Source organism: Hypanus sabinus, unplaced genomic scaffold (genome assembly GCF_030144855.1).
Source record: "Hypanus sabinus isolate sHypSab1 unplaced genomic scaffold, sHypSab1.hap1 scaffold_967, whole genome shotgun sequence".
NCBI lineage: Eukaryota > Metazoa > Chordata > Chondrichthyes > Myliobatiformes > Dasyatidae > Hypanus > Hypanus sabinus.
Window position 1 is genome coordinate 73991 of NW_026781823.1, and position 72089 is coordinate 146079.

Sequence of the window (72089 nt, forward strand, 5' to 3'; positions counted from 1 at the left end):
GCTATAGAAAGGGTGTTCAGACTGCAGCCGTTGGAGCAGAACGTGTGAGTTGCCATTTTGTGGCACCCATCTCTATTTCGAGTCAGCTTGAACGCCGAAATCCACTGACCCGTGACTAGGAGTCACAGACAGAGCGAGAATCCCTCCATACAATCCCATCACACGCACCTGGAAACATGCACTGAGTAACGCTCCCTCAGCCACGATCCATCACACACAGTCCGGGGCCAGGCACAGAGTGAAGTTCCGTCCACACCTCGCGATCACACACTTCCAGGGTCACACAACCAGCGAAGCTGCCGAAATATTAAACCATTACTCTCCCGGAGTCAGACATCTGAGGTACCTCCCGCACCATCGCAGCACACTCTACTAGAATCAGAAAATGTACCAAACCCTCTCCCTTCTCCGGTCACCCCACTCACCAGTACCCAGCATTTCGGTTTCCCAGTAGTACGAATTGTGTGTGTCTCTCGGAGATTGTTTGTGTGTGAGAGTGGACTGTGTGCTGCCGAAAGAGGAAGGAAGGGGAAGAGAGAGGAGGCCAGGGAAAGGGTGGTGAGATTGCAGTTCCTGATGCAAGTGATGTGGAACCACACGACCGGACTGTGTCTGCAGAGCTGTGGTGAAGCTCAGATCCTGGTGATAGATACCCAATGGAACGGGGGAGTAGAAATACCAGACGTCATCGCTCCCCCATACTCTCCACTATTGCCTGTGACACAGAGTGGAAGGAGAGTGGAGGGACGGCGTAGATGGGGAGCGTTTCGCGGGTGGAGTGTATCACGGAGACCTGGGTATGTATGGGATTATGGAGAAGCCGAAGTGCGCAGGATAGGTTGTGGGTCAGGGAGACGCGATAGTTTGAGTGCGAGGGATGGGTGACGGAAACGGGAGTGGTGTACTGGAGACGGAGTGACAGTGACGGGGAATAGTGGAGGAGAGAGAGAGTTTGACGGATTCGGGAAGGGGCTTTGGAGAGGGAGGATGTTATGCATGCGGGGAGGAATGTTTTCGAGTGTTTTCGAGTTACAGAGCAGGTTCAGTTACTCCCACTGTGTCCTCGCTATCACACCCTCGCCTTTCCGAATGACCCTGAGTTCATCCAGTTCATTTTCCCACTGCTTAACGCGGCGTGTTAGAAGCTGCAGCTGGATGCGTTTAAGACCGTATGGCAAAGGAGCAGAGGTCGGCCATTAGGCCCATCGACTCATTTTATTTTCATGAGTTGATCCATTGTCCCATTTAGTTCCATTCCGCCGCCTTCTCACCATAAACGTTGATGTCCTTACTACACAGATACCTATCAATCTCTGAATTAAATACACCCAAGGACTTGGCCTCCACTGCCGCCTGTGGCAACAAATTCCACAGACCCACCACCTTCTGGCTAAAAAAAAAATCTTTGCATCTCTGTTCTGAATGGGCGCCATTCAATTCTCAAGTCATGCCCGCTCGTACTAGACTCGCCCACCGTGAGAAACCACTTTTTCACATCCACTCTCTCCATGTCTTTCATCTTTCAAATTGTTTCTATGAGGTTCCCCCCCCCTCCGGATTCTTCCAAACTCCAGTGAGCACACTCCAAGAGTGGTCAGACGTTTTCCATATGTTAACCCTCCCTTTCCGGGAATCATTCTAGTGCATCTCCTCTGAACCCTCTCCAACGTCAGTACATCCTTTCTTAAATAAGGGTCCCAATGCTGCTCACAGCCTCAACGTCACATCCCTGCACCTATATTGTTCTAGAAATGAATGCCAACATTGCATTCGCCTTCTTCACCACCGACTCAACCTCTTCTCTTTCTCAAATTTCACAGTGAACTCAGTCATGTTATGATGACTGCCTACGAACTGTGTGTGTCTCTCGGAGATGGTGTATGTGTGTGTGTGTGTGTGTGTGTGTGTGTGTGTGTGTGTGAGAGAGAGAGAGAGAGAGCGGATTGTGTGTGTGTGTGTGTGTGTGTGTGTGTGTGTGTGTGTGTGTGTGTGTATGTGGGTGTGAGCAGATTGTGTGCTGCCAGAATTGGAAGGAAGGGGAGAAGAGAGGAGGCCAGGGCAAGGGTGTAGAGATTGCAATCACTGATGCATCTTGTGTGGAACTACTCGAACGGCATGTGCATACGGAGCCGTAGAGATGATCAGATCATGTTTATGGATATCCAGTGGAATGAGGGAGGTGTAACTCTCCCTCATACACGCAACAATTGCCTGTGTCACAGAACGGGAGGAAAGACGACGACGTAGATGAGGAGCGTTTAGCGAGTGGAGTGTATCACGGAGACGGGGAGGGGCGTATGGCAACGTATGGGAGGATGAAGAAGGCGATGTGTGCAGGAGAGGGCATGGGTCACGGAGACGAAGCTGCCTATAGGCGAGGGATGAGTGCCGGAGACGGGAGTGGTGCACCAGAGACTGAGTGACGTAGGCTCAACTTTTTGCTTCCTGACTTTGTCAGAGGTCTTAACAACATCTGTCATAACAACCACTCAACTATCTGCAATGGCATTCTTATTTTCATAAAGTTTTAGAGAGTTCTTACAACATTCGTTCATACCAGCACTACCCTCTTTTAATGGTAAACCTCACCGATGGGGTAATAGTTCCAATCCAGTTGAGGTGTAAAAATGAGGGAGTTGTTCATGGGATACGACATGAAGCAGCTGAGCAAGGTGATGGCGGTGGCCGCTGCCTCAAAGCAGGAGCCTCTGCTGCCCCCCAGTGTTCACGTGGCAGAAAACAATCTCTGTGGTGAACAATTGTAGATTACCGCAGCATTCAAAGTGCCCAGTGGCCTCAAGTTGCATAACTCTGTGTGTGTGTGTGTGTGTGTGTGTGTGTGTGTGTGTGTGTCTGTGTAAATAATGCGTGAAGGTGTTTTATTGATATCCTCCATATGCTTGCTACGTTTTTATTGTATACATTTCATGTGTGTGTTTTGCCGTGTTGGACTGTTGGTAATGCAATTAACAGCCAGATCCTGGCTTTTTTCATGGGCATTCCCGTGTGATGGAATTACAATTAAACTTAAATCGAATTTAATTGAAATGAAATGAAACCGTCTGGTCTGAGGAGTTCTCACCTTCCGTGGAAGAGAATCCAGGGATACACATACCTGAAGTTCTCATTCCAACCATAATGCTAAACTGAAATTTCTTTCTAAATTTGACCACAAATGAACGTACATAAATTTGCAGAACCTACTCCCCCTTTTTTTTCCTATATATTGGCGTCTGAAGCGTAGACAACATAGAAACATAGAAAATCTACGGCACAACAGAGATCCTTTGACCCACAAATTTTGCCGAACATGTCCTTGCCTTAGAACTACCTAGGCTTTATCATTAGACCTCTATTTTTCTAAGCTCTACTTAGTCATCCACGAGTCTCTCAAAAGACCCTATCATTTCCGCCTCCACCGCCGCCGCCGGCAGCCATTCCACGCCGTCACAACTCTCTGTGCAAATAAACTTACCCTGAAATCACCTCTGTTCCTACTTCCAAGCACCATAAAACAGTACCCTTTTGTGCTAGCCATCACAGCCCTGGGGAAAAAGTGTCCGACTATTGTTACGTACCCCGTACCTGGGTGTCTTACCAGCAAATATAGAAGTATCCGTTAAAGTCTGGTGGTACTATTTTCAGCAGTGTTTATTAGTAAAATATACAAGTCAATATCAAGGCAAATATACAGATAATACACGTTAGCAATACTAAACCTAAAATAACAATCAATGATAAACAAGCTCTATCGTTGTCTAGGGGATAATGAATTATCATGAGAAAGTATAAAGTTCAGTTCAATTCATGTAGGCTCAGGTAGTTGCTGGTCGATGTGTTGTAATTGTTGGAGAGAGAGAGAGAGAGAGAGAGAGAGAGAGAGGACGATCAAACAGTGACAGCTATTGTCTTGCAAACCTTCCTTTACGATCTTGATTCGTCGATGTGTTGTTGCGGCCATTCAAGTATGACCCCTCTGTTCTTTAGCTAGACCGTTCTTCCGTGGTGGACTCGTCACTCCGGCAAAGGTGGACACACACACAAGCCCCCACCGGCCTTGCTATAACCGCTGTGAGTGAAATTGATCGATCCGTTCGGTCCCCGATGCCCCACACTTTCTCGTGGGTTTCTGATGCTCACTAGTGTGTCTCCTGCTGCGTCTGAGGGGGTGACACCCCAGACCTCACTTTTATCCCCACTCACGGGGTCTCAGGTGTCAATCAGTTTTGAATGGCTTAGCCCATCAAACCAGCCCACTCCGGCTGCCCACTGAGGAATTTTAATGAACAGAATAGTACCAAGTAAACAGCCCTCTCCGCAGCCATACGTCTTTCGGGAGTCATAACATGGTGGATAAACATAACTCTCTCTCAGGCTGTTATCGGTAACAGAGGTTCTGGCATGTTTTCTTTTGTCTCTCCTACTCTCTCGTTAGCAGCGTGGTAACAGCAACAGTTTGTGATTCTCCCAGGGGAGGGGGGCATTGACAACCTTGCACCCTTCTGCCCACCAGAGTTATTCATCCTTCGTAACACTATCCACTGATAAATGCCTCTCATTATCGTATACACGTCGACCTATTCATCTCTCTTCCTCGGTCGCTGCAAGGAGAAAAGGTCGATTTCACTAAACCTCATAAGGCATTCTCCCCAATCCTAGCTATATCCTTGTACTTTGGGGACCACATACCATTGAAAAATCTCGTTCTCATCCACAGTATCTCTTTTCTGTTCCACTAACAAGGAACACTCTATCGATACAGCTCGCCACATCTCAACCCATTACCTGCTGAGCCACAGAACCACAGTCAGTGCCAGAGACCTGACCGTTGAGACTTTCCCCAGCTTCAGCATTTGCCCCTCTGTCCTCCCATCCAGAAGTATCCAAAGGGTCTACCTGCTATTGAGCGGGTTGGTCACAAGGGGTCTCTGCACGTCTCTGGATCTGCACTGTCTGTCACCCAGGTTCCTGTATCCTGCACGTTCGGTCTAAGTACATCTCTATATATCTCTATCACCCCTATGCACACAGCGAGGAAGTTTCCTTGTTGCAGTACCGGGTCTATCAGTGTGTGGCTGTCACAATGAGGGGCGTGTTCGTATTACGACGAGGGTTGTGTCTGTGATACAAAAGCATTGTACGGGGTTTTTCAGTGTCCCTTTGAAGATGGTGTCTCTGTGCGTCTTTTTCATGCCGTATGCCTTCTGTGAATTGGTCGTTCCCTCTTGTTATCGATAAATCGTCAAGTTCCTTTTCACAAACTAACTCCCTGCACTTTCCACCGCATGAGGTCAGATCACTCTGCTCTTTCTACAGAGCAGAGAAGGTAAATCACACAACAAAACAGACCCTTTAGTTCAAGAATTGTGATATCTCAATTCTGAATTTGTTCTCCCGAGATCTGTCTCCTTCCATTCCTTGCACACCCACGTACCTATAGAAGAGCCAGTTAAAAGTCTGTATGGATTTACCTCCACCACCAGAGCTGCCAGAACTTTCCAATTACCCGCCAATCTCTGTGACGACAAAAACTTGCCAAATTCATCTCCTTTGAACCTACCCGCTCTTACCTCAATGCAGGTCTTCTAATATTAGACATTTCCATCCTACGGGTAAAAGATACAAGCTCTGTGGTCTACTTGCGTCCCGTATTGTTATAAACCTCAAAACTAAACTTAACTCGAGGTTGCATCTATCCTTTTCCATACTTATCCTGTGTCTAATGGCATTACCAACACTAGATGCAAATTGTTCCCTGACACACACTTCTGACGCCTGGCGTGTCCTAATCGCTAAGATGAGATCAAGTATTGCACTCTCTCATTGGGACTAACTATCTGCTGATTAAGGTTCCTTCCTTAACTGATTAAGAAAACTATCCCAGTGGTCCTTTCACAGTCAGTACCAAGAATCTTAAACTCACCCGATGCCACAACCTGATGTCTCTTACAACAGACTCCGAACTCTCCACAGATTTGTTCCTCTAAATCCCCCGACTGTACGGTGGTCGATAATGTTGCCCCATGAACGAGTTCATACCCTTCTCATTCCTCAGTTCCACCTGTGAAGCCTCACCATAGCTTAAATTATATAAACATTAGTACGACAAAAACAGCGGTAAACTGGAAGGCTGAGCTAACAGACTTGCCCCTCCTGCAAACAAATCTTACTAATGGCTAAACTATCATGCTTTCAATCGTTGGCTCCGACCCTGAGCTCATCTGCTCTTCGTATAATACTTATTGCTTTGAAATGGACGTAGCTCAGAACATGAGATCCAGCAGGTTCAACATTTTGCTCGCTGACTTTATCTGAGGTCTTAACAACATCTGTCCCAACAATGACTCAACTTTCTGGTAAATCAGTCGGGTTATCATCCCCCTGCAACTCTAGCTTAAACAACACATCGACCCCTTTCTTAATGGCAAACCTTCCCGCTGGGATATTAGTTCCACTCCGGTTCAGGTGTAAACTGAGAGAGTTGCCAGATGGCGGAGAAAATGAAGGAGCTGCACAACGAGGGGCGGTGTGGCGCGATCTCCAGGCAGGAGTCTGTGCTGTCTCCCAGTGTTCATTCGGCAGAACACAAGAGCAGTTGTTGTAGTTTCTAGATTTCGGTGGCTTTTACACTGCCTAGGACCTCAAGCTGATTATATATACATGTGCTCGTGCGCGCGCGTGCGTGTGTGCGCCTGTACATAAAGCGTGAATATATCTCACTGATACCCTACATATGCTTGCTAACTTGCTATTTTATACATATTACGTGAGCTTGGTGTATCGTGTGACAGTTGGTATTGTGTTTTGAAGCTTGGCCCTGGCGGTCATATGTGATGGAATTGCAAATAAACTTGAAATGAATTGAATTGAAATGAAATAAACCGCTCGGTTTGCAGAGGTCGCAGCTTCCGAGCAGGAGCGCCCAGTGATACAGATATCTCAAGACTTCGTTCCAAATCCTAACATTTCAGTCACAGTTTAAACTGAATGTTCTTTCAAAGTTTGCAGAACCGGCTCCATTTTCCTGCCTATATACTGGTTAGTATATCGACCGCATACCATTGAGAAATCTCGTTCTCGTCCTCAGTACCTCTTTTCTGCTCACCTAACAAAGACTACCCTCAGGATAAAGCTCGCCAAATTTCACTCCTTTCCTTTCTGAGCCACAGAGCCATAGTCTCTGTCAGAGACCTGACCGGTGAGACTTTCCCCTGCTTGGTAATTTGCACCCCTCTCCTCCCATCCAGAAGCATCCAAACTGGTCTACCTGTTATTGAGCGGATTGGCCGCAAGGGGTGTCTGCACTGGCTCTGGTCTAAAGTGGTCTAACGCATCTCTTCCGCACATCTACCCTCACCCCATCCGCCCACCACCCCACTCGGGATGAAGTTTTGTCCATACAAACGATCGGCCTGTTCACACAGAATAGAGCAAAGGCTCAGAACCGAGAGATCAATATCCGTTTGAAGGGAGCTGGTTGGTGTAACACTAGACGTCACCTCTCCCCCTTCCTCGCCATACTTCTATATAAACAGTGAGAGGGAGACGTGTAAAGGAGGAAGACGGTTAATGGAAGCGGGGTGGACCTTCAGGGGATCAAGCAGATCAGGGAGACGTGGAGAGGTGTTGGAGAAGGAGGAGATGACGAAGACGGCACGCAGCGCAGTGAACGGAGGGTTGCTAGAGTCAAGAAGTGTGGAAGAAGAATGCGGTGGCGGAAACGGAGAGGGCTGCAGAGGAAGTCGTGGCGGACGGTGACAAGGATCGTCGTCTGGGAAGGAGGGTTGACGAGAAACAGGAGGCCGAAATCTCAATGATCCAGAAACACCTTCTTCCCTTCCGCTGGCATTTTCTTGAACGTATGAGCACCACCTCCACATTTTTTGCGGCATTTATTAGCTTGTTGCATTTGTCGGTAATTTTTACATATTAGCGCCCCACTGATCCTTCAAAAGAACAAATCTCAGGTGGTCTACGTCACAGATAATAAAACAGACCGTGAATCCGGTAGAGAAGATGCGATACTGGTGGACAGGATATTTGACACGCTGCCCTTCATCAGTCAGGACACTGAGTACGGGAGTCGGAGGTCACGTTGCAGTTGCAAATGAGTCGGTCGGGCCGCACATGGAGTATGGAGTTTAGTTCTGCTTGCCTTGCTCTGTGAAAAATCTCAACGAACTGGAAATATTACAGAGGGAGAATTCCGAAGTTTCTGCCAGGATTTTAGGAGCTGAGTTATGGTGCAGTCGGAAATTTTCAGGCTTTATTTTGTGACCATGTAGAGCTGTACAAAACTACAAGGGGCACGGATAAGGCGAATACATGCACTCTTATTGCACAGGACTGGGGTATCGAGAACATTGACGCGCATGATTGAGGTGAGAGTAGCTGAAGACAGAAGCGGGAGAGCGAGTTGAGTTCGATAAAAGGGAAAGAGAGGGATTGGGAGAGTGTGTAGAGGTGGAATAGAGAATCGAGAGAGAGACAGGGATAGAAGAGGAAGAGTTCGGGGAAAGGGAGGCGAGATGCGGGAGGGAGAAAATGCGGATGAAATGGAAGAGGCGCGAGTGGAGAGGGATGAGAGAGAGTGTTTAGAGGAACGAAGGTGAAGAGTGGGCGAGATGGTGGGTAAGATTGCGATAGAGGGAAAGATAATAAGGCAAGGGTGAGGGGCAGAGCTGATGATGTAATGTGAGTCGGTGAGATAAAGACGGTTTTGCCACTTGTTTAAGTCGACCCTATTGACTGTTGACAGAGATCCTGGATCTTTTCAGAAAGATCTGAGCACAGAAGCGCCGACTTCTCGCAGATGAAGCAACGCTTATCCTCACTGCAATGTTCAAAGTGAGGGTACCATCCACATTCAATGCATTCGAAGACTCCAGCCTTCATTTGGAACACGATATTCGAGGCCACTCTCCTATCAAGAAGGGGTAAGCAATATCAGCGTACCTTCAGCAGGCAGCCGTGTGTTAGTCCCCAAAATCACTGACGCCCACTCTCGCCAACGACCTGCGGCACCCCAAAATTTCCCACAATCCCACTTTCCCAGCACAGCCCTGTGTCAGTATCCAGAATTTTCACAATGGTCCACTTTCTCCCTGCAGCCCTTTGTCAGTCCCCAAAATATTCCCACAGCGTCAGTCTCTCCCAAGGCCCCATGTCAGTCCTCAAAATGCTGCCACATCTTCAATGTCTCCCCACAGGCCTGTGTTTTCTGCCTAAGTACTCAGACTCACCACTCCCACCACACAGATCAGTGTCAGTCCAAACTACACTGCCTGACTCTCTCCCCACAGCCCCGTGCCGGAACCCAAAATAATCCCACTGCTCAACCCTCTTCTTAGAGACCTGTGTCAATCACAATATTAACACACTTCCATCCCAGCACAGAGCTCTTGTCTTGTGCACTTGCCTTACATGTGGTAAATGCTCCAGAAAGTACAAAGACACACTTCTCCAACTTCCCCTATAAAGTCTCAAAACTCTGGTATCACACAGAATGCTGGTGGAACGCAACAGGCGAGGCAGCATCTATAGGGAGAAGGGCTGTCGAAGTTTCGGGCCGAGACCCTTCGTCAGGACTAACTGAACGGAAAGATAGTAAGAGATTTGAAAGTGGGGGGGGAATGCAAAATGTCAGGAGAAGACCGGAGGGGGTGGGGTGAAGCTGAGAGCCAGAGAGGTGATTGGTAAAAGGGTTACAGAGCTCGAGAAGGGAAAGGATCATGGGACGGGATGCCGAGTGAGAAAGAAAAGGGGAGGGGAGCACTAGAGGGAGATGGAGAACAGGCAGGGTGATGCGCAGAGAGAGAAAGAAAAAAATAAAGGGAAAAAGGGGAAAAAAACTAAATATGTCAGGGATGGGGTAAGAAGGTGCATTAACGGAAGTTAGAGAAGTCAATGTTCATGCCATCAGGTTGGAGGCTAACCAGCTGGTATATAAGGTGTTATTCCTCCAACCTGAGTGTGGGGTGAAGAGTCTCGGCCCGAAACGTCGACAGTGCTTCTCCTAATAGATGCTGCCTGGCCTGCTGTGTTCCACCGGCATTTTCTGTGTGTTGTTTTAATATTCAGTAACCCAGGTTACAGGGTCCAAGACCAGGTTCCAGATGGACAGGGTGGTGAAGAGGGGTTTGGAACACTGTCCTTCAGTCAGGGCACCGAATCTAGAAGCTGGGAAGAAATGGTGCAGATGTACACCACGTTGGTTTCGCCGTATTTTGCAAATAGTGTTTAGTTCAGGTCGCCCTGCTGTATGACAGACACCAATCAGCTGGAAAGAGTGCAGAGGAGATTTACTGGGATGTGACTGGATCTCAAAGGACTGAATTGTGAAAGGTGTTTTGCACAATTTTCCCTGGAATGTCAGAGAATGAGTGCTGGTATTGCAGAGGTGTATTGCAGTGTGGGTCGAATAAAACAGTCTTTCTGCCAGTGTTGGGGAATCAGGAACCGGAAGGCATTGGTGTAAGAGGAGATCTAATAGGAACCTGAAGGGCAACATTTCCAAGCACAGGCTGGACAGCAAATGGAATGAGCTACTGGGGGAGTGGTTGAATGAGGTACATCGAAGCAGTACTCGGACAGGCTAATGGGAAGGAAAGGTTTTGAAGGATATGGGTCAGAAGGTGGGAAATGGGACAAGGACGGAGGATAACATTGTTCATAATATCGTTGTGAGGCGGTTACAGACCAGAAGCTCAGATGGGAATTTTGGTCAGTGTGGACCATTTGAGCTGAAGACTTGTTTCTGTGCTGTGTGAATCTGACTGTAAACCCTCTTGGTTTAGTTCAATGACATTAAACTTTTCTAAATGACTTGTCATTTCTTCACAGATTATAGACTCCAGTACAGTTACCTACTTTGTTTTCCTTTCTCTTCCACCCTTCAGCAATGGTTTTCAGCTCCACTGGGACCTTTCTGTAACAGTGATTTTTGACAGATTCCAATGTCTCTACTTTCTCTCCAGCCTTCCTGTGAAACCGTCTGGTGCAGGTCGTTGGGAACTGGATATTTTTGCTTTTAGTCCCATTAGTTTATCACCCCTGATGGTGATTGCTACACATTATGGCACAGCATTGAAATGTCACCGTTAGATATCTGTAGGATGTTTGCTGTGTCCCCACTGAAAACACTAATGGAAATTATTGAGTTAACTAATCTGTTTTTCCTTGATATTTTTATCTTTTGTCTCATCATGAGTTACTGGAAAAATCCCGACTGTTTTGTCCACCCTGTCGTTGCCTCTTTGTTTGTTCTCTGAGTTAATATTTACCTTGAACTCTTTTAACCACAGACTGTTGTTTGCTCCCTGTGATTCCTCTGTCTGATCGGGATAAATGTCGGCTCTAACGAACCTTCTCCTTAAACATCTGCCACTGCTCATATTCAGGATCCTTCACCGCAAGAACTCTCTGTAATACCACCTCTTTACACAGATTACAACTGAAATGGCATGTTCCTGGGTAAATAAACTACTGTATGAAACTGTCTCTGACCATTCCACAAATTCCTCTTCCACTGAACCAGTCTGATTATTTTAATCAATAAACAAACAGAAGCAAACACACAGAGAATGTTGGAGGAACTCAGCAACCAGTCGACAGCTCGGGCTGGGAACCTTCATTCTGATTAAAGAGAAAGAGACAAAAGCCAGAATTAGGTGATGGGGGAGGAGTAGAAGGACAAGTGAGTGCGGGAGGGGTCTGGTTTCTGGAGGAACGATTATGTGAAGAGCTGAGTGACAGGCAGAAAAGGCAAAGAGATGAAGAGAAAGGAATCTAACAGGAGAGACGCAGGACCACGGGATTACACAAAAGAGATGGAGAGCCAGACAGAATTGATGAGGAGGTCATGGCGGTGCGTGAGGGGAAGTGAAGGAGTAAAAAAGCCACCAGAATGGGGCGGGGGGATCCGAAGGAACGCTGAGGTGGAGTGGGCGGAAGAAGCACAGGATATTCATTTCTTGAATTTGAAGAAATCAATGTTCATGCCGTCGAGATTGGAGGCTACACAATCGGAATATGAGTCGTTGCTCATTCAACATATACTTGGCCTCATCGCAGCAGGAGAGGGGGCCATAGTCAGACATGCTGTTGATGGCCCTCCGCTGGTCAGGTTCGACCATGGATATTGTACCTTCGCGGATGAAAGTCAATATGCAAGTCAGGGTAGTACGATACATAAAGCAAGCTGTTGCCCATGCAGGGGTGAATGCTCTCCACGCAGCTGATGAATCCAGAGCAATGGTCGAGACCGATGCAGTCAGGCACCAGAGGTGTCGCAGAATTAGCGGTGTGTCTCGAAGTAGGGATGACCGTCTCTAATGACATTTGATCTATTTCTGTCACAGCCCTAGCTGTATCTACACTAACTTCCCTCAAGGTCCAAGGGAAAATCCTGTCAGGACCCAAAGGCTTTTGCCATTTTATATTCGTTAAAAGCGCCAGTACTTCCTCTTTTTTACTCATCATAGTTTCCACAACTACCATACTTGTTTCCCTTATCTTACACGATACAATTTACTTCTCCTTATTGAATACCGAAGAAAATAAATTGTTCAAAATCGACCCCATCTCTTTTGGCTCCACATATAGCTGTCCACTCTGATTCTCTAAGGGACCAATTTTCTCCCTTACTATCCTTTTGCTATTGATATAACTGTAGAAACCTTTAGGATTTATTTTCACCATACTTGCCAAAGCAACCTCGTATCTTCTTTTAGCGTTTCTATTTTCTTCCTTAAGAAAATTTATTTATATTCTTTATATTCCTCAAACACGTCATTTACACCATGCTGCCTATATTTATTATAGATCTTTCTCTTTTTCGAAATAATCTTCCAATGTCCCTTGAAAACCATGGCTCTCTCAAACATCTCACACTCTCTCATACCCGGACTCCAGCACCATCAATACTGGTTCAAAAGACCATGTAATGGCCCCCCGTCGATCTCGGCTGCCACAGCAACCCAGGGCATATTCAAAATCCGGACTCCAGCACCATCAATGCTGGTTCCAAAGACCATGGAATGGCCCCGCCGTCGATCTCGGCTGCCACAGCAACCCAGGGCATATTCAAAACCCGGACTCCAGCATCATCAATGCCAGTTCCAACGACCATGGACACCTTCAACGCAATTGCGCAGACCCCAACTGCGACTCCAGCCTTGAACACCAGGCCGGGTCTTCACGTGCAGCGGTTGTGACTCCTGTCTGACCTTCCCCAAGCACCACTCTGCATTCTCCTCTCCCTCAATCCCATCGTCAGCTCCTGGACCCTCAGAGGCTCCACCTTCCTCTCACCCTAATCCTCCCCTCTCCACCGACTTCACCAGCCTCTCCCCTGTGATCTTATCTCTCAACCGTGCCGGGAATTTACCATCCCCTCCGACATTCAACTCCCTGAGGCAGAGTGCTCTGTCCTCAGTAAAGACCTCATCTTTGTGCTCCTTCGCCCACACCTCAGCGAGTTCGACGTACGCCATGATGCTGAACTTTTCTTCCGCCGGCTCCGTCTACGAGCCTAATTCTTCGGCAAGGACTCCCACCCCCACCGATGACCCGTCTTCAACCAAACTCCTCTTCATCAACACCCCGCTCTGGTCTTCTGCCTGCTCTGGATCTCTTTATTGCTAGCTGCTGACGGAACATCAACCATCTGGACTTCCACTTGTTCCACTTCCAACCTCACTTCTTCCGAAAGCTCTGCTCTCCGCTCCAACCCCAAACTCAGTATCAAACCCGCTGATAAGGGGGCGCTGTCGTGGCCTTGTGTACTGACTTCTACATGGCCGAGGCACAGCGACAACTCACTGATACCTCCTCTTACTTACACCTCGATCATGACCCTACTAAGGAGCACCAGGCCACTGTCTCCCACACCATCACCAACCTTGTCAGCTCAGGGGAGCTCCCATCCCCTGCCACCAATCTCATAGTTCCCACACCCCGTACTTCCCGTCTCAGCCTCCTGCACAAGATGCACAAACCTGCCTGTCCAGGTAGACCTATTGTCTCAGCTTGCTTCTGCCCGACCGGACTCATTTCTGCGTATCCTGACACTGTTTTATCCAACCTTGTTCAATCCCTTCCCACCTATGTTCGTGACACTTCTCATGTTCTGAATTTTTTCGGTGATTTTTAGTTCTATTGCCCACCACTGCTTTATTTTCGCCATAGATGTGCAGTCCCTATATACCTCCATCCCCCACCAAGAAGGTCTTAAAGCTCTCCGATTATTTTTGGATTCCAGACCAAACCAATTCCCGTCTATCACCACTCACCTCCGTCGAGAGGAATTCGTTCTCACTTTCAATAATTTGTCCTTTGGCTCCTCCCACTTCCTCCATACCAAAGGTGCAGCCAGGGGCACCCGCATGGGTCCCATCTACGTCAGCCTTTCTGTTGGCTTTGTGGAGCAGTCCATGTTCCAAGCCTATACGAGTATCTGCCCCCCTCTTTTCCTTCGCTACATCGACGACTGCATTGGTGCTGCTTTCTGCACGCATGCTGAACACGTTGATTTCATTAACTTTCCCTCCAACTTCCATCCTGTTCTCAAATTTACCTGGTCCATTTCCGACACCTCCCTCCCCTTTCTTGATCTACCTGTCTCCATCTCTGGAGACGGCTTATCTACACATATCTTCTATAAGCCGACCGAATCTCACAGATACCTGGACTATTTGTATTCCCACTATGGCTCTTGCAAAAATGTCATCCCCTCTTCGCAATTCCTGCGTCTCCGCCGCATCTGCTCTTGGGATGAGGCTTTTCATTCCAGGACGAAGGAGATGCCTTCCTTTTTCTATATACCGTCTGGGCAGCATCCAACTTGATGGCATGAACATTGACTTCTCTAACTTTCGTTAATGCCCCTCGACTTCTTACCCTAGCCCTGATTTAGTTATTCCCCCCCGCCACTTTTTGTTCTCTCTCTGTCCATCACGCTGTCTGTTCTCCATCTCACTCTGGTGTTCCTCTCCACCTTTCTTTCTCCCTAGGTCTCCCGTCCCATGTTCCTTTCCCTTCTCCAGCCCTGTATCCCTTTTGCCAATCAACTCTCTAGCTTTTTGCTTCAACTCACCCACTCAGGTCTTTTCTTATATTTTTGCATTTCCCCCTCCACCTCCTATTTTCAAATCTCTATCTTTTCTTTCAGTTAGTCCTGACGAATGGACTCGGCCCGAAACATCGACAATGCTTCTTTCTATACATGCTGCCTGGCCTGCTGCGTTCCACCTTCATCTTGTGTGTGTTTCTCGAATTAGCAGCATCTGCAGATTTCCTTGTGTTTACATTGATTTCTTACAATTTTAAAAGTAAGGTTGCTATTAATTGATACCAAATTATTCAAAGGAAAATGTTCATTCTTATGAAAATTTATTTTATGTCCTGAAAACTGGCAAAAACAGGAGAATGAAGGAAGTACGAAAGGTAATGAAGTCTTAACATTAGAAATATAAAGCAAAAGGTCATCGACATAATGCAAAAGTTCTAAAGAGTAGGACATATTTGACACAGCTTTGTGGACCAAGGAGCCTGTATTGTGCTGTTGCAATTCTATGATCTGTATGTTCCTATTCTACCTGTTTCCTCAACACTACATGCCCTTCCACGAATCTTTCTAACATCTGAAACTTGGCAACACAGCCATCTATTCTATCATATGTCATTATATACAGCAAAAAAAAGAAGTGATCCCAACACCGACCACTGCGGAACACCACTGGCCACTGGCAGGTAACCGGAAAAGGAGCATTTTATTCCCAATTGCTGCCTCTTACCAATCAGCCAATGACCTAGCAATGTTAATAACATTCTAGTAATAACGTGGGCTCTTACTTTGGTAATCAGCCATCTGTGTGGTAACTTGACGAAGGCCTTCCTAACGTCCAGATAAACAAAATCCGCTGCATCCCATTTATCTATCCTACTTGTATTCTCCTCAAAGAATTCCAACAGGAAGACGTGAATTATTCAAAGAGTAAATAAATAGACTAAGCTCAGAGATAGTGCTTAGCCGATGACGAATTATTTTGACACAACTAAAGCATCCATTTATCACTGACTGAAGAGTCGTAGAAGATTGAAGATTGTCACTATCCAGACTTTAGGTGATCCTAACCCTCTGTGCAATTCCCAATCTACAATACAAGGTCAGCAATATTCATTTGTTACTGAAAGCTTGGAGCCATAAAAATGTTATAAAATAAACATTTAACATTGAATCGGATAGAAAACCTGATTCATAAAGGTTTGGATACAGGAGGAAGTGGTTTATGATGAATGTTAAATTGTGCCAATGCTTAAAATAAGGGATAGCAAAAAATAAAGGCCTGAAAGAGGACCACAAGCTTTAGGTTTGGAGGCCATTGTGCCTCAATGACCCTGAGTTCTATGTTGTCTGGAGTCAGGGGCTTCCGCTTTGGCTGTCGGTAGTATCAGCCGTACCAAATAGGTCAATAAGTAGAGGCCAGGCTAAGAGAGGTCCACGGGTCTGGGCGTTCAGCCAAGGAATAACAACTCTGACTGGTAAGACCAAACTGCTCCAGAAACAGCAATGAAGAATTATTCTAGATCTGAGTGTAATGCTTCTCCTCAGTCTCCACGTGGGATGTGTACTGGACTGCACTGAAACCCAAGAGGAAGCTACTGACATGGTGAAGAAAGCCCTGACCACGGCCAGAGAAGGAAGACATTTATTTCTGCCCTAACTGTCAGTAGTGTAATTGGCAGAAAATATAAATAAAATAGTTGCACTTGGACTTTTAGCATTTTTCATTCCCAAATTATAACAGCTCAGAAGTGGTAGTCGGATGCAGCAAATAGAAGTACTTTATTACACAGAAGGAAACAACTCCAATGTCATGATGAACATCCTCTTATCATTAGTCGTGTGCTCTGAATCATTCACCAGGAAACGCTGATGGATATTTGCCATACACACACATACTCATTGCAGAAATCAAAATCATATTTCTGGAGGTGTATTTCCTCAGCATCAGCTTGGCTTACAATTGAGACTGGATACAATTGGAAAGGAAGCTGAAATGTTTTCTCTGGAACACCAGAGACTGAGGCGGGATCAGATAAAAGTTTATAAGATTAAAAGAGGCACAGATAGATTAGACAGGGAGTATCTGTTTCCCGTGGTTGAAATGTCAAATACCAAAGGGCAGGCATCTAGAGTGAGAAGGCATGGGTTCAAGGGGCACATGAGAGGTAGGCTTTTGACTCAGAGAGTTGTGGATGACTGGAATGCATTGTTCTTACGAGCTCTTAACAGATCTTTACTTACCAAACGGTTACCTGCTGTGTTCTGGACAGCTATGTGGGAATATGCATCTCAGACTTTCGCACATATTTTCCTGTGAATTGACAAGAAACAAAGAACAGTGAATTCAGCTTGCAGCTCCGTTATCTTAGACTATTGACTTTGTTGCCCATGAAAGAATTCCACAGCATGCTTTCTGGAGTGCTGTTGCACTGAAAAGGGTTCAGGTATGAGGACAGGTGACAGAAAATAGTTGAGAGAATAACACACGCCAATCCTCATGGAGGGATCAGAAATTAAATGAGGGAGCTAAGTTCCTGGGTGTGAAAATATCCGAGGACCTAACCTGGACCCAACATATTTATGCTGTTGTAAAGAAGGTATTTCGGCGGCTATATTTCAATAGAAATTTGAGTAGATTTTGAATGTCAACAAAAACGCTATACTTTCTTGGAAGCTTGACAAAATTTGACATGTTAGCTGAAACATTTACAAATTTCCACAGATGTATGTTAGAGAGTATATTGACTGGTTTTCTCGTGGCCTGATGTGGAAGCATCAATGCCATTGTACGGAAAAGCCTGTCAGTAGTAGTAAATATGGCCCAGTCCGTCATTGGTAAACCAAACCCACTAATCCCTCCTACCTACACCATGTCCAAATCCCTCCATCTTCCTGCATCAGATCACCTCTCAGTCTCTGGAGTTGCAGTGACAACAACTATTTTATTACCCCTCTTGTGATAGTACACACCCTTTAACTGAGGCAGCATCCTGGTAAACATACTCTGCACCCTCTACAGAGCCTCCACATCCTTCCAAGTGTGGGGCCACCAGAACTTTATGCAGTGATCCTGACGTGGCCCAACGAGAGCTTTACCAAGTTGGAACATGAATTTTGAACTCAGTACCTCGACAAGTAAATGAAAGCATTCTGTAAGCTTCTCTGAAGCAACATATCAACCTGTGTAGCTACATTCAACTAGCAATGAATGAGGATGCCATGATCTCTGCTCAGCAACACTCTAAAAGACCTTGTCCATAACAGTGTTCTGTCTCTTTGCATTTGCCCTGCAGAGTTGCAGTTCCTCACATTTCTCTGGGTCAAATTCCATCTGCCATTTCTCAGCCTATATCTGCAACTGATCTATATTTTGTTGTATTTATTGCCACTCCCTTGTGCTATCCACAGCTCCGTCAATCCTGGTATCATCTGCTAATTTACTAACGAATCCATCTACATCTTCATCCAGGACATGTAGAGACATTACAAGCAGCAGAGGTCCCATCATAGATCGCTGTGAAACTCCACTAATCGAAGACCTCCAGCTCCAATGTTTTCTTTCAACCACTCCTCCTGTCCCTGCCAACCACATGCATCTGAATTTTCCGGATTACCATCCAAAAAGACTTTGCCCAGCGCCTGAGTAAAATCAATGTAGATACATGCACTGCCTACCCTTATCAAGCTCTATGTAAATAGCTTCTATTTGGATAAACAAGTTTGCCAAGAATAATCAATTGAAGGTGACCATGAACAAACAGATCCTGACTCAGTGTCGTCAGTTGGGGGTCGTATGTCCTCACTGTCCCTGGGATCAAATCCACATATTTAGACATCAAAGTTAACACTATTGCTGCCAGAAGAAGTGAGAAACAAGATACACTTAAACATCATCCATAACATTTCCAATCTGTTGAACCCATTTCCCTGCAATTTAGTGAAAGACTGTCTATAGCTGTAGTTATGTGACTTGTCAGGACCTCAGTCCGAGCATGATTCAGCTGTACCCTGTCCAATCAAATCATCTCCATTCCTCCCCAAAAGTGGGACCAAAGTATCATGAATATCAGCAATCTTCCTCCAGTCTTTGAGGCACACTTTTAACTCCCTAATCTAATTGATCCTGTAACAAGCGCACACACTTTACATAACAATGCAGAGTATATTAACCTTTTGATTCTGATTCCTATATTTATTTCTTAGCTGCTTAGCAGTCACTTTTCAGTGGTTATCCTATTTGCTGGACTCACCTGGACCAGGACCACTGATCATTTTTTTTCTCCCACCCCAAATTCCTCCGCAGTTCAGATGTGATGCCCCAAATCTATTATTTACTTATTTATTGAGATGCAAGATGGAACAAGGACTTCCATCCCCTCAAGCTGCGCCACCTAGTAAACCAAGGTACAAGCTGTGTAATCACAGGACAATTTGTAATGATCAATTCCCAAGCCTATCGGTCTTTGAACCGTGAAAAGAAACTCGATCAGTCGGGAATATCCCAAGCTTTCCACTCAGTGGATGTAAAGAGACTCCGAGCATGATGGGACTGGAATTGTTCTCCAAACTCCGGAACGTCCCAGTCGCCCCACTCTTTGAGAAATGTGAAAGGCAGAAGATAGGAAACAAGGGGCCAGATAATCAGACATTAGTGGTAGGGACGATGTTGGAGTTGATTGTAAAGGATGTGGTTTAGGGATTCTGGGAGGCACGAATAGCTTGACGGAGGCATGGTTTCCTTGAGAAAACCTTGCCTGACTAATCTGTTGGAATTCTTTGAAGAAAGAAAAAAATAAGATAGACAAATATGTTGATGTTGTGTCGATGTAGATACGTTGATGTTGTGGACATAGATTTTCAGAAGGCTTTTCACAAGCTGCCACACATAAGGCTGTTTAACAAACTATAAACCCATGGTATTATTGAAAAGATACCAGCACGGATTCAAGAAGTGCTGCTTAGCAGGAGGAAAAGAGCGGGGAGAATGGGATCCTTTTCTGATTCATTACCCTGACTATTGGTGTTCCTCATGGCTTTGTGTTGTGACCAATTTTTTTTTTATTATATGAGAATGATTTGAATGATGGGATTGATGGACCTGATGGAATTGATGGCCTTGTTGCAAAGTTTGCAGACGATACAAAGATAAGTGAATCGGCAGGTAGATTTGAAAGAATAGGGAAGATACAGAAGAATTCGACACATTAAGGGAATGGTCAAATAAGTGGCAGATGAATCCAATGTTGAGAGGTTTATGGTTGTAAACTTTGTTAGAAGAAATAAAAGTTTTACTGCTTTCTAAATGGAAATAAAACATAAAAATCTGAAGTGCAAAAGCATTTGGTATTCCTGTGCAGCATTTGAAAACTTAATTTGTTGGTTGATTCTGTGGTCAGGAAGGTAAACGCCGTGTAAAATTTTATTTCAAGAGAATCAGAATATAAAACCGAGGATTGAATGTCTTGTAATATGAAGAGCATTTAGAACATAGAACATGGAAAACTTCCTGCACAATGGTTTACCGAACATTTTTTTGAATTTCGAATTTACCCCGGATTACACATAGCCCTCTATTTTTTCTAAACTCCATGTTCCATCCCAGGAGTCTCTTCAAATACCCTATTGTATCCTCCTGCACCATTCCACAAACTCATCACTCACTGCTTAAAATACTTACCCCTGACATCTCCTCTGTATCTACTTCCAAACACCTTCAAAATGTGCCCTCACACATTAGCCTTTTCAGCCCTGGGATAAGACCTCTGACTATCTGCACAAACAAAGCCCCTGATCATCTTATACACCTCTATTATGTCACCACACATCCTTCGTTGCTCTGAGAAGAAAAGGACAAGATCATTCAATCTATTCTCAATGGGCATGCTCCTCACTACCGGGACCATCCTCGTAAATCTCATCTGCACCCTCTCTGTAGTCTCCACATTCTTCCTTTTGTGCAGCGACCAGAACTGGACACAGTATTCCAAGTGGGGTCTGACAGGGGTACTATATAGCTGCAATATTAACCTCTCGGCTCTTGATCTCAATCCCACAGTTGGTGAAGGCCAATGCACCGTATGTCTCATCAACCACAGTCAACCTGAACAGCAGCTTTGAGTGTCTTATGGACTTGGACCCCAAGATCACTCTGTTCCTCCACACTGCCAAGAATTTTACTATTAATACTATATTCTGACATCATAATTCACCTACCAAAATGAACCACCTCACATTATCTTTGTTGAACTCCATCTGCCAACTCTCAGCCCAGTTTTGCACCATATCAATGTTCTGCTGTGAAATCTGACAGCTTTCCGCACTATCCACAATACGCCCAACCTCTGTGACATCAGCAAATTTACTAAATCCTCTTCCACTTCCTCATGTAGACCATTTATAAAAATCAGAATGAGAAGGGCGTCCAGAACAGGTCCCTGAGGCACACCACTGGTCGCCGAACTCTATGCAGAATATGACCCGTTTAAAATCACACTTTTCCATCTGTGGGCAAGCTAGTTCTGGATGCTCAAAGCAATGTCCCTTGGATCCCATGCCTGCTTAGTTTCTCCATAAGCTTTCCATGGGATATCATATGAATTGCATTACTAAAGTCCATATACACTACGTTTTCCGCTCTACCTTCATCAATATATTTAGTTACATCCTCAAAAAATTCAATCAGACTCGTAAGGCACAACCTTCTTTGACAAAGCCATGCTTTTAATTTATAATCATATTATACCTCTCCATATGTTTATAAATTCGACCTCATGGGATCTCTCCACCAAAGTACTAACCATCAACTGAAGTAAGACTCACTGGTCTTCAATTTCCCGGGCTAACTCTGCTTCCTTTGTTGAATAATGGAACAAGATCTGCAACACTCCAATCCTCCGGAACTACTTCTGTCCCCATTCATGAAGCAAATATCATTGCCATGGGCTCCACCCCTCGCCTTCCACAGTCGCCTGTGTTCCATTCACACGTATCCCCCGGCACTCTTTATTGGTCCTATTCTCTCACATCTTATCCCCTTGCTATTCCTGTCATTGTATAATGCCTTGGGGTTCTCCTTTATCCTGCTCATCAATCCTTCACCTGGCCGCTTCTGGCCTCAATCTTCTAGATCTCAATCATTATCTAGTCTTTCGCACCTTTCATGAGCTTTTGCTCTCCTCTTGATTAGAGTTACAACAGCATTTGTACCCCATGGTTCCTGTCCCGTACCATCCTCTCCCTGTCTCATTAGAACACATCTCTTCAGGAATCCACACAAACATCCACTGAACATTTACCACATTTCTGCCATACATTTCCTGATAACATCTGCTCCCAATTCAAGCTTCCACGTTCCTACCGGATAGCATGATATTTCCCCCTACTCTTATTAAACGTTTTCCTAACTTATCTGTTCCTATCCCTCTGCAATGTTATGTGATTTCTATCTCCAAAATGCTCTACCACTGAGAGACCTGACACCTGACTAGGTTCATTTCCCAATACTCGATCAAGTACAGCCTCTCCTCATGTAGGCTTATCATCATATTTTGGCAAGAAACTTTCCTGAACCCACCTAACAATGCCACTCCATCTGAACCCCTTGCTCGATGGAGATGCTAATTAATATTTGGGAAATTAAAATCGCCCACTAAGTCAACCCTGTTATTATTGCATCTTTGATGTCCCTGTCATCTGAGTCACAGGGGCAGACTCTGTGTCAGAAGTGCCACCATAGTTGCTTCCCCCATAGACTGTCTCCCCCAACAGTACTCTGCATTGTTTTCAAAGCATTTTCATAGCACCAGACATGTTAGACTGCCACCAACATAATAGAACTCTAACCCCATAACCAACATTTCTACTTCATATCCAAGATCCACAAACCCGCCTGTTTCAATGAATTTCTCCCAGAGCCATGAACAGTGAGATCTCTTCCTAAAGGTAAATGCCTTTTCAAAATACACTTGGCCTCTGTTTGTTAACCCTGAGTTTTCCAGAGTTCAACTTATACTCAAAAGTATCAGAAGCAAAGTGGATCTACCTCAGTCTGCACAGGTGAATTTGACTTTCCTCCACTTCTGTAATTTGTGCATTGTTAACCTACACCGACAAATAGACTAGCTCAACAGGTTCAGTAACTCAAGTTCAAGTACAGACAACCAAATAAAGAAATGTTCCTCCAAACCATGGTGCACTCAGAAAACATATACTCACAAAGCACAGCACATAAAACACACCATTATCACAAATAAATGGCTAAAATAAAATTCACAATACATGCAGTGGGCAGCACGGGTGAATTGTAAAGAGTAAACAGTAAACAATAAACAGCTCACATTGCTCGTGATGAGACCTTGGTGGTGCGAGGATATTTATTAGGTTCTCAGCCTGAGGGAAGAAGCTTTTACCCAGTCTGGCAGTCGTAGACCTGATGCTCCAGCATTTCATTCCTAAAGATTGTGGGTGTCAAAGAGATTGGCGGATGTGTGGTACGAGACCTGAACAAATTCAACTTCGTTATTTCACTAATGCTGCCCTCAAACGTTGTTAACATTCATTCTGTCTTTGTTCCTTGAGCGTGTCCTGTCAACCAGCCAGTCCAGAATTCTTGTTGTCATGGAGAATGGCTGGGAACAGAAGCAGTTCTTGCAGTCTCCATTTCTCTAAGTTCATCTTTCTCCCTCTATGATACGTCAGTCTTCCATCAGCTGAATAACAGAACTGAGCAGCAACAAGATAAGCAAGGCCACATGGTCGACAGGCACCAGTAGAACACACAAAGGGTGAAATATACATTGATCAATTTGTATTTTTTACGACTGCACATAAAATATATTGGAATACGATGCACTGTTTCGATGTAAGTGAACAATTGGTGAGGTGTAGAAGAGGATATTTTAGGTCCGAATGTAAATGTCTGGGTCAATACGAGTGGCATTCAGATCTGTCACTGAAAGGGTAGCGATGAGCGTACTGGAAATATAGGTGCAGCAGATAAACACCAGTAACATTTTTAAACCTGATGTGGATGTAAGACAAAGAACACCATGTTTGACAATACGGTTAGATATCTGTTTATTAAGTTTAACTAAATCAACAGGGAGTGAAGAACCAAGAACTGAAAATAGAGAATATCCTTGTGTATCAGTACATTCTAAATTTACCCACTGTGGGCACAATGGTAAATCTAAGTCTAATTTCCAGTATAATAAATTCCGAATATTATTCGCCCAATAGTAAAATCTAAAATTGGGTAAAGCTAAACCACCATCTTTTTTAGATTTCTGTAACTGTCTTTTACTTAATCATATTTCAACGGAAAAATGGGAAAATACAAATGGTTAATACCTCTTCTATATGTGCAAAACATGCTTTAATACAATTTAAGGTTGTACATAGAGCTCATATGTCTAAAGATAAGCTTGCTCGGTTTTATTCTCATGTTAATCCTCAATGTGACAGATGTTATTTAGATGTGGCTTCATTGACCCACATGTTTGGTCATGTCCTACTTTACATAATTATTGGAAGGACATATTTGCTACCATTTCCTCAATTTGGAATATTGATTTACAACCTCATTTTATTACTGCAATTTTTGGTATACTAAATGAAGATGATACTCGATTCTCCCCTTCAATTAGACAAATGATTGCCTTTGTAAAATTAATGGCCAGGAGATCTATATTACAAAATTGGAAAGAAGTAAATCCTCCTACCACATTTCAGTGGTTCTCTAAAACTATTTCTTGTTTAAGTTTAGAGAAAATTAGAAGTACTATTTTTGATTCATCAATTAAATTTGAAGAAACTTGGGGACCGTTTATTCGACACTTACATAAGAATTAATTTGGCTTCTTCCAGACATTTACTCTTATTATTCTTGTTCTGGTATGGAGTTCCGGAGTTTTTTGACACTATCATATACATATAAACTATTATTATTGCCCATGTTAGTTTAGGTTTTATTTTTATTATTTTCTTAAATATACATTTTTTCTTGTATGTTATACTTTTTTTTTCTTTTGACGATTATTTTAATCCTTTACATGTATAATCAATGTAGGTTAGATTGATTATTGTATGATCTTCTTTTTGCTGATAGTTTAATAAGATATTATTATTTTGTTACCAATTTCAGTTTCAAATCTATTGTATTCATAACCTGTTTAATATAATATTATGTTATGTTTTTTTATAAAAACTAATAAAAAGATTGAAGAAGAAAGAAGACAAAGAACACCATGAATGTATCAAGTTCAGAAAGTGACCAGCCTCTGATCTCTGCTGGATAGTGGAACAGGTTTAGTAGTCCCACAGGAAAGACTGAGATTCTAAAATGTTTGAGATTATCACTCATCATTCACTCAAAATCTACATTATGCAAGCTGTCCTCTTACTACAATTGTTCTCTGGAGAGCCTGCTCAGCATGGCCTAAGACAATTCATCTGGGTATGTTTCCATCTTGGCCCACAGACACTTCATAACGCCAGTCCATGGTGTTAATTCAGTATTAAGCCCGAAGGCTGAGTGCTGCTTACTATATATAAAGTCACACTCGATAACGGAGTCAGCTTACAGGGGAGCTGGAAGCACTAGTGACAGTAGATCAGTTTGACAATTGATCCTCTGCACTGGTTTGCCAGCTGACTGCACATCAGCTAGACTCAAAGAGCACAGGGCCAGTTCCAGAGCGAGCAGCTGCTCTGCTGACATCGGCAATCAGTGAGGAGCTTTTTCCACAGACTCAGTGTTAAAGATTCATCGGCTGAAAACACATGTCCAATATTACAAAAAGAAAATAATTTGAACTACTTAATACAATAGATTTGGAGAAATATACTGCACAGAAAACAGGCACTACGGCCAAACACATCCACGCTGAGCAAGTTACCTGAATGAGCTTCTTATTTGCCCTCAATGACCCTCTAAATCTTTCAAATCAATGCACATGTCCAAATGTCTTCTAAATGGTAAAAACATGTCTATTAACTTAGTTTGTACTTAGTAAATCTGAGATGAATTTAGCCAGGGGATTTCCCAGCTTGTGAACTGGGAAGATCTGTGGAATGCCACTCTCTCTTTTTGGACTCTATGGAAAGTCTATGGTGGAGCTGAGTCCGATGCAGGATTTACAGTTGTCCATTTATGGGGATTTCCCTCCACAGATACGTATTAGTCGCAATTAGAGATCAGACTTGACATCTATTGCACAAAGACCAGCTCGTTCAATTCATACAAAGTCTGCAGGGTAACATAGTATTCCTCAGCTGACGAGAAATAAATCTCAATAATTTATTCACGATGCCCGATGACCTACCTTTTTCCCTTCAGGAGCTGGGGTTTGGATTCAAAGATATTAAGTGGTGTAAAGTGCTGACCACTGATTTGCTACGTGGAAGTGGGTGAGATGATTCTGCATTGACAGAAAAGCTGACGTCATCCTGTTACATATTCCGGCAACAATGAATATATGTTCGGCAAGGGGTTCTGTATAACAAATAACACGTTTATTAAACACAGAAAACAAACCCCCCCAAAAGTAACCAAACACTAACGTAACCGGAAACAGCTGCTGTGCGGCAGCTCAAACAGTCCTTAAAGCGATATTGCAAAAACAGTTCTTGAAAGTAGTATTGCCAAAAGTTCGATATGCTCACAGTTCAGCTAAAAGGAGAGACTTTATAAGACTATTTAAATTTTCTTTCACGTCGCTTCACTTCCATACCCGATGTCGAACTTCTCCCACGACGAATTTACAAAATGGAACGGCTTAAAGGCACTGACCTTTCCTTTATCACACTGTCCTCAATCTCCGGCTTTCCCGCAGAGATTAACACGTGAACAGTCCACGAAATCCTTTCGATTAAGGATTAAATAAGGTCGAACCCGTTTCACCGTCGAAATAGATCCTCCTCGATCTTCGATCTTCACTCTCCACTGATTTCGGAACTAGCAGTATTTCAAGAACCTGCTGGCAATGATCTTTTAAACTTTTGGCATTTGATAAAACTTCAACCTTCAGCTAAACTGCGTCATCCCATTAAATCACGCAGTGGCATGAAATCAACTTGACAAATCCAGCCACGAGCTGCCCCTCCTCACAGGGTGGGGTCTTCCTTTTATAACCAGTAAAAAAAAACTGTCACATGATCTCTACTGGCGGGAAAATGACGTCATTTCACCATCACAAGACCATTACCTCAAGTCCAGTACAGCTTCAACCCCTGTCAAGTGACAAGGTTCCACTGTCATGTCACGAGTACGTAACCATCCATTCGTGGAATATACTGTTTTTAACTTTCCATTTGTTTTACAGTACCCAGTGAAAAACATCCACTTCATGTGACAGAAGCCATAACAGATCATAAGTCTGTTGGTTATTCAAACTTTATCTGGAGACCTAATAGAGAAATCCCATCCTTACCCATTCTGGTTTTTCATCACTCTCATCCCTACATCTAGACTCCTGACTCTTATCTGCCTCCTGACAAGCCTTTTGATAGTATCAAGTCTCCAGGAGCTTGTCAGGACGGGGACAGGATTGGACCCGAATGCAGAACGCAGGCACTGAAGTACTAGGGGTAGGACAGGATGGGGATGCCGTGGCATGCAGGGGCTTATGCAGGCGGGGCTGGATCCCCGATTTCGTGATAGGGCAGGAGGATCCCAGAGCTCGTGGCGGGCCGCATGGATCCCGGGCAGGGCCACCTCCCAGGCTAAAAACACGGAGGCATCTGCAAGGAGCGGACACCTGGGCAGGTGCGGGGCACAACCCTTAGTGAGCAATGGGTGGAAAGGGCAGAATCCCCACCGGGCAGCGGCAGTCCAGCCGGGCCTGCCTGAGGGAGGCAAGGAATCAGAAGAAAGCTGCGTCCAGCGTGAGCAGTAGGGCTACCGTGATACACCGGTTTATTGGGAAGGGCAACCAACAGCGTGACAGCGCAGGCAAGGCGACTAAGGCGGAACAGCGGGACCAGCGCACACGAGAGAAGCAGTGGAACAAGTCCAACCGGACAGAACATATGCAGAAGAGGCCGGCAACAGGGCAAAACAGGATTCCGAGCAGGCCGGCAACCAGGGAAAGAGCAGAATTCAGAGCCGGCAGCCCAGGTACAGATCGGGTTAAACCGGCTTCGGAGTAGGACAACCCACACCCAGGCTCAGTCCCCGAGTCCCTTATAAACACCTGCCCCCTATTAGGCTACAGCTGTCCCTCCTTAAGTCAAGACGATCCAATGGCTGCGGGTGACAGGAGGGCTGGCTGGAGGAAGAGAAGAATGCTTAGATTCATGGTACTTTGCTTCCACTATTGCGGAAGGATGGAGATGATTTGATTGGACAGGTTCCAGCTGAAACATGCTAGGTCTGAAGTCCTGACAAATCACATAACTAGGGCTGTGGACAGTATTTCAATAAATAGCAGGGAAGTGGGTTCAACAGATTGGAATTGGAATGTTTTTATTATTGCCATAGGTACCGCAATAGTGAATGTTTTTGCATGTATACCCTTGAGACAAATCAAATCATATCGTTACACAGTGTAATGAGGTAGGATAAGGTAAAACATTAATAATGCAGAAGGTGTAGAATAATGTGCAGAATAATTACAATAGAATTAAGGAAAAGTATGGATGAAATAATAGCATCCATGACATCACTGACGAGCGCTGCCTCAAAAAGGCAGCATCCATCATGAAGGACCACCACCACCCAGGACATGCCTTCTTCCCATTTCTACCATCATGGAGGAGGTACAGGAGCCTGAAGGCACACACTCAATAGTTCAGCGACAGCCTCTTCCCATCTGACATCGGATTTCTTACTTATTTAACTTTTTTATACTATTTTTATAGAAATCTAACTGTGATTTACTGGTTTTATTATAATGTATTACGATGTACTTCTCGAGCATAACACATTTCAAGACATATAGCAGTGATATTAAACCTAATTCTTTTTGTGAATATTAAAGAGGATACAAAGAGTACTTTTACAGATGTATAAACAGTAAAAGAGAGTGTAGAATGGATATTGGACCTCTGGGAAATGACACTGGAGAAGTTGTCAGACACACTGAAACGGCAGAGAACTGTACACGTACTTTGTGTCAGTCTCCAATGTTTTCCGACATGAAGAGATGCCAGAAATTGAAGCCTGGGCGGCATTGAGTATCATCACTTTTAATAAGGAGATATTGCTTGGAGAGTTGTAAATCCTGACGGTGGATGGACAAGACATCACGGATTCGCAAAAAGAGGCTGAAGCGATTGTGAAGGCATTCACAGTGCAAGAATAATTAGTCAGGAATTGCTCCCCGTGACCGGGAAATCACAAATGTCACTCTACTCCTGAGGAACACAGGAAGGAAAAAGATAGGAAATTATTGGTTGCTGACCAAGATTGCAGTGGACGGTGCAATTTGAGAGTCCATGCTACGGATGAGGTATAAGTGCATTTTGGTTCTTACTTCTCCTAACAGTAAGAGTGTTCACTTTGATTGTGTAAATATGTGGATTTCATCTCCAGGCACAGTGAGTATATAAGATCCCCATTTGAATACACTAAGATATGAACTGTTTGTTCATAGTCACAGTGCATTGATTACTCTTCACAAACATGTTTATCCAAATATTTGCGCCATTGCAAAATACTCCATTTGAGGTTGTTCCCCTCCCTGAATCACAATATATAGGGGACAACCACCGAAATCTGATACAGCAGCTCAAAGAAAGCAACTTCGATTTCTTCGTTACAGGTAAATCTGATTTGTCTGAGTCTTTCTGAAATAATTATTGACAAGCATTAAATGGAGATGGCTTCATTGGTAAATTGGCAGATGATGAAACAATTGATGGAGCTGTGGATAGTGTGGAGAACTGGCAATAAATACAGCAAAATGTAGATCAATTGCAGATATAGGCTGGGAAATGGCAAATGGAATTTGACCCAGATAAATGTGACGAATTGCACCTCAGTAAGGCAAACGCAAGACAGAACACTGTTATGGGCAAGGTCCTTTGGTGTTGCTGAGCAGAGAGATCATGGCATCCTAGTTCATTGCTAGTTGTAAGTAGCTACACAAGTTGGTATGTTGTTTAGAAATAGGCGTACAACATGCTTGCATTTATTATTCAAATAATTTAGCTCAATTCTCATGTTCCTACTTTGTAAGACTCTCGTTGGGCCACATCTGGATGACTGCATACAGTACTGGTCGCCCCACACTTGGAAGGATGTGGAGGCGTTGGAGAGGGTGAAGAATATGTTTACCAGGATGCTGCTTCATTTAGAGGGTGTGTGCTATCACAGGAGGCGTAATAAAATGTTGTTTCCACTGGAGCTCCAAAGGCTGAGGGGTAATCTGATAGAGGATTGCAGGAAGATGGAGGGTATGGACATGGTATAGGCAGGAAGGATTAGTGTTTGGGTGTTTTTGATTTGCTTTATAGCTAGTTCATCACAACATTGTGGCCCTAATGGCCTGCTGTTGTGCTGTACTCTTCATTGTTCTATGTTCTCCTTAGTTCTCAAAGCATTTTCATAGCAAACTGACCCATTTGACAGTTACCTTGTAGCTGTTGGTTAAATCCTTTGCGATTTACAATTTGCTATTTCTAAACTCAAGGTAAAGATTCCAATTAGAATTTTAAATCTCTCACAATATCATTAGACATGTTGGCTCCTAAACTACACAAGCAGCAATGACGTTAAATTAGTTTCGACATTCCATGTTCATGAGATGTTCTTCTGCACACCATTGATTTAACATGTGGTAATTTGAGTTAATAGCACCTTTCTGTCACCTTAAACAGTCTGACATATCACAGAAACAAATATTTTCACCCATAGAACTGCCAAAGATCAGATGACTTATCTTTAAACGCTGGAATCTCTTGTACATGAAAGTCGCTGAAGGTTCTGAGATTCTCAAACCACCCTGCCTGGCACATGTGATCAATCCATGGTCAAGGTCACTAAGATCTCATTTCTCTTCTATGCTGATGTTTGGTCTCAACAGCAAATGAATCTCTTGACCATTCCTGCATGCTTTTATGCATTAAGTTACATCGAAAATTTTGGATGATGAGATATCGGCACTAACAAGTGTAGTGGGATGTACGGGTGTCCATAATAAAGTGGCCACTGAATGTATTATGCTCTGATTGGGCTGTCCTGAACCATTTCTCTGTCACTGAGGTATTTTAGAAGTAGAGTTTCTGATAAATTGAAAAAACAGCATCCAATCTCACTCATGCAGCAACGTTACGACAATGTGATTGATAATGACACTGATAGAAAGGACAAGGACTGAACACCAGGGAGAACTTGCCCATCTTTTCCAAGGTACATGGAAATCACTCAAGAGGCTTTAACATCTCTGTCTGGATTGCTTCAGAGCTGCATTGAAATAGCATCCTAGAATTTGAACTGTTCACAAGATTGGACCTTGAACCCATTCTATAGACTCAAGGGAAGAATCACACCACCTGGTCACACTTGACACTGATACGAACTCAGCATAAAAACAACTTTAGGGAAATGGAAAACAATCAGCTCAGCAAAGGCAGCAGTACAGGAACTTGCAGCTCATACGGAATGGAATCTAAATTCAAACTCTCTGTGATTAAAGAAGAGAATAGTAATTTTAATGTTATTCTATCTACAATTGAAGGGTGTTCTAAAGTAGTCTTCAAGGCTACTAGAGTCTGTACTTCTGCAGATAATCTATTACCTTGTGACAGGTATCTGATTGTACAAGACAATATGTGGGAACTGAATTCAGCACAGATATACTATAGCCTATTGTTGAACACACACAACTTAAAACTACAAAAATACAGTATTGCCTTTAAAACTGAACTGATTTACTGTCCCAGCTATCCAACGATAAGTCATTCTTGTCCTATAGAAGGATGTCTGTATTCACTTTACCTGTATTCTCAGTTTTCTGAAATATTCTACCTCTCAATTTGTAGTTTCCAAAAGTCATAGGAGCAGAATTAGGCCATTTAAACCCAAAGGGTTTGCCCCACCATTCCATTTTGGCTGATTTATTATCCCTCTCAACCTCATTTGCTTCCCCTGGTCAGGAACCTTTCACAAACATACTAATGAATAATCTATCAATCTCCACTTTACACATCCCCAATCACTTAGCTTCACAGCTGTCTGTGGCAAGCAATTCCAAAGATTCACCACCTTCTGGCTCGAGAAATCCCTCCTCATCCCTGTTGTAAAGGGACATACTTCTACTCCAAGGCTGTACCGTCTGGTCCCAAACTCCACCACCACAAAATACATCCTCTCTACTTCAACTCTATCTAGGTCTTTCAATATCCATAAGCTTTCAATGTCCTTCTTTTCTCTTTACCAGAGCTATCAAAAGTGAGATACCTTCCTCCAGATAATGGCCTTCCAAAAAACACTTGTCGTCCTGGTGTTTCTCCTGCTGCTTGTTAACACTGAGTTTTCCAAAGCCCAAATGTCCAGTCGTCATGAAACCAGATTAAACAGTAATGCAGAGGGAATTTCTTCACAGGTAGGATTGTCTTACCTCCACTTCTTTAACAGTGTTCATTGTTGAATTTTCTTTACAGATATACAACCAAACGAAACAACATTCCTCTACAACGTGCTCCAACCACAGAACATTGATCGCACAAAGCACATAAAACTAAATATTGTCAAAAATAAGTGAATAAAATATAATTCACAATGCATGCAGTGTGCAGCACATTAAAAAAAAACAACTAACAGTAAAGAGCTCACTGTCTTGTGATGAGAGGTCGGGAGTGGCAGGGCATTCATTGGTTTTGTAACCTAATGAAAGAAGCTATTACCCAGTCTAGCAGTCATAGTTCTCAAGCTCCAGTGCCTCCTTCCCGATGATTATAGGTCAAAGAGATTGGGAGATATGTGCCAGGGATCCTCAATGATGCTTTGGGATTTGACTAAATCAAATGTGTCAGATCATTAATATTCCAAACAACATTTTATTTAAAGTCAAACATCTATTTTTTGATATAATGAACATACTGAAATGCAATAAAAAAACATTAATTTTTCCAAGTCAAATTGAGTTTATTCTTATTATCATAAGTTCAGTGAGGTACGGATTCAGTACCAAGGAAAATTTGCATGCAGCAACATCACAAAGATGAAGGGACAGACAGCACACAGAATATAGATTATGCATTAGGTCTACCTTAAGTCATGCCATAAGCAATAAAGTCGATTTGCCATCATGAGTATATATTTTCAGAAGTTAATTGGCTGGAATAGTAATGAATGGGAGATTGGTTTGACTAGACAAAATAGATGAATGTCACTTGAGGCAGGCATCCCCAACAGGGCTGAAAACATTGTCAATTACAATTTCCCACGAGACGTTACTCACGGACAGTTATAGAAAATCGGGTTGGTCTTGCAATGGAAATGTTCCCATGATAGTTCAGGGTTTATTCATCGAGAAGATACTTTGATTGATGCACCAGTTGGGTGGGAGGTGGACGGGGTAATATTTTGGTAATATTTTCTGAGGAGCTGACTGGTCAAACTAAACAGTGAGAACTGGTGCCGAATACTTTCCTGTGTTCAATGGTGGGTGAGGTTCACCAATGACGGACTGGGCCATATTTAGTACTTATTACAGGCTTTTCCGTACAATGGCATTGATGCTTCCATATCAGGCCAAGATGAAACCAGTCAATAAACTCTCTAACAGACATCTGTAGAAATTTGTTAATGTTTCAGATAATAATTCAAATTTTGTCAAGCTTCCAAGAAAGCATAGCATTTTTGGTGACATTCCAAATCTCCTCAAATTCCTATTGAAATATAGCCGCCGTCTCACCTTCTTTACAGCTGTATCAATATGTTGGGTCCAGGTTAGCTCCTCGGACATACTGGCCCCCAGGAACTTTAAATGGCTCCCTCACTGCATTTCTGATCCCTCCATGAGGATTGGTGTGTGTCATTCACACAACTATAATGTGTCATCTGTCCTCATACCCGAACTCTATATTCTCAAACCCGACCTCCGGAAAACACGGTGAGGAATTCTTCCATGGGCAAGAAAGTCAATGGTCTGAGATAACTGAGCTGCAAGTTGAATTCACAATTCTTTGTTTCTTGTCAATTCACAGGAAAATATGAGCGAAAGTCTGAGAAGCAGATTCCGAACATACAACAGGTGACTTTGGTTTGTTAGAAGTAAAGGTCTGTTAAGATCTATTAAGAACTGTGCATTCCAGTGATCCACCACTCTCTGAATAAAAAAAAACCCTACGCCTCACATGCCCTTTGAACACACGCCTTCTCACTTTAAATGCCTGCCCTTTGATATTTGACATTTCAACCCCGGGAATCAGATACTCCCTGTCTACTCTATCTATGCCTCTTTTAAACTTATAAACCTTCATCGCAATTCCCCTCAGGCTATGGTGCTCCAGAGGAAACAACTCACCGTCCTTTCCAATTGTATCCAGTCTCAATTGTAAGCTAAGCTTTCGCTGAGGAAATACAGCTCCAGAAATATGATTTTTATTTCTGCATGTGTGTGTGTGGCAAATATCCATCGACATTTCCTGGTACATGCTTCAGAGCATCGACTGATGATAAGAGGGTGTTCACCATGACACTGGAGTAAACTCTAGATGTCACATTCTCCTGTGTAGTAAAGGACTTCAATTTGCTGCATCCTACTACAAGTTCTGAGTTATCATAATTCAAAAATGAGCAATGCTAAAAGTTCACGTGCAACGGTTGTATTTATATTTTCTGCCCATTACACTACTGGTGTTTTTGGCAGCAATAAAGGTCTTCCTTCTCTGGCTGTGTTCAGTGCTTCCTTCATCATGTCAGTGTTACGCCTGTGACAATAGACAATAGGTGCAGTAGACCATTCGGCCCTACAAGCCTGCACCGCCATTTTGAAATCATGGCTGATCAATTACTATCAATACCCTGTTCCTGCTTTGTCCCCATATCTCTTGATTCCCTTATTCATGATACCTATCTAGCTCCTTCTTGAAAGCATCCAGAGAATTGGTCTCCACTATCTTCCAAGGCAGTGCATTCCAGACCCCCACAACTCTCTGGGAGAAGAAGCTTTTCCTTAACTCTGTCCTAAATGACCTACCCCTTATTCTCAAACCATGCCCTCTGGTACTGGTCTCTCCCATCATCTGGAACATATTTCCTGCCTCTATCTAGTCCAATCTCTTAATAATCTTACATGCTTCAATCAGTTCCCCTCTCAATCTCCTTAATTCCAGCGTGTACAAGCCCAGTCTCTCTAACCTCTCTGCGTAAGACAGTCCAGACACCCCAGGAATTAACCTCGTGAATCTACGCTGCACTTTCTCTACAGCCAGGATGTCCTTCCTTAACCCTGAAGACCAAAACTGTACACAATACTCCAGGTGAGGTCTCACCAGGGCTCTGTACAAATGCAAGAGGATTTCCTTGCTCTTGTGCTCAATTCCCTTTGCAATAAAGGCCAACATTCCATTAGCCTTCTTCACTGCCTGCTGCACTTGCTCATTCACTTTCAGTGACTGATGAACAAGGACTCCGAGATCTCTTTGTATTTCTCCCTTACCCAACTCTAAACCGTTCAGATAATAATCTACCTTCCTGTTCTTACTCCCAAAGTGGATAACCTCACACTTATTCACATTAAACGCCATCTGCCTAGTATCTGCCCACTCACCCAGCCTATCTAAGTCACCCTGAATTCTCCTAACATCCTCATCACATGTCGTACTGCCATCCAGCTTAGTATCATCAGCAAATTTGCTGATGTTATTTTTTATGTCTTCATCCAAATCATTAACGTAAGTGGTGAACAGCTGTGGTCCCAATACCGTGCCCTGTGGCACCCCACTAGTCACCCCCTGCCATTCCGAGAAACACCCATTCACACCTACACTTTGCTTTCTATCTGCCAACCAGTGTTCTATCCATGTCAATGTCTTCCCCCTGATGCCATGAGCTTTGATTTTACCCACCAATCTTCTACGTGGGACCTTATCAAATGCCTTCTGAAAATCAAGGTACACTACATCCACTGCATCTCCCCCGTCTAACTTCCTGGTTACATCCTCGAAAAACTCCAACAGATTAGTCAAGCATGATTTACCCTTGGTAAATCCATGCTGGCTTGGCCCAATCCTATCACTGCTATCTAGATATGCCACAATTTTATCCTTAATAATGGACTCCAGCATCTTTCCCACCACCGATGTCAGGCCGACAGGTCGATAGTTCTCTGTTTTCTCCCTCTTCCTTTTTGAGAAATGCAAGATCGCTATTAAGGCAGGGTAGGAGACCCAGGAAATGAGTGAGATAAGTTTGGAATGTCCTGGCCCCCAGCGATACAACGCCACGGAAAAGGTCATTGTTTCTTGGAGGCGGAATTGTGTATTGAGTACTCTGCTTCATGGAAGCCCTCAGGCAATGTGGGCAGGTTAGGGGATGGCATCATTCCACCCTGAGTGACATCTGAGACCCTATGAGTGGGGATAAAAGAGGGTCTGGGGAACAGCTCCTTGAGACGCACCAGAAGAAAGGCTAGAACTCCTGTAACAGCGTAATAGTGAAAGCCGGCGGAAAATCCCACGTAGAAATATAGAAATATAAAACCATAAATAATTAAATAATAATAAATTATGCCAAGTGGAAGTAATCAGTGATTCAAAGTCATTTTATTCGTGACAACATTAATTCGTTATCAGCTAAGCACTGTTTCTGAGTTTAGTCTATTCATTTACTATATTAATAATTCACATGTCAAGACAAGACAAGGTAAAGGAGCAGAAGTAGGCCATTCGGCCCCTTGAGTCCGCTCCGCCACTTCACCATGAGCTTAAGTATTCTCCCATCTCCAATTTCCGACTTTTTCCCCATATTCCTTGATACCCTGACTAATTAGATTCTCATCAATCTCCTCCTTAAACACCCTCAATTATTGGGCCTCCACACTGCATGTGGCAAAGAATTCCATAATTTCACGACCATGATGCCTCAAACAGAATTACAGGACAATGAGTTCCAATCAATTTGTAATCAATGCCCACATTACACAATAATCCGTTTTGCTTTGGTATCATACTACAAACTTTCTCAATGTTTCTGTTGACATGTCACTCATTAAGTGAATACCAAATCGTCAGTCCTGTTGAAGTGCTTTGAAGTGCTTTGTAATTTAATTAAAATTGTCATTTGATAACGTATATTGATAACTTTCAACAAAAGTAATCAGTCTATAATATTAGCTAAGCAGAGTCTGCTGTGTCACATATCGGGGAATATTTCTGTTCTCTTGATAAAACTAGATCTATGTAAAGGCAACAAAGGAACACATTATGAACTTTAATTAATTTTGTATAATACAATAGTTGTATCTAGTCTCAATTGTAAGCCAAGCTGACACTGAGGAAATACAGCTCCAGAAATAATATTTTTATTTCTGCAAGGAGTATGGGTGTGTGGCAAATATCAAGCAGCATTTCCTGGTGCATGATTCAGAGCACACGACTGATGATAAGAGGATGTTCACCACGACATTGGAGTAAACTCCAGATGTCTCTTTCTTCTGTGCAGTAAAGGAATTAAATTTTCTGCATCCTACTACAAGTTCTGAGTTATCATAATTCGAAAACGAACAATGCTGAAAGTCAAATGCAACTGTTCTATTTATATTTTCTGCCCATTACACTACCGGTGTTTTTGGCAGCAATAAAGGTCTTCCTCTCTGGTTGTGTCCAGGGCTTCCTTCATCATGTCAGTACTTCCACTTAGCTTTCTCTACTGTCTAGTATGCATTTCATGTGGAGACTCAGGAAAACAGTTACACTCAGATGTAGAATTATTCTTTATTGCGTTTCCAGACCAGTTTTGATTTACCAGTCTGAATTTTTATTGCTAAACTGAAACCCTGAACGGGCAGGACCCATGGACATCTCTTCGCCTGGCCTCTACTTATTTACCTGTTCGGTATGGCTGATACTACCAAGAGCTAAAGCAGAAGGCCCTGACTCCAGACAACATAGAACTCAGGGTCATTGAGGCACATGGTCCTTCAAACCTGATGACATGTCTGTGGTCTTCTTGCAGCCCTTTATTTATTGCCATCCCTTATTTCAAGCATTGGCACAATTTAACATTCATCATAATCCACTTCCTCTTGTTCCAAACCTTTATGTGTCAGGTTTTTTTTTATCCTATTCAATATTAATCATTTGTTGTATTCCAGGTTTTAAGGTACTATGCTTTCAGTAACAAATGAATATTTCTGAACTTGTGTTGTAGATGGCGAGCTGGCCAAAAGGAACGAGCACTCCCAGCAATGATCCATCGGAAGGAATTCAGTCTGCCAGAAACTTCAGTCAGACAGACAGACTGAACGACATACTTTATTGATCCCGAAGGAAATTGGCTCTCGTTACATTCACACTAAGCAGGAATTGTGTAGAAATATAGCAATATTTAACTAGAAATAATTAAATAATTATAAATTATGCCAAGCAGAAATAATCAGTGATTCATAGTCACTTTATTTGTGACAACATTAATTCGTCATGAGCTAAGTACTGTCTCTGTTATAGTCTATTCGTTTACTCTATTAATAATTCATATTACATTTCAAGCAAGGTAAAGGTGCAGAAGGAGGCCATTCGACCCATTGAGTCTGCTCTGCCACTCCACCATGAGCTGAACTATTCTCCCATCTAGATCCAATTTCCGACTTTTTCCCCATATCCCTTGATACACTGACTAATTAGATACCTATCAATCTCCTCCTTAAGCACCTTCAATGATTGGGCCTCCACACTGTATGTGGCAACGAATTCCATAATTCCACCACCATCTGGCTAAAAATATGTACCTTTTGCGATAATTTGATGAGAATGCCAGTAGGATAGATAAAGGGGATGCAGTGTATTTTGTATATCTGGGCGTTAAGAAGTCCTTTGACACAAGTGCCACACAGAAGGCTGCGTATTTAATTAAGAGCCCATGATATTACAAGAATGTTACTAACATGGGTAGTACATTGGCTGATTGGTAGGAGGCAGCGAGTGGGAATAAATGGATCCTGTTCTGGTTGGCTGCCAGTGGCTAGTGGTGATCCGCAGGGTTCCTATGGGGCCACTTATTTTTATGCTGTATATAATGACTTAGATGAAGGAATAGATGGTTTTCCTGCCAGGTTTGCAGATATTAGGAATATTGGTGGAGGGACATGAAATGTTGAGGAAACAGATATGATAGAAACATAGAAACACGGAACTACTGCACAATACAGGCCCTCCAGCCTACAAAGCTGTGCCGAACATGTCCTTACCTTAGAAATTTTGCATTATGCCGATGACCTTTTGCTTTATATTCCTAATGTTGAGACTTTATTAGCTATCGTACATTCTTTTGTCTCCTGTTTTAGTCAGTATTCAGGATAAGAGTGAACTTTTTCTATTGAATCATTTAGTATCAATTAATACTAACCTTCCTTTTAAAATTGTAAGAAATAAACTTACTTATTTGGATGGAACAATTACTAAGAACCATAAATAGTTATTTAAAGAAAATTTGGGCCTGGGACCCCAAGATCCCTCTGATCCTCCTCACTGCCAAGAGTCTAGGCATTAACTCTACATTCTGCCATCATATTTGACCTACCAAAATGAACCAGGCCACACTTATCTGGGTTGAACTTCATCTACCATTTCTCAGCCCAGTTTTGCATCTTATTAATGCCTCATCTCATTAAATTACCTCGTCTCAGTCATTTATAAAAATCACGAAGAGTTGGAGTCCCAGAATAGATCCCTGAGGCACAACACTGGACTCTGGCCTCCATGCAGAATATGACCCGTCTCCAAGCACATTTTGCCTTCTTGGGCTAAGTCAGTTCAGGATCCACAAAGCAATGTCTCCTTGGATCCCATGTATCCTTACTTTCTCATGGGGTTGAGGAGGAGATAAAACAAAGGATCATCAGTGATTGAATGGCAGAGCTGATTCAATGGGCCCGATTATCTCATTCTGCTCTTATGTCATATGGTCTTAAATAAGTATGTCTAAAATTAATTATTTATAATAATTTTGTGTTTAATGGGGACAATCTCAAGAGCACAGATATTAGGTATGGTGAATAAATGTTGCCAATATCAGTAGTAACCACTTCCAGTCTTACAATAAATGCTAATGAAGAACACATTGTATGTATGTTTCATTGATTGTTAATTATTATTACAAGTGTTGCACTATTTCACATTTCTTTAACGCACATTATACAGTGTTGAACTTCTATTGGCTGGAACTTTTGGTAGTGACACTATGTTTCTGACCTTGTGCTGTTGATCAGTTTTAACCCAGATGCTCACTGTAACTTGCGGAGAAGATATTCCTGATGTCACTTTCAGGGTCTATGGTGCAGCTGTCTGAAAAAAAATGAACAGCACAAATGTCATTATTGTAATCGACATACGGCAACATACATCATCTCCAATAACTATATGATTTTCACTCCAATGGAAGAACTGCAGGAACGAGACTGCAGGATTTTCTGGGATTTGAAATCAGATGCGGTCATTCTCGTAAATGCTTATGTAGTGTTCTCACACAGCTGTAAAATAACTCTGAACTAAACACCAAGCATAAACCAATCAATGAGGCGGTCCCAGTAAGATTAACCATTTACTGTTCACTCTTCCACATTAAGGTATGGTGAAAACTGTTGATAAAACAATACAAAAAATATACTGTATTTGTTTCCTTCTTGACATCACATTTACATCATAAACACTTGCAAAAGTAAAACTACAACAACAATCTTACATTAAAGTGCAACATACAGTCAGAATCTACCCACGCCATCGACTGGCTTTAAATACACTTCAACACAAACTATCCGCAACTCTTTAAATAACAAAAAACATAAACTTTATCAATCATCATTACTTTTAACAGAATCAGCGTTAACATTTTTAATTCAACATATCGATTATCTCATGAACTTAGGGCGTTGATTCACTAATGTTTCTAGTGCGTAGAAAGAAAACTTTTCTCGCGCTGATACTGTACACATAAGCCCCCTCCCTCCTGTTTCTCCAAACCGGTATTCTCCCACAACACACGGCGTAACTGGGAGTGACGTCATCGCATGCCGCTATATATCACAGAAAACGAATTTACTTTAAACAACCTTAACTTTAACTAGAAATTGATAACAAACAAATTACTAAAGCAAAAGTATAATAAACTAAACAAATGCCTTAAAGGCAACACAGCTTAAGATCTCAAATGACTGCTCCGAAGATAAAATAATTGGTTATTTGGGGAAAGAAATAAGTATATATAATAAAGTTATTACGAACTCCGTGGAGCATGTGGGGATCTTCAGATATACAGGCACTCTCGCTTTCTTTCTTTTTTTTTCATTTTCTTTTTTTTCTGTAGGGTTGTTAGAGGGGAGGGGCTAAGGGTATATTTGTTTTTCTTTCTGTAATTATTTGAAAACGCAATAAAAAACGTTTTAAAAAGAGGATCATTAAAAAAGGTCATTTAGTACAGAGTTAAGGAAAAACTTCTTCTGCAAGAGAGTTGTGGGGGTCTGGAATGCACTGCCTCGGAAGGTAGTGGAGGCCAATTCTCTGGATGCTTTCAAGGAGCTAAAGAGGTATCTTATGGATAGGGGAATCAAGGGATTAGGGGACAAGGCAGGAACAGGGTATTGATAGTAATTGATCAGGCATGATCTCATAATGGCGGTGCAGGCTCGAAGGGCTGAATGGTCTTCTTCTGCACCTATTGTCTATTGTCACAGGCGTAACACTGACATGATGAAGGAAGCCCTGAACACAGCCAAAGAAGGAAGACCTTTATTGCTGCCAAAACACCAGTAGTGTAATGGGCAGAAAATATAAATAGAACAGTTGCACCTGAACTTTTAGCATTGCTCATTTTCGAATTATGATAACTCAGAACCTGTAGTAGGATGCAGCAAATTGAAGTCCTTTACTACACAGGAGAAGGAGACATCTGGAGTTTACTCCAGTGTCATGGTGAGCATTCTCTTATCATCAGTCGATGCTCTGAAGCATGTACCAGGAAATGTCGACGGATATTTGACACACACACACATGCTCCTTGCAGAAATAAAAATCATATTTCTGGAGCTGTACTTCCACAGCGTCAGTCTGGCTTACAATTGAGACTGGATACAATTGGAAAGGACGGTGAGTTGTTTCCTCTGGAGCACCATAGCCTGAGGGGAATTCCGATGAAGGTTTATAAGTTTAAAAGAGGCATAGATAGAGTAGACAGGGAGTATCTGATTCCCGGGGTTGAAATGTCAAATACCAAAGGGCAGGCATTTAAAGTGAGAAGGCGTGTGTTCAAAGGGCATGTGATGGGTAGGGTTTTATTTATTCAGAGAGTAGTGGATCACTGGAATGCACAGTTCTTAATTGATCTTAACAGACCTTTACTTCTAACAAACCACAAAGTCACCTATTGTGTCGAGGGAATCTGATTCTCAGACTTTCGCTCATATTTGAATTAACAATTAACAAAGAATTGTGAAGTCAACTTGCTGCTCAGTTATCTCAGACCATTGACTTTGTTGCCCATGGAAGAATTCCTCAACGTGTTTTCCGGAGTTCGGGTATGAGGAGAGATGACACGTTATAGTTGAGTGAATGACACACACTAATCCTCATGGAGGGATCAGAAATGCAGTGAGGGAGCTATTTTAAGATCCTGGGTGCCAGTATGTCCGAGGAGCTAACCTGGACCCAAAATATTGATACAGCTGTAAAGAAGGTGTGACGGCGGCTATATTTCAATAGGAATTTGAGGAGATTTGGAATGTCACCAAAAACGCTATGCTTTCTTGGAAGCTTGACAAAATTTGAATTATTATCTGAAACGTTGATTAATTTCCACAGATGTCTCTTAGAGAGTTTATTGACTGGTTTCATCTTGGCCTGGTATGGAAGCATCAATGCCATTGTACGGAATAGCCTGTAATAAGTACCAAATATGGCCCAGTCCGTCATTGGTGAACCTCACCCACCATTGAACACAGGAAAGTATTCGGCACCAGTTCTCACTATTTAGTTTGACCAGTCAGCTCCTCAGAAAGTATTTCCAAAATATTACCCCGTCCACCTCCCACCCCACTGGTGCATCAATCAAAGTATCTTCTCGATGAATAAACCCTGAACTATCATGGGAACATTTCCATTACAAGACCTACACGATTTTGTATAACTGTCCGTGAGTAACGTCTCGTGGGAAATTGTAATTGACAATGTTTTCAGCACTCTTGGGGATGCCTGCCTCAAGTGACATTCATCTATTTTGTCTAGTCAAACCAATCTCCCATTCATTACTATTCCAGCCAATTAACTTCTGAAAATATATACTCATGATGGCAAATCGACTTTATTGCATATGGCATGACTTAAGGTAGACCTAATGCATAATCTATATTCTGTGTGCTGTCTGTCCCTTCATCTTTGTGATGTTGCTGCATGCAAATTTTCCTTGGTACTGAACCCGTACCTCACTGAACTTATGATAATAAGAATAAACTCAATTTGACTTGGAAAAATTAATGTTTTATATTGCATTTCAGTATGTTCATTATATCAAAAAATAGATGTTTGACTTTAAATAAAATGTTGTTTGGAATATTAATGATCTGACACATTTGATTTAGTGAAAGCCCAAAGCATCATTGAGGATCCCTGGCACATATCTCCCAATCTCTTTGACCTATAATCATCGGGAAGGAGGCATTGCAGCTCGAGGACTACGACTGCTAGACTGGGTAATAGCTTCTTCCATTAGGTTACAAAACAAATTAATGCCCTGCAACTCCCGACCTCTCATCACAGGACAGTGAGCTCTGTACTGTTAGTTGTTTTTTTAATGTGCTGCACACTGCATGCATTGTGAATTATATTTTATGCACTTATTTTTGACAATATTTAGTTTTATGCGCTTTGTGCGATCAAAGATCTGTGGTTGGAGCAAGGTGCAGAGGAATGTTGTTTCGTTTGGTTTTATATCTGTAAAGAAAATTGAATTTGAACGCGAGTTCCTGAACCTGTTCATTTTTTGGGATTGCAGGCAATTTCAACAATGAACAATGTTAAAGAAGTGGAGCTAAGACAATCCTACCTGTGAAGAAATTCCCTCTGCATTACTGTTGAATCTGATATCAAGTCGTCTGACCCCTCGGGCTTTGGAAAACTCAGTGTTAACAATCAGCAGGAGAAACACCAGGACGACAAGAGTTTTTTGGAAGGCAATTATCTGGAGGAAGGTATCTCAATTTTGATAGCTCTGGTAAAGAGAAAAGAAGGACATTGAAAGCTTATGGATATTGGAAGACCTAGATAGAGTTGAAGTAGATAGGATGTATTTTGTGGTGGAGGAGTTTGCGACCAGACGGTACAGCCTTGGAGTAGAAGTATTTCCCTTTACAACAGGGATGAGGAGGAATTTCTCGAGCCAGAAGGTGGTGAATCTGTGGAATTGCTTGCCACAGACAGCTGTGAAGCTATGTAATTGGGGATGGGTAAAGCGGAGGTTGATAGATTATTCATTAATATGTTTGTGATAGGTTTCGGAGCAGGGGAAGCAAATGGGGTTGAGAGGGATAATAAATCATCCAAAATGGAATGATGGGCAGACCCGTTGGTTCTAAATGGCCTAATTCTGCTCCTATGACTTTTGGAAACTACAAATTGAGAGGGAGGATATTTCAGAAAACAGAGAATACAGGTAAAATTAATACAGACATACTACTATATGACAAGAATGACTTATCTTTGGATAGCTGGGACAGTAAATCAGATCAGTTTTAAAGGCAATACTGTATTTTTCTAGTTTAAGTTGAGTGTGTTCAACAATGGGCTATAGTATATCTGTGCTGAATTCGGTTCCCACATATTGTCTTGTACAATCAGACACTGTCACTGAAGGTAATAGATTATCTGCAGAAGTACAGACTTTGGTAGCCTTGAAGACAACTTTAGGACACCATTCAATTGTAGATAGAATAATATTAAAATTACTATTCTCTTCTTTAATCACAGAGAGTATGAATTTAGATTCCATTCAGTATGAGCTGCAAGTTCCTGTACTACTGCCTTTGCTGAGCTGATTGTTTTCCATTTCCCTAAAGTTGTTTCTATGCTGAGTTCTTAACAGTGTCAAGTGTGACAAGGTGGTGTGATTATTTCCTTGAGGCTATAGCGTGGGTTTGAGGTCCAATCGAGTGAACAGTTCAAATTCTAGGATGCTATTTCAATGCCATCCTGAAGGAATCCAGGCAGATATGTTAAAGCCTCTTGAGTGATTTCCATATACCATGGAAAAGATGGGCAAGTTCTCCCTGGTTTTGAGTCATTTTCCTTTCTATCAGGGCATAACATTGCTGCATGTGTGAGGTTGGTTGCTGTGTTTCCAATTTATCAGAAACTCTACTAAAATATCTCAATGACAGTGAAATGGTTCAGGACAGCCCAAGCAGAGCATAGTACATTCAGTGGCCACTTTATTAGGAACACCCGTACATCCCATTACACTTGTTAGTGCCGATATCTCATCATCCAATATTGTCGATGAAACTTAATGCATAAAAGCATGCAGGAATGGTCAAGAGATTCATTTGTTGTTGAGACCAAACATCATCATAGGAAAGAAATGAGATCTTAGTGACTTTGACCATGGATTGATCATTTGTGCCAGGCAAGGTGGATTGAGAATATCAGAGCCTTCAGCGACTTTCATGTACAAGAGTTTAAAGCGTTTACAGATAAGTCATTTGATCATTGGCAGTTCTATCAGTGAAAACGTTTGTTTCTGTGATATGTCAGACTGTTTAAGCTGACAGAAAGGTGCTATTAAATTACCACATGTTAAATCAATGGTGTGCAGAAGAACATCTCATGAACAGGGAATGACGAAACTAATTTAACGTCATTGCTGCTTGTGTGGTTTAAGAGCCAAAATGTCTAATGATATTGTGAGAGATTTAAAATACTAAATGGAATCTTTACCTTGAGTTTAGAAATAGCAAATTGTAAATCGCAAAGGATTTAACCAACAGCTACAAGGTAACTGTCAAATGGGTCAGTTTGCTATGAAAATGCTTTGAGAACTAAGGAGAACATAGAACAATGAAGAGTACAGCACAACAGCAGGCCATTAGGGCCACAATGTTGTGATGAACTAGCTATAAAGCAAATCAAAAACACCCAAACACTAATCCTTCCTGCCTATACCATGTCCATACTCTCCATCTTCCTGCAATCCTCTATCAGATCACCCCTCAGCCTTTGGAGCTCCAGTGGAAACAACATTTTATTACGCCTCCTGTGATAGCACACACCCTCTAAATGAAGCAGCATCCTGGTAAACATATTCTTCACCCTCTCCAAAGCCTCCACATCCTTCCAAGTGTGGGGCGACCAGTACTGTATGCAGTCATCCAGATGTGGCCCAACGAGAGTCTTACAAATTAGGAACATGACTATTGAGCTAAATGCTTCGAATAATAAATGCAAGCATGTTGTAAGCCGATTTCTAAACAACATACCAACTTGTGTAGCTACTTACAACTAGCAATGAACTAGGATGCCATGATCTCTCTGCTCAGCAACACTAAAGGACCTTGCCCATAACAGTGTTCTGTCTTGCGTTTGACTTACTGAGGTGCAATTCGTCACATTTATCTGGGTCAAATTCCATTTGCCATTTCCCAGCCTATATCTGCAATTGATCTACATTTTGCTGTATTTATTGCCAGTCCTCCACACTATCCACAGCTCCATCAATTGTTTCTTCATCTTCCAATTTACCAATGAAGCCATCTACATTTAATGCTTGACAATAATTATTTCAGAAAGACTCAGAAAAATCAGATGTACCTGTAACAAAGAAATGGAAGTTGCTTTCTTTGAGCTGCTGTATCAGATTTAGGTGGTTGTCCCCTATATATTGTGATTCAGGGAGGGGAGGAACCTCAAGTGGAGTATTTTGCAATGGCGCAAATAGTTTCTATTTGGATAGACATGTTTGTGAAGAGTAATCAATGCACTGTGACTATGAACAATCAGTTCATATCTGAGTGTATTCAAATGGGTATTTTATATCCTCACTGTGCCTGGAGATGAAATCCACATATTTGCAAATCAAAGTGAACACTCTTACTGTCAGGAGAAGTAAGAAGTAAGAAGTAATGTTTTCTTTTCTTCTTGACCAGCCTTTGTACACCAGAGTTTCTGCACACTACCATCACTTCCGTGTCTCATGGGAACGTAACTATTGCAGAACTTCACTCAAGTATTCCCTGAACATTTGCCACACTACCGTACTTTTCCTTGAGAGCATTTGTTTCCAAATTCCTGTCTGATAGCCTCATAATTCCCCTTATTCAAATTAAATTCTTTTCTAACTTGGCTGCTCCGAATATCTCTCCAATGATATTGTAAAGGAGAAAGGATTATATTCACTATCTCCAAAATGCTCTCCTACTGAGAGATCTGACACCTGACCAAGTTCATTTCCCAATACCAAATCAAGTGCAGCCTCTCCTCTTGTAGGCTTAACTACGTATTGTGTCAAGAAGCCTTCCTGAACACACCTAACAAACTCCACCTCATAAAAACCCTTGCTCTAGAGAGATGCTAATCTATATTTGGCAAATTAAAATTTCCCATCATGACAACTCTGTTATTCTTACACCTTTCCAGAATCTGTTTCCCTATCTGCTCCTCGATATTGCTGGTAATATAGGCTCTGCCCTTCTCTGTTCACTGTTTTGGGTGATTTTCACTGATTTTGAAGGGCCGTGCCTCACACAGCCAGACTGTTGCAATACAATGCTCTCCTCTAAGGTATGAGCAGAATGGTGGGTAAATATTCGATGGAGCAGAAACAAGTGGGATCAGCAAAAAGGAGGCTCTAGATGTGATGGAGGCTCGAGTTGATGGGGAGTAGAAAGAGGGAACCAGAGCAGGAGGATGAGGCTACAAATGAAAGTTCAGCAACATCTGGAAACTGATTGACTGAAAAAAAAGAGGTTTATGTTTGCAAAATGCTGGCGGGTCTCAGTAGCCCCAGCAGCATCTATGCAGAGGAATAAACCGTGAATATTATGGGCCCAAACACTTCATCCTACCTAGACTGTTTATTTCTCTGCTGAGATGCTGCCCGACTTGCTGAGCTCCTGCAGTACTTTGTGTGTTACTTTGCAGTTTATTCTCAGCATCTGCCGAACCTCGAGTTTCATATCTGCTGTGGGACTTTGACAGTTGTCATACAGAATGCCTGTTGACATTGAGTAATAAAGAGGAGAAAATCTGCAGTTAATGAAATCCAAGGAGAACACACAAAATGCTAGAGAAACTCTGCAGGCCAGGCAGCGTCTGTGGATAAAGTACAGTTTACATTTTGGGCCAAGATTCTTCAGTAGGACTGGGGAACAAACAATGAGGAGTAAATTTAAAGGTGGGGGAGGGGGAGAGAAACACAAAGTGATAACTGGAACTGGGAGAGGGAGAGATGAAGTAAGGAGCTGGGAAGTTGATTGGTGAAAGAGCTACAGGGCTGGAGAAGGGCAAGTCTGATAGGAGAGAACAGAAGGGCGTGGAAGAAAGAAAAGTGGGGGGGGGGGGGGGGAGAAACACCCGAGGGAGGTGATGGGTAGGCGACAAGAGGGAAAAGTGGATGGGGAATGATGAGGGAGGGGAGGCATGACCGGAAGATCAAGAAATCGATGTTCATGCCATCAGATTGGAGGCTGGCCAGCTAGAATACAAGGTGTTGTTCCTCCTACCTGAGTGTGGCCTCATCGCGACAATATAGGAGGCGATGGATTGACATTTCCACTGACTATATTGTTTCTGGAAGCTTGCTGTGTTGAAGTAGATGCTGAGATTTCTGCATAAAAACATTGACTGCTTTTGGGACATGTGCTGTTGAACCAGCACTTGTCCCCTCAAACTAATCCAGTATATTAACAACAACATGTCCCCTCCCTTTTCCAAAATATAATTCAACCACTCTAATACCATATATCCCATATGTTTACACAAATGGGAAATCAGGAATATTGGTCTATAACTAGGAGGATCCAACAGGGGTTTACCAGGATCCTGAATAGACACTACAATTGCAATTTTCCATGAGGAGGGAAGATGGCCTGAATGCCAAATAGGATTCAAAAATGTAATATTATCTCCAAAGAGCTCTGGCCATACGTTTAAACATGCAATGACTAATATCATCCTTTCCTGGAGCCGTCAGCCCTGTATTAATAATCGTTTTCCTAAATTCACACAAATAAAACTCTACATCACTGTCATTGCTACAGCAGGTTTCCAACACGTCTGGGTATTCACTTAACAGCTTATCCCTACATTGTTTAGTCTCTTCATTGTTTTGATTATGAATTACAGCAAATGACCAAGCTTGTAACTAAACCCTCTCCGTTTCAGTCACAATTGTATCACCTTCTTTAATCAATACTGGGAACCCTATGAATCCCTCACCCCCATTTTCTTAATCATTCCCCTAACACCTCCAAGTTTAATAGTCCTTCGAATTCTAGCACAATATGACCTCTAGTAAATATTTTTCACAACCTTCATTACTTTCCTCACCACGGCCTGTGACCTGTTACACTTAATAAGATCACGCGGACAGTGATACTTCTTAACTTTCCAAAATGCCACATTTTTCTGAATAATTGCCTCTGCACACTCCTCCGTCCACCATGGTACAGCTTTTCTCCTATTAATGCACTTTTTAATATGAGTCTCTTCCAGCAAATTTGAGGAATAACGTGACAACCTTTCTTTGCAGAAATCGACATCATGCTCTCCATTCCATCCACACAGATGTTCCATTCATCACATAAAACATTAAAACTTCTCCAATTTGCTTTACCGAAATTCCACCTCCTCAAAGTGGCATCTTGGTCTAAACCCAGGCTTATAAATAGAGGAAAATGATCACTCCCCACTGTTTCATCTCCCATGACATACCACTCACTCACTGCAGCATGAATGTTTGAAACCAAAGTTAAATTTACAGCAATTTCAGAACTATTATGAACATTAAATCTCATAACTCTCCCACAAGTTAGACACAGTGAAATAGCTAAAACTCTTCTGCAATCACACCAGCACCATCATTCTGAGAACAAGCCCACAGTGAAGTCTATGCATTAAAATCCCCAACCATACATCCCTTAGTGAGTTGGAGCTACATAAATACTCTCCAAGACATCAATCGAAAGCTTTCCACCATGGTTATAATAATATACCTCTTTAATGTCGCTCCCTGTTGAATCAAATACTTCTACAAGTGTCTCATACATTTCATTCACATCCACAACTGTATGCCTTCTCCATTTCTGTATAAAATTTGCAATAGCACCTTCTCTACCAAATAATCTATCACGCCTAATTACAATATAATCCTGGAAGGAAGAATTTAAATGTGGGAAGCCAGGTTTCCGGAATACATACAACGTCAGATAGATTTGATAAATCAGAAATAAACTTGGAGTCTTGACCGTGAAAAATTCTGGCTTCCGGAAATATGCGTGTTCTCCCTTCATATACAGTCGGGAGAAATGTAGCAGGACGTTTATGATTGGTGAAACAGATTTAAACTAAGTGTAGTTAATATTGCCACGGTGTCTGGAGATTTAGTTCACTGATTTCTTTCAATTGATAAATGTTCGCGGACGGTCATTGTGTAAACTCAAGTCAGTTTACCAGCGGATGGCCCTTCAGAAAGTGGAGCTTTAACAAATACAGTCTGAACAAACCGTGAGTGTTCAGCTCTCGTGTTGGAATGGGGTTAAGAGAAGTAACCAAAATGGGACAAAACTCAAAGAACCGCATTCTCCACGGTAATTAAACCAGAAGCAACAATTAGTGTCTTCTTCAGAGAAACCTGATGACCGAGAGGAAATGACAGGGAAGGGGTGCGTCACGATTCCGTGCCTGTGCAGTACGCAGGAATGTAACAGAGAAATCTGGATTCTGCTGAATAGTGGACAGCAATTTCTGAGTAACGGAGATAAGATTCTGAATGAGCGCATCAAAAAGCAATTTTCAAACTTACCTCAAGTCCAAGGCTCAATATTTTGTAACTCTTTTAATGAAAGCGTGAGTGGCTCTTAAATGATCCTTTGATTTTCCCGTTTGTTTTGTCAGTAAACTTGTCTTCAGTTGGAGCTGGTGTACTTGGTCACCGCCATTGTTCCTTCGGACACGGCGTGCTTGGCCAGGTCCCCGGGCAGCAGCAGGCGCACGGCGGTCTGGATCTCCCGGGAGCTGATGGTGGACCGCTTGTTGTAGTCGGCCAGGCGGTAAGCCTCACCCGCGATGCGCTCGAAGATATCGTTCACGAATGAATTCATGATGCTCATGGCCTTGGAGGAGATGCTGGTGTCGGGGTGAACCTGCTTCATCACTTTGTAACTCTCCTTCCTCGACCTCTTGCCAGACTTGCTCGCCGGTTTGGACGGAGCTTTCTTGGCGCCCTTCTTGGGAGCGGGTTTCGGTGGATCAGGCACTTCCCCGTCGGTTTCAAACACAATAATAATCAGAAACTGTTCGGAGCTCGGACTAAATGGGCAGCGCACAAAATGGTATGTTAATTAGAATGGCGACGCTGAGCATTCCGATTGGCTGCTTGCAGAAATGAATCACCAAGCGGAACGCTGGGGGATGGGAAGCGGCACCAATGTGTGACGGTTCGCGCTGCGTTTAATACAGGAGGAAGGACAGAGGGCAGAGACAGGCGGGGGTGCGGGCTGCAATTGAAAAGGGAAACGCAAATTTCAAAAGCAGTACGAAAATAAAATTAGATGAAATATTGTAAAATTAAACACGAAGACGTTCAGTTCATGACACAGGGCAGCAGGAGAGCGAAGGAGAGATTTGGACATTTCAAAGTCAAGTTCAAATCGAGTTTATTTATGCACACAGGAGAAAGGAACAACGGATTTGTAGCAGCATCACAGACACATTTCATCAGACACAACATTGACAAGAAACACTGGAATTATATATGAATTATACCAACATATTCAAATAGACAGAGGACTATCAGAACAAAATCAAAATAACAAAGAGATTATGCGGGCAGTCGGAGAATCACCCCTCTTGTGCTTCTTCATCTCGTCACTCTCGATTCAGTGTCACGCAACGCTGCCACATTGATCCGGCCCATGCCTTCATCCACCAGGTCCAACACTTGCCTTTGTTGGATCTTACTCCTCCGTACACTCGGCTTCGGGTTTGTGGGTGTGTGGCCAGGGTTAGAAGGGGTGGGTGCCCCTTCTTAGGATTGGGTTTGAGGGTAGGGCTGGTGGATGTATATGTGAGGCTGGAAGAGATAAAGCTGTGGAGTTTTGTATGGTGAGATATGTGGGACTATGGTGGATAGGGTAGTGTAGTGCAGCCACTTTAATCTAGCCGATGCCTTTCATTAACGTGGCCTGACTCCCACTTGGCTTAAAGAACCGGGTGTGCAAAGGGACACATCATCAGTACTGCAACCTGGGGTCATTGGGGGTTTCGGGTCGTTAATCATGAGACTCTCTTACCCAGGTGACCGAGCCAGGGTTGATCAGACCCAGCTTGTGTTTATCCCATGGACCAAGATAATCAGAGGCACTGTAATTCTGCAAGTTGTGGGTATTTTCGAACTTGTTACTTGGCTGTATTTTGACCATTTGGAGAGTACAATATTCTGAGGCCTTGTAATCAGGCTTTACCTCCTCGTAAGGTTCCACTTTCCTGCTTTAAATTTACATCTGTCTTTATTTTGCATCTGTGTGCCTGGGATTGCATGGGTTAATGATTGAGGTTTGCAGATTTGTCCATTATTCCAAAATACAAAAATCTCTGAAATCCAGAACCTTTTCTGCTGACATGACGTCACAAATGGTGAATTTTACCAGGATTAAATGGCTTGTCATATGAAAAGCGTTTCCTAGCTCTGGGCCTCTCTTCCCCGTGACGTTGGAGAAAGAAGGGTTGCCGAATTGAAACCTATCAAATAGTGGAAGAGCTTGATTGAGTGGATGTGGAGAGGATTTTTCCTGTGGTGGGAGTGTCTAAAGCCAGACCACACAGCTTCAAAATAGAATATCCTTTCAGAATGGAGAGGAGGAGGAATTCCTTCAGCCAGAGAGTGGTGAATCGGTGGAGTTTTTTGCAACAGGCAGCAGGAGAGGCCAAATCACTGGGTGTAGGCAGAGATTCATAGATTCTTTAGTGGTCAGGGCATAAAGGGATACAAGGGCAGATAAGAGGTAAGAGGATAAATTGATCAGTGATGATGAAATGGCAGAGCAGGCTCGATGGGCGAAATGGCTGAATTCTGCTCCTATATCTTATGGTCTTATGGACTGAGTGACGAAAACTCTCCCAGAGACTGGTGATCTCAGCTTTGACACAACCCAGCACCTGAGGCTCCAGATTACTTATCCAGCGAATACAGAAGTTCTTCATTTTCTGATTAAAAAGATATAATTCCATTTCCATCTTGAATGCATGTCACCGCAATCTGATGTAAAAGAGTAATGATGCTTTGGGCTGAGAACCTTCACACTGTGATCTGATGGAAGGGTCTTGGCCCGAAGTGTTAACTGTTTACTCTTTGGCATACAGGCTGCCTGTCCTCATGAGTTCCACCAGCATCTTGTGTTGCTTTGGATTTCCAGCATCAGCAGATTCTCTCGTGTTTGCGATTTACACCTCATTCTGAGGGTATTTTCCTCAATTATGGAACTCTCATTCAGGGGAAAGATCCTCCTTGCCTACTGTCTGTCACATCCTGAAAGAATCTAACAGATTTCCTCGTTTTCTCATTAAGTGCAAGGAATACAGACCGAGCCCACTCACTGTCCTTTCACATAACCAACCCTCCATCCTTGGAACCAGCCCAGTCAGTGTGGGGAACAGTCACTGCACTCCCTCTATTGCAGGGATATCCTTCCTGAGGAAGTGTGACCAAACACGGTCACTACATTCAAGGTGTGCTCTCACCAGGACCCTATAGAATCCACTGAGATATCTGTACCCCTCTTCTCCACTCCTCCTGATCACAGGACAAAATACTGTTTGCCCCTCTCATTACTTGTTGTATCTGCATGTTAACTCAAGTGATTTGTTTACAATGACACCCAGGTCCCTTTGAACATCCCCATGTGGAAATGACTCTTACAGTTTGTTCCTGGGAATAGGTGATCTCACTTTTCCCCACATTCTTTTCCATCCGCCCCATCCTCAACCATTCACTCTCCTCTCTACATCCCCCAAACCTTCTCACTACTGACACTGTCCGTTCCGCTCTGCGAGAGCAACAGACGTTGTCACTGAGTCGTGCAGCACAGAAACAGGCCCTTCAGCCCAACACATCCATGCTGACAAAGTGGACAAACAAAACCATTCTCAGTTACCTACATTTGGCCCATGTCCCTGTGAAACTTCCCTCTCTACAGTGCAAGAGATATTGCAATGGTGCCCACCTATATCATCACTGGCGGTAGTTTGTTACAAGTAAATAGCGCATTCTGTGTACAAAACCTGCTCCTCATGGTCCCATTTAAATCTTCCCTCTCTCACTTTATACCTGGAATCTCTAGCGTCCAACTCCATGACCCTGGAGATAACAGATTCACTACTGAACATATCAATGTCTGCCATTATGTTATCAACCTCTCTAATGTCACATACACTCTGATGAGGAATTTCCAGCCTATCTAGCCTCCTGTTAAATCCATTTTGCACCGTCTCCAGTTTAATGTCACCCTCTGCTCACAGGGCAACTATAAATGTACGTCATGCTCCAAGAGTCGTTTCCCCAAGGCTGGTAGAGCTGTAATGTGACGTCACTGCTCAGTGTCCAATACTCTCCCGATGAATGCTGGTGTGGCAAACACCTTCTTCACCGTCCTGCCTACCTGTGTTTACACTTTGAAGGAATTCGATATCTGCACCCCGATATCTCTGTTTTACAGCACTCCCAGGGACCGACCATTCCCCACGGCAGTTCTGCCCTGGTTCGTGAATGACAATGGAACATCTCTTGTTCTTGTTTGCAGGCTCGAAGGGCAGAATGGACTACTCCTGCACCTATTTTCCATGTTTCTATCTCACATTCCTCAAATCACTGAGCTCATTGATCACCGTCCTGTTGTATTGCTAGTTACATTTTTTCACTCTTTAAAGGGATCTGCATATTTGCTGAGCCGGGCATTGACATTGTCAGCCGAGTCTTTAATGATTGAACTGCAGCAGCAGACCTGACTCAGCTCCCAGGCTTTTCCTTCCAGTGATACACGCACAGTGCTGGGGGAACTCAGCAGGCCAGGCAGCATCTGTGAGAAACAGTAAATAGCCGACGTTTCAGGCCGAGACCCCCCAGAATCTGAACAATGTTTGGTTTTCCTTCGATCCTTTCCTAAGTTACAGGATAACATAACCCATCCTCCAATCCTCTGCCACTACTCCTGCCCAAGAAACACACAGAGAGACAGAGCGGGGAGTGAGGGGACAGAGTCAGAGTGACGGACAGAGCCGAGAGCGGCCTCTCATCGTCCAGCTCCGCCTTCACTTTACTAGGCCCGGCAATTTCCAATGGTTTATCCGAAACACAGAGCTCCAGAGAGGGGAAAGAAAACTGCCTTACAGACTACGTGCATACTGAAAGATTCCTTGGAATTTACTGGCTGTCGGACTTCATGCAATCAGAATACATTGTGATTGGCGCAGGATTAATTTCAAATCACCCGCCAATTTCACAGCACCCAGCAACGGTGCTTGATTACTTTTTCATGTTATTTACCATTAATTGTATCATGGATTAATCTGCTTCAAAAGTAACTCAGCCAAATATATCGATAAAAATAATTAAAAGGTTGTGGACACGGCTCCCTCTGTGAGGTGTTGGGTGGCTCTTAGAAGAGTCTTTGTGTTGTTCTCCGCCTTCACTTTACTTGGCCCGGCAATTTCCTATCCGCAGCACAGCGCTCGAGCGGAAAAAAAAAACCTCCCTCACACAACACGTACACACTGAAGGTTTTCTGGGAATTTGCTGATTCTCATGCTTTAAATTATAGGAAGTGCTTTTCCATTCCGGAAATACCCGAGAAACTCGGTCTGTCGCTCCCCGGCCCCGTGACCAGTGCGGGCGCCCTCACACACAGCAGTTGGTGGGCGAGGGTGCCGTCACTTCCAGTGATAAGAGCGTTAATTCATCAGAACAATTGTTCCTCTGGGTCGCGAGGGAAATGAAAGTCCGGTCACATGAAGGAACAGGATAAGACTGATATTACGATATATAGACCACGCTTCTGGCGCCTTCTAAACCCCAGGTAAAGTGGTGGCTGAGGAGCTGGTGTGAGGTGGTTGATGCACCATCAATAACTCACTCTGAGACGTAAGGCGAGATATCGGCTTTAATTGACTGAAGAAGGAACCAGGAGCGAGTGACCATCATACTACATCTTGGAGAATGAGGGAGAGGATCAGACCTCGATCGCCTTTATACAGGGGCCTGTGGGAGGAGCGTGTCCAGACAGGCAAATAGTTCACCACATTCACCCCCCCCCCCTACACTTTGTTTAAACGTGTACCCATGTGGCGAAGTTTCTTACAGGTCAAGTCTATCAGGTGGTCGAATCTGTCGCTGCGATCTACGTAGCACCGGCTGTGATTGCACCGATGCCGGCGATATTGGTGATTGCACAGGAGACGGAGGTTGTGCTGGTTCCAGCTCATGCATGTGCGAGGCACCTGGTATATAGGTGTCATGAGGAGTCTATGTAGGGCCTGGTGAGCGCGGTGTCACCTCGGGTACAGGGTTCATAGTTACCGGAGAGAGTTCAGGGTAGTGGTCTGCTGCACCTGCGGGCGCCAGGTCGAGGATGGAGACCGTGTCCTCCCGCCCATCAAGTAAGACCACGTAGGCATACTGGGGGTTCGTATGCAGAAGGTGAACCCTCTCGACCAGCGGGGAGTATTTATTGCTGCTCACATGTTTCCGGAGCAGCACTGGCCCCGGGGACGTCAGCCAAACAGGTAGAGTGGTCCCAGTGACAGACTTCCTGGGAAAAGAGAATAGGAGTTCGTGAGGGGGGGTTGGGGCCGCCATCCAACTACCTGGGCACTCCAAGGGCTTGTGCTTGGCTCAATGATCCCCTCCCTGAGCAGCCACTGCCCCTCTGACTGAGTGAAGGCTCTGTCCCCCGCACTGTACCGCCTGCTTTTAGTCGTCACAGGTTTACAGTCGGGGTCAGGTTGGCTGACAGCGGTGGGGGAGGGACCTGGAGAGTGGAGAGACTGCAAGTGGTGTCGGTAGCGCAGCTGTCGTGCTGGATGGGATGTGTGTGCCGCTGTGTGTGTGTGGTCAGCAGTGATGAAGTTCCACAGAACTGAGGATTCCGGACAGTGAGTGGTGGGAGGGGCCCGTCATATACCACAGTCACACTTTCAAGATGGCTCTGGAAGTCCAGCCCCAATAGCACAGGTGCGCACAGATTAGGCATGACCAGCAGCGCAAAGTTCCGATATGCTGTGCCTTGCACCACCAATGTCGCTACACAACCCGCCCGGATGTCTGTGGAACGCGACCCAGAAGCCAAATGGATCTTCTGACTTACTGGCCGTGTTGCGAGTCCGCAGCGTTGCACTGTGTCCGGGTGAATAAAACTCTTAGTGCTGCCCGTGTCAAACAGGCATCTAGTCCTGTGCCCCTCCACCCGGATGTCCATCATTGACTTTGCAAGCTGGTGTGGGGCGCTTTGGTCGAGGGTCACAGTGGCCGTCGGGGTACCCGGTCAGCATTGGAGGGTCGGGGGCGGGGCATGCTGACGCCGACAAAGATGGCCGCCCACATCCGGGGTACCCGGTAAGCATCGGAGGGTCGGGTGCGGGGCATGCTGACGCCGACAAAGATGGCCGCCCACATTCGGGGTACCCGGTAAGCATCCGAGTGTCGGCGGCGGGGCATGCTGAGGCCGACAAAGATGGCCGCCCACAACCGGGGTACCCGGTAAGCATCGGAAGCTCGGGGGCGGGGCGTGTTGACGCGGACAAAGATGGCCGCCCACATCCGGGGTACCCGGTAAGCATCGGATGGTCGGGGGCGGGGCGTGCTGACGCCGACAAAGATGGCCGCCACATCCGGGGTACCCGGTAAGCATCCGAGTGTCGGCGGCGGGGCATGCTGACGCCGACAAAGATGGCCGCCCACATCCGGGCATGCAAGATGGCGGCCCCCACGTCTCACCAGCAGCGCTGCACTCCGCTCGCAGTTTAGACTTACAGACCTCGGCGAAATGGCCCCGCTTTCCGCAGCTGGAGAAGGTCGCTTCCCCCGCTGGACAGCGTTTTCGGGGGTGCTTTTTGAGGCCGCAGAAATAACAAAGCACAGGCTTCTGACGGGCCACCGCCATGGTCGGGTTCGGGGAGCTGGTGGAATCGCACTGGCAGCGGCGATTTCGCTCGCGGGAGCCGGCGGTGGCGGGGTCGGTGGCGTCCACGGAACCGGCGGGGAATCGCGCGACTGGACAGCGTCGGCGTAGTGCAGCGCAGCTTCCAGAGCGTTCGCCGTCTCGATCGCCGAGCTTAAGGTAAGATCGGAGTGTTCCAGCAGTCGCTGGCGCACGTACACTGACCTCAGTCCCGTCACAAAGGCGTCACGCACCAGCAGCTCCGCATGTTGTTCTGCCGCGAGCGTCTTGCAGTCACAAGCTCGGACGAGTGTCTGTAGTGCTCGGAGAAACTCCGCGCTCGATTCTCCAGGCCGCTGTCGCCGGGTAGCTGAACGATGTCTTGCGTAGACGGTGTTCACCGGCCGCAGGTACTGTCTTTTGAGGGCGTCCAGTGCCCCTTCGTATGTCGGCAGGTCCCGGATAATGGAATAAACTTTTGGAGTGACCCTCGAGAGGAGAATTCTGTACATAACGGCAGGGTCAGTCGCAGGAAGCTCCGCCAAGTATGATTGGAAGCATGCAAGCCAGTGTTCAAAAGCGAGAGCTGCGTCAGGATCTTGAGGGTCCAAATCCAACCTTTCCGGACGTAAAACGGTTTCCATGCTTTAAAACTTTCAGTCAATAAAATTATTGCACCATCAATAACTCACACTGCGACGTAAGGCGATATATCGGCATTTATTGCCTGAAGAAGGAACCAGCAGTGAGTGACCATCATATTACATCCTGGAGAATGAGGCAGAGCATTAGACCTGAATCACCTTTATACAGGGGCCTGTGGGAGGAGCCACAGGAGCAGTCAGAAGGGGGCTTGTCCAGACAGGCAAATAGTTCACCACAGAGTCCCAGCAGGCTCAACGTTTTGATACTTGACTTTGTCGGAGGCCTTAACAACATCTGACTCAACAACCACTCAGTTATCTGCAAAGGCGTTTTTGTTTATATGTCCCTGCAACTCTATTTTATTTCACCACTCTGCATTTTTAATGGCAAACCTTACCGATGGTATATTAGTTCCAATAAAGATCGGTGTAAAGTGAGAGGGTTGCTCATCGGAGAGTAAATGAAGGCGCTGCGCAAGATGGAGCCGTCGAGGCGCTGTATCCAGGCAGGAGTCTGAGATGCCCCCCAGTGTTCGCTCGGCAGAAGACAATCTCTTTGTGAACAATTGTAGATTACCGTGTATTCAAAGTGCCCAGGGGCTTCAAGCTGCATGAATGTGTGTGTGTGTGTGTGTGTGTGTGTGTGTGTGTGTGTGTGTGTGTGTGTGTGTGTGTGTGTGTGTGTGTGTGTGTGTGTGTGCGCGCGCGCGCGCGCGTGTACATAATGTGTTTTCTTGATATCCTACATATGCTTGCTATCTTTCCATTCTATACATATTGTGTGTGCTTTATGCCATGTGGGACTGTTGGCATTGCAATTAACAGCAGATCCTGGCTGTATTCATGGGCAGTTCTCTGTGTTGAAATTACAATGAAACTTCAATTGAAATGAAATGAAACCGTTCCGTCTGTAGAGTTCGCACCTTCAGTGGAAGAGAATCTAGTGATACACATGTCTGAAGATCTCATTCCAACCCTAGTGTTAAACTCAAAGTTCTTATTCTTTTTGGTCACACCTACACATACATAAGTTTGCAGAAACGGCTCCCTCTTCGTTCCTATATGCTGGTGTCTATAACATAGGCAACATATGTCTGTGCCGAACATGTCCCTAACTTAGACCAAACACGAGGAAAGCTGCAGATGCTGGAAATTCAAGCAACACTCACAAAATGCTGGTGGAACACAGTAGGCCAGGCACCATCTATAGGGAGAAACACTGTCGACGTTTGGGGTCGAGACTCTTCATCAGGACTAACTTCCAGGTGAGACATCACTTCACCTGTGAGTCGTCTGGTGTGGTATACTGCGTCGGGTGCTCCCTGTGTGGTCTTCTATATGTCGTTGAGACCCGGCGCAGAATGGAAGACCGTTTCGCTGAACACCTAACCTCGGTCCGCCAGAGAAAGCAGGATCTCCCTGTGGTCACACATCTTAGTTCCACGTCCCATTCCCACTCTGATATGTCTATCCATGGCCTCCTCTACTGTCCAAATGAATGCAACCTCAGGTTGGAGGAACAAAACCTTATATACAGGCTGGGTAGCCTCCAACCTGATGGCATGAACATTGACCTCTAACTTCCGTTAATGCCCCTTCTCCCCTTCTTACCCCATCCCTGACATATTTAGTTGTTTGCCTGTTCTCTATCTTCCTCTTGTGCCCCCCTGCCCTTTCTTTCTCCCGAGGCCTCCCGTCCCATGATCCTTTCCCTTCTCCAGCTCTGTATCACTTTCTCCAATCAGCTTTCCAGCTCTTGCCGTCATCCCACCCCCTCCAGTCTTCTCATTTCCCACTCCCCCCACTGCTTTCAAATCTCTGACTATCTTCGCTTTCAGTTAGTCCTGGCGAAAGGTCTCGGCTCGAAACGTCGACAGTGCTTCTCCTTATCGATGTTGCCTGGCCTGCTGTGTTCCACCAGCATTCTGTGTCTTTTGTTTACCCATAGACCTCTATTTTTGCAAGCCCCATTCAACCAGACTGGAGTCTCTGAAAAGACCCTATTGTATCCGCCTCCTGGCTGAATCCATGGGCAGTCCTGTGTGATGGAAGTACAATGAAATATAAATTGAAATTATTGAAATAAAATGAAACCGTTCCGTCTGCAGAGTTCGCACCTTCAGTGGAAGAGAATCTAGTGATACACATATCTGAAGTTCTCATTCCAAACCTCATGTTAAACTAAAAGTTATTTTTAATTTTGGCCGCACCTGCACATACATAAGTTTGCAGAAACGGCTCACTCTTCGTTCCTATATACTGGTGACTATAACATAGGCAACATAGAAATATAGAAGAATCTGCAGCACAATTCAGACCCTTAGGCCCGGAAATCGGTGCCGAACATGTCCCTAACTTAGAACGACCTAGGGTTTACCCATAGACCTCTATTTTTACAAGCTCCATGCAGCCAGCCTGGAGTCTGTCAAAAGCCCCTATCGTATCCGCCCCCACCACCGCCGCCGGCAGCCCATTCCACGCACACACCACACAACGTAAAAAAAACCTACCCTGACAACTCCTCTGTACATACTTCCAAGCACCATAAGTCAATGCGCTTTTGTGCTAGTCATTTTAGCCTTGGCGAAAGGGGTCTGACTGTCCACACGATAAATTCCTCTCATTATCTTGTACACATCTGTCTGTTCACCGCTCATTCTCCGTCGCTCCAAGGAGAAAAGATCGAGTTCATTCAACCTCATAAGGAATGCTCCTCCATTCCAGCGACAATCTTGTATTTTGGGGACCGCATACCATCGAGGAATGTGTTTCTCATCCACAGTACCACTTTTCCGTTCCCCCAACAAAGACAACCCTATCGACACAGCTCGTCAGATTTCACCCGCCTCCCTGCAGAGTCACAGAATCATAGTCAGTGCCAGAGACCTGACCGGTGAGACATTCCCCTGCTTGGTCATTTGCACCTCTCTCCTCCCATCCAGAACTATCCAACGTGGGTTATCGGTTATTGAGCAGGTTGGCCACAAGGGTTCTCTGCAATGGTTATAGCTGTTTAACCCCTTTCACCTTCCTGTCTGTCACCCAGATTCCTGTATCCTCCACCTTGAGTGTAAGTACCTCTCTATATACCCGCCCTATCACCCGCTCAGCTTCCTGAATGATCCCGAGTTCGTCCAGTTCTAGTTCCAACGCTGTTACGCACAGTGATAGAAGGTGCAGCTGGATGACTTTCTTACAGGTGTAGTTGTCAGGGACTCTGGCGGTCTCCATGCCCTCCCACAACCCGTAAGGAAAGCAGTCCACTCTCCTGCAGGAATGCTCACTGCTCTTTCTAACTGCAATTATAAACGAAACAATTAATAAATTGAAAACAAATCTAGCAACAGTTTTATGCCTCTCTCATCCGTACAGCATCAAATTGATCAGCCCTCTACCTTTCACTCGGACACTGATTACTTGAACAATGTCCGCTGCGATTGCCCACTCCTTTATTCCGAGTTATGTCCGCTCTGCTCCTGTTAATTACACGGATATAGAAATTCAAACAATGAATGAAATTCACCCCACACCGTCCCAACAACCCGACGCGGGATCAGGCACAGATTGAAGCTCCCTCCCCCCGGTCCTTTCACACACTCCGAGGGTCAGAAGCTGCTTTCCTCTCCCCACCCCCAGCACTCCGCCGTTCCAGTAGTCCTTCATTGTGTGTCTGTCTCAGAGACTGTGCGTGTGTTCGTGTTCAGATGGTGAGCAGGGAAGAGCAGAGAAGTGGGAGAGGTTGACGGGTAGTGGGTAGGGACGTGGTGTTGAGATAGTGGTCACTGGCAGAAAATGGTGTGGTACCGCAAGTCCGGCCTGTCTACACAGAACCGTGAACAGGATCAGAACCGAGAGATCGACATCCGGAAGAGGGGGTTGGGTATTGTAACACCAGACGTCACCTCTCCCCCTTCCTCCCCAGATTTCCAGATGAACGGGGGGAGGGGTGTAGAGGAGTGAGAGGGTTGATGGAACCGTGGAGAGTGTAGAGGATTGAACGGGTCAGGTGGACGGGAAGAGGAGATGGTGAAGGAGGAGATAACGGAGACGGCAAAGAGTGCGGGAGACGGAGGGCTGATGGAGTCGGGGTGTGTAAAAATGATTGCGGTGATGGAAATGAAGGTAGGGGAAATCGATATCGGGTGTAGGGTGTGGGGGTGTGCTGATGTAACACCAGACGTCACATCTCCCTCTTCCCCACAATTCCACATTAACACAGAAAGGGAGCGGGGTAGAGGATGCAGCGGGATGACGGAAACCTGCAAGGCTGTAGGGGACGCAGCGTTTCAGAGAGACGGCGAGAGGAGTTGGGGAAGGGGGGATAACAGAGACGGCGTAAGGTGTAGGGGATAAAACAGTAATGGAGACGAGGTGTGTGGAAGGGAAGGTATGAATACAACGGGGGAGGGTGGTGACGTTGAGGATGTCCTGTCTGACTGTGGCGAGGTTGGTCGACGGGGAATGGGGTTGGCGACGAGGGGAGTCGTAGGGGAGAAAGGGGCTGATGGAGACAGGGTAGGGTGCTGTCACTGCTGGTGGTGACAGAGACTGACGGTGTGTAGAAGAGCGAAGTGCTCATGGAGATGGGCAATGGTGATTGGAAGGGACAGAGTGACTGGAACCGAGAGTGGGGAAGAGGGAGGGACTGACAGAGACGGGGCGGGGTTGAGGAGGAGAAGTAGGAACAACTGAGGTGTGTAGCGGTGCACAGGAGGGAGGAGTCATGGAGTCGGGGAGGATTTTATTGGAGGGGACCGGTTCTGATGTCGGGCGGGGAGGAGATGACGGAGACGAAGGGGGTTGCAGTTGAGTAACTACACGAGTTGGAAAGTCACGTTGCATTTGAAAAAGACGTTAGAGAGGGGCATCATGTTCGGCTCTGCTCGTCCACTTCTCTTCTGTAACCTCTATTTTCTCGGCCGATGTAAGAATCATCCTTCAGGTGGGTGAACCCTCGCAAGGCATCGGGTTCCGAATGTGTTTCTAGTAGGGCATTGAAAACCTTTGACACCAACAGGCTGGAGTGGACAAGGTGTCGGCAGAGAGGAAGGCTAACAAAAGGTTCGCATTCATTTCCCGGGCAAGGATTTAATTTTCAGGCTCTTCTGAGGCCTCGTTTGGAGTGTGTATCCCTGACATTTCCACTTTAAGACTCGGAATGCAAATTTCTGCCTATCCCAATCCTTCCTGGAATGTCTGTAATTAAATGGATTGTGCTGAGCACTCAGTGCTCAACCGTCGAAGATCTATTTCTGGCACTGTGGGTTGTGATTGACACTTCGGATGCAGTTACTGCCGTCGTTTATTTTGAGCCTAACTCTGAGTTATTTCCAGACCTGACTCCGCACTTGGGTTGACACCATCCATAACTCCCTGGACACAGAAGTTATTGTGACGTCAGGAGTATGTGACGATTTGGTCTCTCATTGAACGCGCGTAAATTTCTATGGATGTCCGCTGGGGGGCGCTCTGACCAGTCGCATCACCGCCTGGTGTGGAGTCGACGACGCCCAGGGTGGCCAGGGACTTCAGAGGGATGTAGACTCAGCCGGTCCCTTCAAGGGCAACACCGCTCCCTCCGTCTCGTAGTTGAAACGGTGTTTATCACGATTGCAAGACGAAATCTTCATGGTCGATTTGCACTCTGCATTCGAACTTTCCAGAGTGCCTCTTGTAGACAACATTAGAGGCCACTTTCCTATTAAGCAGTGTTAGACAATCTCAACCGAAGCAAAATAGATCCAGTTGGCAACCCCAAGAGTTTTTTTGGACATATTCCCACTATTCCACTCTCTCCACAGCCCGTGTCGGTCTCTAAACTAATCTCAATATACTGCGATCTCCACGCAGCCCCACGTCAGTCTCCAAACTATTCTCACTACACCGATCACTCTCCACGACCCCGCGTCATTATCCAGACTAATCTCAGGGGATACATCGGGGCACCGAGACGGGCTGTGGTGGTGGGAAGACAGGAGATAACGGAGATAATGTGTGCAGAGAGGAAATGTGTCAGGAAGAAGGTACAGTATTGCCATGTCAGGAAGAAGGTACAGTATTGCCATGTCATGAGTTTGATACAATTTGGTCTCACATTGTACACGAGCAAATTTCAATGGATGTCCGCTCGGGGGCGCTCTGCCCAGTCGCATCACCGCCTGATGTGGAGTCGTCAACGCCTTGGGTGGCCAGACTCTGCAGAGAGATGTAGACTCAGACAGCCCCCTCAGGGACACTACCGCTCCACCGTCTCGCAGATGAAATTGTGTTTATCACGACAACAGGAGGAGCTCTTCCTGGACGATTTGCATTCACTGCATTCGGACTTTCCAGAGATCATCTTGTACACGATATTTCCTATCAAAAGTGTTGAACAATCTGAACAGAAGCAAAATAGATACAGCAGACAACTCCGGGATTTTTTTTCGAACATTTCCCAGAGCATCGCTCTCACTCTCTCTTCACGGCCCCGTGTTATTCTCCAGACCAATCTCACTGCACATTTCAGGGATCCAGCGGGGCACCGAGACGGGTTGTGGCGGTGGGAAGACAGGAGTTGAACCAAGACGGTGATGTGTGCCGAGAGGGAGCGTGTCACAAAGACGGGGCAGCTTGAAAGGGAGGGAATGTGACCTGAACGGGAGTACTGTAAAGGATGCAGTCTGTGACGGAGACAGGAGTAGTGCTGGAGAGCGAGGGGATTATGCATGCGGGGGGATTGTGCCCTGCTACCGTGAAGGGCGTGACGGTGTGTCGGTAACGTTGGGCTTTGAGTTCGTGTCCCGTTGAGTGCTGTGTCGGTGTCACGGTGAGAGGGGCGGGTGTCTGTGTTGTAGTGAGGGCTGTGTGGCTCTTTCACTGCCTATGTCGAGAGGTCGTTCCCTTAGTTTCGCAATGCAGCGTCATATTCCTGCATCTACCCCGCCCCATGCGTTTTCCATCCCATGAGTTCAAAACTCTCCCTGAACCTCCTGCAGAGCAGTGAACGTAAATTACCGAATAGTTGAGACCCTTCGGCCCGCAATGTTGTGATATACCAATTAACCTAAATCACATCTGCCGTCACAGGTCCATCTCTATAAATTCCCTGTATATCCACTTGTCTGTCAAAGAGCCAGCGAAACGCCTCTATCGATCTGCCTCACCACCGTCTCTGGTAATACAGTCCAAGCTTCCATTAGTTTCTGTGTGAATAAAAAACTTGCCGACCTAATCTCCTTTGAAGTTGGTGTCAATTTAGAAACTAATCATGAGGTGAAAAATAACCTTTTCCATAATTACCTTGTATCTCATGGCTTTGTCATCACTTTTTCCCAGGGCTGAATGGTTGCAACAAGAGGACACAGGTTTAAGGTGATGGGGAGTAGGTACAGAGGAGATGTCAGGGGTAAGTTTTTTACTCAGAATGGGGTGAGTGCGTGGAATGGGCTGCCGGCAACGGTGGTGGAGGCGAATTCGATAGGGTCTTTTAATAGCCTTTCGGATAGGTACATGGGGCTTAGAAAAATAGAGGGCTATTGGTAAGCCTAGTAATTTCTAAGGTGAGGACGTGTTCGGCACAACGTTGTGGGCCGAAGGGCCTGCATTGAGCTGTAGGTTTTCCATGCTCCTATGTTTCTATCTTCGTTTTCTCTTGCTGATGAACCCGCCTTGCGGATCGGTTGTTGGTCAAATAAGCGCGTTGCACTGATTTATAATGTAGACATTTCCTTGCACCCGAACTCTGATTGGAGGTGTCCCAAGGGGAAATATATATGAGTCTCTGACACCGTTAGTCAGACACAGAGCTAGACTTACCCATACCATCACATCATACACAACCGGAGTCAGACGCTGAGTGAAGCTCCCTCACCAACATTACATCACACAAGTTCCGGGTCAGACAAGGAGTGAAGCTCCCTCCGCGCTGTCCCAAATTTTTGGATAAGGAGTGAAGCTCCCACTCACAGTCGTATAGCGCACTTCTGGAGACAGAGAGAGACTGAATGTCCCTCCACACTGTCCCGTCACACACTGTTGGGGTCAGACACAGAGTGCGTCTCCCTGCACGCCGTGCTAAAACACACTCCCGGGATGCAACACAGTGTGAAGATCCCTCCACACCGTCCCATTACACACTTTCCGGAGCAGACACAGAATGCAGTTCCCTCCACACCGTCCCATGGCAGACCCCTGTGATAAAACACGTGATGCTACGTCGACACTATCCCATCACATACTTTCTGGTACAGACACAGAGTAAATTCCCTGTTCCCCATTCCTTCACACTCTCACCGTTCATATATTGTTTAGTTCAACTGCCACTCCCCAGCTCAAAACCCGCACAATCGCACCACACACTACTCAAGTCAATAGCAGATCTAAACCCCTCCACTCTCCCCTCTCAGCAATCCCCAGTTGTCTCCGCCATTCCAGTTCTCTGGAATTCTGTCCCGGATACTGTAAGTGCGCGTGACAGGATGTGGATTATTCATCGTGCACGTGCTCCCAGTTTTAATCACCGACTCCATATCCCGGGCTGGGATCCGTCCCGCTGCAACGGGATGATAGACTCCCTCATCCGGAAACCACAGTCGGTAGCAACGTTACCGAGTGACAGGTTGTGCTGAGGAAGCAGGGAGTGCTGCAGAAGCGCTCAGAGATCAGAAGAATGGGAATATACGCGGCAGATTGAATACAGTGCCGGGAATCGAATGGGCATATTTTTTTTTTATTTTGAAAAGACATAAAATCGCACAATATTTTCAGAAGGGAGGGATTTTTTTAACCCAGGCTACCTGTTCATATTCTATATCTTCACAGAATGGTCTGGGTCAATATTCAGCCGGCCCAAATATCCCCTCATAAAAAGTGATTGCACAAAAGTTTGAACCGCAGATCTATTTAGTATGTATGAATAGCCGATTTGACGTTAATAAATGAGTGATTAATATTTAATTAATTTTTCAGAGATCCAAAATACGCTTCAATATTTGCGGGTCAAATTCGATCCGGCGCAGCCTCAATGTACAAACATTTGTAGCACCTGTACAGAAGTATAAACCTTCAGGGTGCTTTTACTGTTGTCACATGTCAAAACGGGTCAAACATGCCCGGCACAGTGTGTAAGGGTTAAAAACAATCTGCGGTGCAGAGGGATTTGGGAGACTTCGTGCAGCTTTCCCAGATGTTTAACCTGCAGCTTAAGCCGGTGGTGAGGAAGGCAAATGCGATGAGAGCATTCATTTCGAGAGGACTGGGACGTAAAAGCATTGACGTCATTCTCAGATTTAATACGTCACTGTTGAGGTCACATTTGGAGTTTTGTGAGCAAGTCTCGATCGCTTATCTTACAGGGGATGTGAGACGTTAGAGAGGGCTTACGGGAATTATAACGGGATTGGGATTCGTATTACTGGAGGATTATTTTACAGGTCTGGGAGACAGAACACCCACACACAGCGATTCAGGAACAGCTTCTTCCCCTGCGCCATCACATCTTTCAATGCATCAGCAAGAACTCGACATTTTTGCGGTGTTTATTAATATTTGTAATTTACATTAATTGTACATCTTTGCACCGTACTGATGCTTCAAAAGAACAAATTTCGGGACTTATAAGATTCAGATAATAATTGAAATAGAGATTCCTGTGGAAAACATACGATAGGGTGGACAGGACAATTGCCCCGCTGGTCTTCACCAGTCACACTGAGTACAGGGGTCGGGAGGTCACGTTGCCGTGGGACAAGACGTCGGTGAGGCCGCCCTGCTTCAGGAAAAATGCCATTGAACTCGATATATTGTACAGGGAGTTCTACGGGGATATTGCCGAAACTCGGAGCACTGAGTTGTGGTGGGAGGGAAGGAGTGTTGGGACTGTATTCCCTGGAGCGTAGATATAACATTACAGAGTTCCATAAACCCGAGAGGAACACAGACAGAGGGAATGCGCACCGACTTTCACCAGGGTTCGGTTGTCGAGATCCAGACCGCACAGGATTGAGGTGAGAGTGAGGGGAAAACAGAAAGAGAGAGAGAGAGAGAGAGAGAGAGAGAGAGAGAGAGAGAGAGAGAGAGAGAGAGAGAGAGAGAGAGAGAGAGAGAGAGAGAGAGAGAGAGAGAGAGAGAGAGAGATCAGGGAGACGGAGGGTTCAGAGTGAACGGGGAGGGGAGATACAGAGTGCCTGGCGGAGGGAAGGGGAGAGAGGTCAGAGGTGGGCAGAGTGCGCAGAGAAAGTGCGGGCGGAGAAAGGTCGGGGAAATAAGGGGAGGTGAGGGCAGAGAGAAAGGTAGAGGGAGCGGGGAAGAGCGGGACGGGGAGGAATGGCAAGAACGAAGAGGACGATGTCGGTGTCTGGTAGGGAGAATATGATGGTGAAAAGAGGATGAGATGGAGTAGGAAGAAGGGGCAGAGAGGTGTAAGAGGTGGGCAGAGGGTGCAGAGAAAGTGCGGGCCGAGAAAGGTCGGGGAAAGAAGCGGAGGCTAGGGCAGAGAGAAAGGGAGAGGGAGCGGGGAAGAGCGGAACGGGGAGGAATGCCGAGATCGAAGAGGACGATGTCGGTGTCTGGTGGGGAGAATATGATGGCGACAAGAGGAGCAGATGCAGTAGGAAGAAGGGGTTGAGAGCGTGAGGAGGAAACTTGAAAGGATTTAGGAGTGAAAGTGAAGGAGAGAGAAGGAGGAGAAAATGGGGGTAGTCACTTGATTCATGTCGACTTCACTGGCTGTTGACAGAGACCCTGGATCATTTCAGGAATATCCGGTAGCAAAGGTGCCGACTTCTCGCAGATGAAACGGTGATCACGATCGCAAGGGCGATCTCCTACGTACGACTCGCAGTCTATGCAGTCGGATCTCCCCGGGGACTGATTGTGCAGGAGGCCCAAGCTCACATTCCTGTCCAAGAGGGTTAAACAATTTCAACAGAGACAAAACAGCTCCAGCAGAGAACCCGAGCCGAGACCGTCCCCAAGATCGTCCCATGAATTCACTCTCTCCTAACAGCCTGTGTCAGACCCAAACTCATCCCACTCAACCACTCTCTCCCCAGCGCCCCGTGCCAGTACACAGACAAATACCCAGTTCCAATGTCTCCCGACAGCCCTTTGTTCCCCTATCTAATCCCACCGAACCGCTTCCTCACACCAATCCTCCGTCAGTCCCCATACGAATCGAACGGGTCCACCCGCTTCTCTCCATTCTGATCTGAGTCCCCGAACAAAGCCCACTATCCCACCGTCTCCGCACAGACCTATGTCTGTCCAGAAATGAATCCCACTGTTGCACTCTGTGCCGGACCCAGATTAATCCCGTTGCCCCTCCCTCTACCAAGAGCTTCCTGTCTGTCTCCTAACATATCCCACTACACCGCGCTCTCCCCTCAGCCTCTGGTCCACCTCCGGGCTTATGACACTGGCACCCTCTCTCCCACATCCTTGCGTCAGTTCGCAAACTAATCCCGTTAACCCATTATGTACCACCGCCCTGTATCGGTCTCCAAACTGATCCAGTTTTCCTTCTACCGCCCCTCAAATCTAAGTCACTCACTAAACTAATCACACTGTTGCTCGCTCTTATCACAGCCCGGCGAATATCTTCAAAATAACCCCACTGCACCGCGCTCTCTTCAGCGACATGCGTCAGGATCAGAATAATCCCTGTGTACTGATCTCTCCACACGGCCACTTGACAGTTTCCAAAATATTCCCACTGCCCTGTCCTTCCCCTGCAGACAGGTGTCGGCCCCAAAATGCTCCCATTGTACCACCCCTCCCCATTGAATCACACAATCCTATACCTACGTCAGGCTACAAACAAATCCCAAAGCCCCGCCCTGTTCCCACAAAACCACTTCATTCAGTAAACAAACCCCATCCCCCACCCCAGAGATCAGTCCAAATCTCACCCGGCTTCGCATTTTCCAATCCAGTATGCCTAAGTCAGATACAGAACTCTGTGCGATACAAAGCTCTGGAAAAATAAAGTTATTTCATTAATGCCAAAATTGAAAATTATCTACGTAGCTTCTGTCCGTTGATTTCAACAGGAATCTGTTATGGTTGATTCACTCTGAATCTGAGCGGGAGAGTGTGATGGGCAGGTGTGCAGGGCGAGTCACTCCGAGTCTGACCCCGGGAGTGTGTGTTGGGACGGTGTGGAGGGAGATTCACTCTGAGTCTGACCCCGGGAGTGTGTGATGGGACGGTGTGGAGGGAAATTCACTCTGTGTCTGATCCCGGGAGTGTGTGTTGGGACGGTGTGGAGGGAGATTCACTCTGAGTCTGACCCCGGGAGTGTGTGTTGGGACGGTGTGGAGGGGAGATTCACTCCGAGTCTGACCCCGGGAGTGTGTGTTGGGACGGTGTGGAGGGGAGATTCACTCTGAGTCTGACCCCGGGAGTGTGTGTTGGGACGGTGTGGAGGGAAATTCACTCTGTGTCTGATCCCGGGAGAGTGCGATGGGACGGTGTGGAGGGAGCATCACTCTGTGTCTGACCCCGGGAGTGTGTGATTGGACGGTGTGGAGAGAGCATCACTCTGTGTCTGACCCCGGGAGTGTGTGATTGGACGGTGTGGAGGGAGCATCAATCAGTGTCTGACCCCGGGAGTGTGTGATGGGACGGTGTGGAGGGAGATTCACTCTGTGTCTGACCCCGGGAGAGTGTGATGGGACGGTGTGGAGGGAGATTCACACTGTGTCTGACCCCGGGAGAGTGTGATGGGACGGTGTGGAGGGAGATTCACTCTATGTCTGACCCCGGGTGTGTGTGATGGGACGGTGTGGAAGGAAATTCACTCTGTGCCTGATCCCGGGAGAGTGCGATGGGACGGTGTGGAGGGACATTCACTCAGTGTCTGACCCCGAGAGAGTGTGATGGGACGGTGTG

At 44.9% G+C, this 72089-nt stretch overlaps 2 long non-coding RNA genes across 3 annotated transcripts; one reads left to right on the forward strand and one right to left on the reverse strand.

Moving 5' to 3' along the window:
* Positions 1 to 11540: 11540 nt before the first annotated feature.
* On the reverse strand, positions 11541 to 49036 carry LOC132390583 (uncharacterized). 2 transcript variants are annotated; one of them, XR_009510946.1, is made up of 5 exons: positions 48931 to 49036; positions 44265 to 44429; positions 40424 to 40516; positions 17309 to 17378; positions 11541 to 11634 (listed from the first exon to the last, which is right to left on the reverse strand). It is a non-coding gene; the product is annotated as an uncharacterized LOC132390583 (long non-coding RNA). The 2 variants fall into 2 exon arrangements; XR_009510945.1 differs by lacking the exon at positions 11541 to 11634 and having other exon boundaries at positions 16461 to 17378.
* On the forward strand, positions 29797 to 40350 carry LOC132390582 (uncharacterized). Its single transcript, XR_009510944.1, has 4 exons — positions 29797 to 29826; positions 32446 to 32610; positions 34217 to 34263; positions 38385 to 40350. It is a non-coding gene; the product is annotated as an uncharacterized LOC132390582 (long non-coding RNA).
* Positions 49037 to 72089: the final 23053 nt, after the last annotated feature.